General features: G+C 45.1%; 3 protein-coding genes across 4 annotated transcripts; all 3 read left to right on the top strand.

Annotated features, from left to right (window-relative positions):
- The first annotated feature begins 833 nt into the window (after positions 1 to 833).
- On the top strand, positions 834 to 21,643 carry LOC122725743 (arginyl aminopeptidase). Of its 2 annotated transcripts, XM_043963007.1 has the most exons (11): positions 1,837 to 1,911; positions 5,419 to 5,559; positions 5,905 to 6,053; positions 10,402 to 10,518; positions 11,093 to 11,328; positions 13,988 to 14,101; positions 15,808 to 15,920; positions 16,093 to 16,201; positions 17,130 to 17,354; positions 20,035 to 20,177; positions 21,145 to 21,643. In XM_043963007.1, exons 3-11 carry the CDS (start codon positions 5,929 to 5,931, stop codon positions 21,301 to 21,303), a joined length of 1,341 nt encoding a protein of 446 aa, XP_043818942.1. In that variant the 5' UTR covers positions 1,837 to 1,911; positions 5,419 to 5,559; positions 5,905 to 5,928; the 3' UTR covers positions 21,304 to 21,643. The 2 variants fall into 2 exon arrangements, with proteins under 2 accessions (XP_043818941.1, XP_043818942.1); XM_043963006.1 differs by lacking the exons at positions 1,837 to 1,911; positions 20,035 to 20,177; positions 21,145 to 21,643 and adding an exon at positions 834 to 1,341 and having other exon boundaries at positions 16,450 to 17,269.
- Positions 21,644 to 44,401: 22,758 nt separating this feature from the next.
- On the top strand, positions 44,402 to 52,869 carry ELF3 (E74 like ETS transcription factor 3). The gene is made up of 9 exons (XM_043962419.1): positions 44,402 to 44,524; positions 45,365 to 45,530; positions 45,878 to 46,099; positions 46,533 to 46,625; positions 47,180 to 47,299; positions 47,536 to 47,628; positions 48,209 to 48,325; positions 50,356 to 50,551; positions 52,005 to 52,869. The coding sequence occupies exons 2-9, from the start codon at positions 45,377 to 45,379 to the stop codon at positions 52,117 to 52,119; spliced, it is 1,110 nt and encodes a 369-aa protein (XP_043818354.1). The 5' UTR covers positions 44,402 to 44,524; positions 45,365 to 45,376; the 3' UTR covers positions 52,120 to 52,869.
- An 11,327-nt stretch (positions 52,870 to 64,196) lies between these two features.
- LOC122755471 (translationally-controlled tumor protein-like) lies at positions 64,197 to 64,830 on the top strand. Its single transcript, XM_044003959.1, has one exon. It carries the CDS (start codon positions 64,297 to 64,299, stop codon positions 64,813 to 64,815), a length of 519 nt encoding a protein of 172 aa, XP_043859894.1. The 5' UTR covers positions 64,197 to 64,296; the 3' UTR covers positions 64,816 to 64,830.
- The last annotated feature ends 5,641 nt before the right edge of the window (positions 64,831 to 70,471 follow it).

The following is a 70,471-nucleotide window of genomic DNA, read 5'->3' on the forward strand; positions in this document are numbered from 1 at the left end:
GGGAGGTGAGAAAGTCAAGGCAATGATTGTAGACAAGTTTTTCTAGGACTTTTGGCTGTAAGAGGGGAGAAAAGTAGTAATGATAGCAAGGGAAGGCATTGAAATGCTAGTTGATTGGTGTAGGATGCCCAGGTAGGTATGTTTATAAGCTGAAAGGAGCCAGTGGATAAGGAGTGTTATGATGACTATATCAATCACCTGAATTTGATGGAACTGCCTTTTTATCCAAAAGAATTTTCTGAAACCCTGGATAAATAAGATCAAAATGCCCTTCAACTGGACTCCAAACTGAAGCCAGATAGCATCTACTGACTTCTTTCCCCAGGATAATAAGTCCCTATCTTGTAAAGATCTGGGCATCCTTGTTCTTGACAAACTCCTTTTGAATCATATAATTTTATCACAGTGTTTGCCGTTAAACCGAATTATCAAACTGATTGACATTTCATTCATTCTTGTTTTATAGTTGAAATTATTTGTAGTTCATCTTGTTTTATAGTGTTTGCTTTTAAGTCGAATTGTGTCATGCTGATGAAACTGATAACACCCAGTTTATGTACCTTCACAAAGTGAGATAGGGAAGTAGCCTCAACTATGGAAAAGATTCTTGGGCGCGGAAAAGACTAGGAGTCCAGGAGGGGAAGGGGCATGGCCTGACAACGGAACGAGAGAAGGCGTGGCCTCAGAACTGTAGTCACGCCTGTGGAGGCGTGGCCTCCGCCCCTCTCGGGCCGTGGCTGTGGCTGCTCCCGCGGGGGGCGTGGTCCGGCAACCGGCGAGCCACTCTGGGGGCGTGGCCCGGAAGGCGACCCAGCCCCCGGCGTCCTCGCGGTTGGGGAGGCGGAGGCTGCTGAGGTGGGCAGTCGGTTGGAGACAGCCGGTGGGTCGGTTGGGACGATGGCGTGTAGCGGATCTGCGACGGGCAGCGCGGCGCGGCGGCCGCTGCACTCGGCCCGGGCCCCGGACGTGGCCTCGGCCTCCAACTTCCGCGCCTTCGAACTGCTGCACCTGCACCTGACGCTGCGGGTGGAGTTCGGGCCGCCGGGCCCGGGCCCCGGCAGCCGCGGCCTCAGCGGTACGGCGGCGCTGGAGCTGCGCTGCCTGGGGCCCGAGGGCGCCTCCGAGGTGCGCCTAGACTCGCACCCGTGCCTCGAGGTGACGGCGGCGGCGCTGCGGCGGGAGCGTCCCGGCTCCGGGGAGCCGCCCGAGGAGCCCGTGCCCTTCCAGACGCACCCCTTTGCCCACTACGGGCAGGCGCTGAGCGTGGCCTTCCCGCAGCCCTGCCGCCCCGGGGAGCGCTTCCAGCTGCTGCTCACCTACCGCGTCGGCGAGGGCCCTGGGGTGAGTGCGGCCGCCCGGGCGGTGGCGGCGGTGGCGGCGGCTTCTCTCCCTTCCCCTTCCTCCGGGGCCGCCTTCCCCTCCCTTCCCCTGCCTTGGCCGGCCGGCTAAATTCGGCTCGGCGTTTCCTGTCGCCGGTCGCCACACCCTCCCGCTCCTCGTGACTGCCCGCCCCGGGCCCCCACCGACCCCCGAGCTCCCGCCACCCCCACCACCCCCAGCTTGCCTTCCTTTACTTAACTGTTTATCCTGCACGCAGTTTGCCCCACATAGATGCGTTTGCATGTTGTCTCCCCCGTTAGATGGGAGGCTCTCCTTGAGGGCAGGGGCTGGCTAGGCGCCTAATCAATGCTTATTGGTGGCCGCACTGGCCTTTTAACTTAGGCTTTTTGACCTGGCCAGCACCTACCGAGGAGCAAGCTGTCATTTGGCCTGTGCGACCAAGCAAACCCAGGAGCCCAGCGTGGGCTGATGGCGGCCCGCCTTGTTGGGGAGGGAGTTTGGAAGAGATCGAAGCCTTGGGAGAGGGCGCGCCTGCCTTTAGGGTAACGGTCCAACCGCTCCCCACCCCAGGTAGCCTTCCCTGCTTGTGGAATATCTGCTCATTTTGCTGTTAGATAACCCTTGAGACGGGCCAAAGGCTGGCTGTTAACATTCTTTTCTTCCCAGCTCGACTGTAATTAAGCTACTTTTATCTGGCTTTGGTTCCTTCCAAACTTTATAATTGATCAAAGGGCAGATGCCACACCCAACAGTGAGATTGAGCTTTGTTCAAGTCCTTAAGAAAAACTACTAGCACATATCCAAAATATGACTTACTACAAAACAAGGGACACTGGTAACACTAGGACAATCAGATTGAGGTAAAGTGGTGAAATATAGATGCTGTACATTCAGTAATGTTCTTGAACTTCCTAACTGTAAGTGGCCTCCAAAATAAAAGTCATTGTTATGGAATAACTATTATAAGTTTAATTGCAAAGAGCTCTGCTGTATACTTTGCAGAGAGAATTAAACAGGCCTCAGATGGCCTCCCCAGATCAATTTTCCAACCCCTCCCACTGCCATCACCCTCAACCTGTCAGAAATGAGGGAAGTGTTAGTCTAATTCTACTCTTCCCTGGTCCAACCACATCTGGAATATTATGGTCCATTTTTGGCCATACAGTTTAAAAATGATAGAGAGGAGGCAGCTAGGTGGCCCAGTGGATAGAGCACCGGCTCTGGAGTCAGGAGTACCTGAGTTCAAATCCGGCCTCAGACACTTGACACACTTACTAGCTGTGTGACCCTGGGCAAGTCACTTAACCCCAATTGCCTCACTAAAAAAAAATAAAAATGATAGAGAAATTCTGAGCATAGATTGTTTTATTCCATGTACTGTGCTGTCCAACCACAGCTACTGCTCTTGTGAACCCACTTTTCTACTCAAGCTTGCCTTCTTTTTGTTTCCCCTTGTTTGAACCCCTTATGCCTGATGGTTTCCCTATTTGGCTTTACCTTTTTGCCAATCCTTATGTTTCTCTTTTTAAAGGTTTTTCCCACTGTTCACTACTTCCATAAAGCCTTCTAACTCCTCCAATCCACCTCTGTTTTATCTCTACTCCACTGTTCTCGGTGTTGAGCTACTTCCCTCACAATTTCGAGATTTGTTTTAATCCATCCTGTTTTTGCTATAGATAAAGGTAGAGTATGTATTAGGCAGTTGATTTTTTTTTTTGGTTGGTGTACATGTGAAGGACACTGAGAATGGAATAAGAAACATTTAACCAATGACTCTTACAAAAAATAATTACTTAAAAAGAGGGCAAATGAATTTTAGGGATGGTAAGTACATGCTAATTACTAGATCACAATTGAATCAGAATCCAAAAACATCTCAAGTAGAAGAGTGGGATGAAAGAATAAGAGCAAATCTCATGTGAAAAAGATCAGTATAAATTAGCAGAGTGATAAGGCAACCAAAAAAGCCATTTAAATCAGACCAGACTAAGAAGGGAGTAGTGTCTAGAAAAGGGGAAGTGTTAGTTCTGCTGGAACAGATGTAAGCCCTGTTTGACCCTCTGGTTAAACCAAGCCTTTAGAACATTGTTCAGTTCCGGGTGCCACCTTTTAGGGAAGACATAGAGGAAGGATAACTAGGATAAGATGGGACTAGGGACCAGTTGCACCCTACTAGGATTAGTGGAAGGACTAGAGGTAATAGGCCTGGAGAACAGAAGACTTAGTGGAGATCGTGATAGTTTTCTTCAAGTATTTGAAGGTCTGTTTTGGGGAAAAGAGATTTATTTGTCCTGCTTAACTCCAGAAGGCAGATTTCAGCTAAATGAAAAGGAAAACTTCATAATAGAACTGTCCAAAAGTGAAGTTAGTGGACATATAGTGAGTTCTTCCTCACTAGAGGTCTTTGAAGTTTCTATGACCATTTAGGGATGGAATAAGTTCAGATATGGATAGGGGTCCTCTAAGATGCTTCTTGAATATCAGATGCTGTAAGTCTGTAGCCTATACTTCCAAATATTTTGACACCAGGCCAAATTCCAGGGCTTCTGGAAACTATAGGTTTTTTTTGTTGTAGTTTGGTTTTGGTAATAAGAAAATCTCAACATTTATAGGTTTTTGGAAACTTTCATTGTGGGAAAGGTAAGATTACAAACCAGTGGGTAAGGTAAGAAACTAGCATGGAGATTTCCTGAAACACCCTATAGGGATAAGAAGAGAAATACATTCCTGAAAGTGAAACACCCTGCAAAATGGAGGTAATATCTTAATAGATTCCAAAGCAAATTAAGAGTATGAGAGGGAAATGCATCCTCTAACACTCTCTCTCTCTCTCTCTCTCACTCTCTCTTGCTCTCTCTCATTAATGTCTTTTTTTATGCAACCATAGTTTGCCCACTATCCCTCCCCATGCCATTCCCCGAGAGCCATCCCATATAGTATTTTTTTTAGAAGATATAATTGATCAGTGCATCAAAGGAATCCAAAAACATGTGCAATATGCAACATTTGTGGACCTCCCACCCCAAAGCAGTGGATTGGGAATCTTCTTTTTTGTTTTGTTTTGTTTTGGTTTTGGTGATGCAGTTGGGGTTAAGTGACTTGCCCAGGGTCACACAGTTAGTAAGTGTTAAGCCACCTAGCTGCCCCTGATACCTCTTTTTAAATTCTATGCTTGGTCTTTATAATATTATAACACTCACTTTTTAATTTTTTAATGTGTACATGTGCCTGGCTCTGTTTACTTCATGCTGTTATTAGTTCATATAGATCTTTCCATGCTTCTCTGTACTCATTACATTCCATAAATGCCTCCTTTTGGTATAAGCCTATGGTATAATGCCCCCTCTTCTTATTTTTTATAGCATTATCTTTAGTTTTAATACCATGTGGCCGTTTAAAATGTATATGAAGGGGGGCAGCTAGGTGGCACAGTGGATAGAGCACCGGCCCTGGAGTCAGGAGTACCTGAGTTCAGATCCGGCCTCAGACACTTAACACTTACTAGCTGTGTAACCCTGGGCAAGTTACTTAACCCCAATTGCCTCAATTAAAAAAAAAAAAATGTATGTGAAGGGGGCAGCTAGGTAGCTCAGTGGATAAAGCCCGGCCCTGGATTCGGGAGGACCTGAGTTCAAATCCAGCCTCAGACACTTGAAACTTACTAGCTGTGTGACCCTGGGCAAGTCACTTATCTCTCATTGCCTGGCCAAAAAACAAACAAACAAAAAATAAAATATACATGAAATATGAGACAAGGTGGTAGTATAAACCTATTTTTCCAGTTTTCCCAGCAGTTTTAGTCAAATAAGAAGTTACTTTCCTATGTTGCTTACATTTTTTGGTTTATTGAATCCCATTGTTTCTGATTCTCTTTTTCTAGTTTTTTTCCATTGATCTACTTGGGAGGAATGTTCTTAATGTGATCAGACTGATTGCATTGAGGTCTTGACAATTATCTGAGACTCCCAATGCCAACTAATTCCTTTTCTCTATCATTCTTCCTACTTAGCCTTCTGGCTGCAAAGTGCCCCAGTAGAGCCCAGTAGGGGCTCTCCTAAAATATGTTTATTCTCTCAGGTTTGCTGGCTAACTCCAGAGCAGACAGCAGGGAAGAAGAAACCCTTCGTCTATACCCAGGGTCAGGCTGTCCTCAACCGTGCCTTCTTTCCCTGCTTCGACACTCCTGCAGTGAAAAGCAAATACTCTGCCCTCGTTGAGGTAAGAAACATCTACTCTTGAGATTAGAATAACTTCATTTCAGAGCAATGTGATCATATTTAAACTGATAAGCTCTAATATTAAATGCTTAATGTAATTTCTCTCCAATAGGAGTTCTTATTAAAATATTCATTTCTGTTCCCAAGTCGCATGCATGCACGCGAGCGTGTCTGTGTGTGTGTGTGTGTGTGTGAGTGAGTGAGAGAGAAGTATCTTTCTAACAGAAATGCATGTAAACCTCACTCCAAATCTCAGAAATTTAGCCCCAAATCTCACTTTGTTCTGGGTTAATTTCCAAACTCTGGCCTCTCTGCAGCCACAACCCAACTTCTATTCTCTTGCCAGGTGCCAGATGGCTTCACAGCAGTGATGAGTGCCACCACATGGGAAAAACAAGGCCCGAATCAGTTCTTCTTCCGAATGAGTCATCCCATCCCTTCCTACCTGGTAGCTCTGGCTGTTGGAGATCTGGTTTCTGCTGAAGTTGGACCCAGGTAGGTGACTGAGACCGTGGAGGCAGGGTTGAACTGACACAGAGAGGCAAATAAGTGAATATTTGACATTCACTGAATTTCATGGAGATAGCTCTTGGGACAATCTGGGGTCTTCCTTTCTCTAGCAGGAAAGTCACAGGAACTGTGTTCCTTCTAGTTCCATTAATATTTGGATTTGAAAATATGTTGCCTATGCCAGAAAGTGGGCAAGTAGGTGTCATGCCTCAGAAGTTTGGGGTAACAATTTGGCCCATTAAATAAACCCATTGCCCTCTGAATCCCCCCTCCCTCCCAATATAGCCAAATTTATCTCAAAGTTTTCATAATCCTATCCTATTTTCAGTTGTTCTTTAACTGTCTTCTTGCTTGTTGCTTCCAATGGGTGAGGCAGACATCTTTCAAGATTGAGCCACTTTGATTCTGAGTAGTTTATTTGGAGATGACTACAATAGTGTTCCCCACAGTCCCTTGGATTAGTATCCAAGTCCATTTGGGTTTCATTTTGCTATTTGGAGAAAAGTAAGAGAGAGTAAGGCCTTCTTTCAACTTCCTGCCAAGAAAAAATGTCATACATGGACACAAACCCTCAATACCAAAGGTTTCTCTACATTGTTGGTTAGATTTAGTGGAATCTATAAAGTTTCTGTGAGAATAACTAAAGCCAAGAGTCCAGATTTTACTGGTAACATTTTTTTCAAATCTCCCCTCTGACTGGAAAGGAGCAAAAGTTGGGTGATTGAATGGTTATAGTCTTCTTAGCTGTAATTCTTTCCTTTATCTCTGGCCTTAGCTTTTAGCTCCTGGGAGGATTTTCTTGGGTAGATTTGGCATTATTAAGCTCAAACCTCAATCTGATAAGATGTTGCATAGATCTCAGTTGCTAGGCTGTAATATGGAATGATTAATAGGGATTCCATTATAGTTAGCTCCTAATAAATCAACTCAGAATCAGAGTAGCTCAGTCTAGAAAAATAGTCCACCCCACTCATTGTAAGGTTCATCTTTGTAATAGGAAATCAGGTAATCAAAGAATGAGGAGCTGTGTGTCATTTTAGAGAATTTACACTTGGGTTATTTGGAAGGAGCTCTTTTTTGTTGTTGTGGTTTTTTGGGGTTTTTTTTGGTGGGGCAGTGGGGGTTAAGTGACTTGCCCAGGGTCACATAGCTAGTAAGCATCAAGTGTCTGAGGCCGGATTTGAACTCAGGTCTTCCTGAATTCAGGGCTGGTGCTTTATCCACTCTGCCACCTAGCTGCCCCGCTGGAAGGAGCTCCTAATGGGGAATCAGTCCCCTTTCTCTCTCCCCCACCTACCATCAGAACAACCTCTGATTCATTATTTACTTCCTTATGGCAATTTTCATATGTGTAATAAATGACAACACTAATCAACCCATATGGAATCCAGGTTAACATAGCCCAACCTTTACTACATGGGTATGGAGAATTTCTTAGTGGGCTAGATAATTTGGTTTCATGGCCACAGATATCTCCTAAGGATAATTCAAATGGTACTGTAAGGGGCTAAAATTCTAGCTATACTGTCTAAAATATCTAATGAGTGGTCGCCAATAAATTATAAGCTTTAGCAAGAGTTAGACTTTTTGTTTGTTTGTTTTTTGTGGGGCAATGGGGGTTAAGTGACTTGCCCAGGGTCACACAGCTAGTAAGTGTCAAGTGTCTGAGGCCGGATTTGAACTCAGGTACTCCTGAATCCAGGGCCGGTGCTTTATCCACTGCGCCACCTACCCACCCCCCAAGAGTTAGACTTTTAAGCATTTATTAAGGAGAATAAGAATTTGGTAAAGAGAGAAAGGCTTAGATTCATCTATCTATTAAAGGGAGAGTGCATTTCTAGCTGCCTTCTCCACCAGAGTCCTCAGGAAAGAGAGAGTCAGAGCACCAGCCTCCCCGCTTCTTCCTCCCACAAGGCAATCTCACTTTCTGATGCCCAAGAAAAGCCGCATGGTCCTGCTCCTCATGTTGGAGCTTTCCTACAGTAAGTCTCCAGCAGGTGGCATCATTCTAATCGCTACAGTACGTACTTGTTCTCTTTCTTTCTCTCTCTCTCGTTTTCTCTTTCTCTCTCGCTTTCTCTTTCTCTCTCTTCCCTCCCTCCCTCCCCTCTCCCTTTCTCTCCTTCTTTCCTTCCCTTCCTAAGGGTTAGCCAGGACAAAGGGGAGAGACCAAAAAGAAAGAAAAAAGACGATCATTGAGGCATTTTTTTTTTATGCATAGAAGAGAACAGAAGGCCAGAAAAAATCACAAACAAGATAGCTTTAAAATTTACATGTTGGATTTATTAATATACTTTTGGTTTTTTAAGGGGTTTTTTTGGTGAGGCAATTGGGGTTAAGTGACTTGCCTAGGGTCACACAGCTAGTAAGTGTCAAGTGTCTGAGGCCATATTTGAACTCAGGTCCTCCTGACTCCAGGGCTGGTGCTCTATCCACTGCGCCACCTAGCTGCTCCCTATTAATATACTTTTAAAAAGAAAAGCAAGCTTCATGTAATAGTAATTTTCAGTTTCATTTACAATTCCATTTTTCCATTTATAGAAAGTATACTTGTACAAGTGCTCATCTTAGTTTATGTTAAGACCAGAATTTTTAAAAAAACTAAATGATTTTAAAAATTAGTTCAACAAGCATTTACAAAAGGCATGGAGAAGGCCCGTGGTAGATAAGACTAGGATATGACCTCCTATAACCACTGAGGAATGCCCAAAGAAAAGGAATAAAAGATGTTATTAAGAAATTTTATGATAGGAAGAGAAGGTGGTTTCATCATATGACAAGAAATAAGGCTAATAAGTGGGTAGGGTAGCCAAAGTGCTCCACCATACCTCTGAAATGTTAGGAGAAAGGGAGAAAGGCTCCCAGCATGTTGTGTGGACTCCCTGTGTTGAACTTAATGGCCAGTCATGGATGAAATGATCCATATTGTTAGAAGGGGTTCAGACATTGAAATGCAAGATCCATTTGGGTGTGCTGTCTTTTTGAGAGTATGATCATGGTCAGTGCTAGGAGCTGGGGCCCAACTTAGGACCTGAGAAGCAATGAGGATCACTTTGCAGAGGGGGCAGTAAACTATAAATACCCATAGTTTTTTTGGTTTTGTTTTGTTTTTTGGTGAGGCAATGGGGGTTAAGTGACTTTCCCAGGGTCACACAGCTAGTAAGTGTGTAAAGTGTCTGAGGCCGGATTTGAACTCAGGTCCTCCTGAATCCAGGGCCAGTTATCCACTGCGCCACCTAGCTGCCCCAGTACCCATAGTTTTAATGTTAGAAAATGCCACTCTTTTTAAAAAGAGGTACTTATTTTGTATTTCGTTGAAGACTCAAAGCCCTTGGGGCAGGAACCTATGGCTGGCAGCATAATTTTAAGCCTTTCCTTTGATACACAAGTGTCTTGTCCTCTGCCTAGGAAATGCCTTGTTCAGTCTCTGCTCCAGATTCTTTCAGACCCTCAAATAGCTGTAAATAAACTGAAGTACCATAGAGTTGCTTTGTGGAATATATGCAAAGGAAGCTGGTAATTTGGTGCTCCACAAAATAATCTCTACTAATTAACCATTGGTCTACAGCATGAAGCCCAGAACTTATTTCCTGAAGCATTGACCTGTCTTGGGGAAAAAGTACCCTGGAGCCCCAGAATTCTGAAGTCAGGAGTTTTCAAGGCAACATTTAAAAATTAGCTGATGGTGGGGGCAGCTAGGTGGCGCAGTGGATAAAGCACTGGCCTTGGATTCAGGAGGACCTGAGTTCAAATCCAGCTTCAGACACTTAACTAGCTGTGTGACCCTGGGCAAGTCACTTAACCCTCATTGCCCTGCAAAAACAAAAAAAAAACAAAAATTAGCTGATGGTGCTGCCACCATAGGGTTTGGAGAGGAATAAATGAAGTGATCATGACCCTTCTGCCCTCATCCTGTCTTCTCCCCAGTTTTTCTTCTGTCATTTCTCCTCCCTGTCTTCCACCCTTCCTCAATCTAGAATTACCACATTAGTGGGTGGCCACTATATGCAGTAAACACCTTTCCTAGCCCCATGAGAAAGTCTTGCAAGGCTCTTCTAAATTCAGCCCTGTGGGTTCAGGACCTTGATGCAGCTCTGCGGTTGTTTTGTGCCTTGGTGTGGCACTCTTGGGTGCCTACATTGTGCTCTGTTGGCCTGCCACTCAACTACCGGTAATGTGTCTGGCCCATGCTGGAAGCCCCTGTCCCCTCTTGCTGTCACTAATAAGGCCTTCTAGCACATTTGTCCCTACCTCTATTATAGCCTTGAGTCTCTGCAGGGGCCTTAAAATGAGGCTGCCTTGACAACTGGCTTGTCTGCTCTTCTTTCATTAGGAGTCGTGTGTGGTCTGAGCCCTGCTTGATCGAAGCTGCCAAGGAAGAGTACAATGGTGTGATAGAAGAATTTCTGGCAACAGGAGAAAAACTTTTTGGACCCTATGTTTGGGGAAGGTGCAGTGTCACATTGGCTCTAACATCTTTGTTTCAAGCTGAGTGTCTCCAGTTACCCTCTTTACCCATACTCTTGAGAAACATTTTGTTGCTTCTCTTCATTCTCTCTTCCTTCCTGCTCTAAGCCCAGGTCTTGGCTAGTCATCCCTCCCTATCTGGAGGAAATGCCCGAGTCAATCCAAACTCCATTTTTACACTCTGGTATCTTCAGAATTCAGCAGCCCCTGTTAATTAGAGGGTTCATTGATTTGACCTTAAAAACCCCAAGTCTGCCTGAAAGAGAAGTGTTATTTTTCCCCAATACATCCACATCCTGCCTTTGGTTGGAAGGAAGCTGAAGGGCTAGTCTCCCCCTCTGAGATGAATGCAAGGTCAGCACAGGAAAAGTTCAAGGACTTCACATCCAGGAGAAGGACCCAACCTTTCTAACCTCACTTCTAGTCCTGTGTTCATTTGATCACACTAGCTCTTCGAGGGTGAGCTCATGTAGTATTTTGAAGCATTCAGCAAAATGAAACCCAGCTTGGCCTTGGGGAGCCAAGACCTCTCAGTAACCTCTTTTTTCTTTTTACAGATATGACTTGCTCTTCATGCCACCATCTTTTCCCTTTGGGGGCATGGAGAACCCCTGCCTGACTTTTGTTACTCCATGTCTGTTGGCTGGGGACCGTTCCTTGGCAGATGTTATCATCCATGAGATCTCTCACAGCTGGTTTGGAAATCTGGTCACCAATGCCAACTGGGGCGAGTTCTGGCTGAATGAGGGTTTCACTATGTATGCTCAAAGGAGAATCTCCACTATCCTTTTTGGTGAGCCAACCTCCAAATGCCCTGTTCCTTCAGCTTTTGCGGCCAACAAAAGGGTGGTTTTTACAAGATTACGTTCACAGATGCTTACTGAATGCCTGCAATGTACAAGACATTGTGCTAGGGAAGTACAAAGAAGAAATAAGGCAGTCCTTCCCTTTAGAAGTTTATAATCTCTTTGGGGACAAGGGATACCACATAGACACAACTAGAGAGTACAATATAAGGGAGAAAGTTATAGGGAGAAGATGAGGGAGTTCAAGACAAATTGCTTCAAGAAAATTTGAGGGAGAAATCTCTTTAAACCTGGGGGAATCAAGGAAGGCTTCTTGAAAAAGAAGGCATCAGACCTGGGCCAGTGAAGAATTTTCCCTGTTCAGTAACAGTCTCCTCCCTGGGACCTCAGAGCAATTCATTGTGTACATTTCTAACCCCAAATCATCTATTATTGTGTATTAGGATCATTCTCCTCCCAGGCTATAAGGTCTATGAGAGTGAGGGGCTATGTCTTAGCTAAGCCTGTGGCTATCAGCATTTATTAAGTGCCTAATGTATGCCAGGCACTGTACTAGGCACTAGGGATATAAAATGAGCAGAGCCAGGACCAAGGGTTGCTATGGTAGACAGCTGCCTAAGACATTATAAAGGATGCTTTTTTTAGCCATAAGAGTATTTTCTTTATTTTCCAGTTACATGTAAAGCTAGTTTTCGACAACTGTTTTTATAAGATTTCTGGTTCCAAATTTTTCTCCCTTCCTCTTTGCCCTTCCCCCCTCCCCAAGACAGAAAGCAATCCCCTGTAGTTTATATATGTGCAATCTCATTAAACATGTTTCTGCATTAGTCATGTTGTGAGAGAAAAGTTACAGCACAAGGGAAAAACTTCAAAAAAGAAAAAAAAAGTAGATACAGTATAATTCAATCTGCATCCACATTCCACAGTTCTTTTTTCTGGATGTGAAAAGCATTTTCCATCATGAGTTCTTTGGAATTACCTTGGATCATTGTATTGCTGAGAAGAGTTAAGTCTATCACAGTTGATCATCACAGTTGATCATCACACAGTGTTGTTGACACTGTGTGCAATGTTCTCTTGGGTCTGCTCATTTCACTCAGCATCAATTCGTGTAAGTCCTTCCAGGTTTCTCTGAAACCTGCTTGTTCAGCCATTCCCTAATTGATGGGCATCCCCTTAATTTCCAATTCTTTGCCACCACAAAGAGAGCAGCTATAAATATTTTTGTGTATGTGGGTCCTTTTCCTTTTTTTATGATCTCTTTTGGATGTAGACCCAGTAGTGGAATTGATGAATCAAAGGGTATGCACAATTTTATGGTCCTTTGGGCATAGTTCCAAATTGCTCTACAGAATGGTTGGATCAATTCACAAATCTACCAATAATGCATTAGTGCTCTAATTTTTATGAAGGATGCTTTTTAACGTGACTTTCTATAAATGTGCATCCATCAAGTATACACTAGTACCTTCTGTGTGGCAGACATTGGACTAAAGATACCGCAAATTAAACAACAATCCTCACAAGGAGCATACATTCTTTCTTTTTTCTTTTTCTCTCTCTCTTTTTTTTTTGCGGGCAATGAGGGTTAAGTGACTTGCCCAGAGTCACACAGCTAGTAAGTGTGTCAAGTGTTGGAGGCCAGATTTGAACTCAGGTCTTCCTGAATCCAGGGCTGGTGCTTTACCACTGTGCCATTTAGCTGCCCCCGAGCGTACGTTCTAATAGGGAAGACAACAAGGATGTGTGAAAACATAGCATAATTATAAAGGTCATGGGTGGCTAGGTGGCACAGTGGATAGAGCACTGGTCCTAAAGTCAGGAGGACCTGAGTTCAAATCTGGCTATGTGACCCTGGGCAAGTCACTTAACCCCAATTGCCTCACCAAAATAATAATAATAATTTTAAAGGTCCTCAATACAAACATTTATTCTGTATTTTTAAGTCAGTTCAGTTAGCATTAGGCCAGTGGTATTTTATATGTCTAGTTATGTGTTACAAGTTAACCAAAGACTCAAAGCTGTAAACTGTGTGACACTTCCCCAGCAGTGCTTATCAGTCACCCACTGAGCATTTACTATGTGCCAAGCAGTGTGCAGAATGCTGGGGACACAAAAATCGAGAAACAGTCTTGGTTTTCAAGGAACAGGAGACAGGAGGTATACCTAAAAGGTGGACAGAGTAGGTGGGAGGGAAGGCAACTAGCAGTTTGGGGCACAGGGGTACCAGGAAGGCCTGCAGAAGGTACCTTCTGAGTAGTCTTGAAGTAGTCAAGGATTCTACAAGGCAGAGGGCCTGAAGTGGAACCTTGGGAAGACAGAGGACAGCCAGCGAAAACTTAGGGTGCCCTGGGAGGAATGGCAAATAGGCCAGGTTGGCTACATGATAGAATGACTAGAAGGAAGGAATGGATAAGAAGACCAAGAATACAGGCAGGGCTGGGTTGTGTGGGCCTTCGAATGCCTAACAGAGGAATTTATGTTTGATCCTAAAAGTAGCCTACAGGCCCAAAGAGGTGGCTGGCTGGCTGTCCAGCCACTGCCCTGCTTACAGATGGCCACAAGAGGGCTGCAGAGCCTCCTCCAGTACAGAGAGGTGGCTCCTCTGAGCAGCCCCACTTGTCAGCGATTTTATTTTTTCCCTAGGTGCTGCTTACACCTGCCTAGAAGCTGCCACGGGGAGGGCGCTCCTTCGGCAGCACATGGACATCACTGGAGAGGACCACCCACTGAACAAACTCCGAGTGAAGATTGAGCCAGGTCAGAGAGAAGGCGCCTCTTGGGGGCAGCTGGGTGGTGCAGTAGATAAAGCACCATCCCTGGATTCAGGAGGACCTGAGTTCAAATCTGGCCTCAGACACGGGACACTTACTAGCCGTGTGACCCTGGGCAAGTCACTTAACCCTCACTCCCCCACAAAAGAAAGAGAGAAGGTGCCTCTGTGTGATATCTCATTGTAAGGGGCTTCTTCAGAGGAGGGGGGCCTTCTAAAACTAAGATAGTCCAATGTTACCTGCCTCTACGAATCACTGTGATGAGTGGATGAAAGTTAAAGCATTTATTAAGCACTTGGTATGTGCTCAGCACTCTACCAAGTGCTATGGATATAAAATCGAAAGTAAAGAAAGTGCCATCCTCTAGGACCTTTGGTTAAATAGAGATGTCCCCAAGGGGAGTGGTGGCCCTCGAGGAGCACCCTGTTCTGGGATGGTCCGGCAAGTGCAAGCAGGCCATGGGGGAGTTGATTGTTCGGGGCAAAATGGCAGAGTTGATTTGAACATGGTTCCAGAACTGGAGTGAGGACAAGGCTGTGGAGAAGAGGTCTGGGGAGTCAGAAGTGAAGTGAAACCTTCCTGAAATTCGGTGGGCCCCGGAGAGGAGTCACAGCCAGCATAGATAGGGCTTGGCTCTGACTCACTCTGAAAATTGGTGTAATATTACTTAAAATGAGGGGCTGAGTCCTGTTTCCAATATAAATCCCAAACCTTTTTGCTATAGTTGAAGTCCATCTTTTCTTTGATCTTGTTGACTGTGGAGTTGGATGAAATCTTATCTTAGCCTAGAATAGACTTAAAGATAAGTTGTCTTGAAAATGGTTGTATGGATAGGGGGTTGACCAGAGTCTCAGAGAGGTTATAAGGTATCCTTCCCTTTTCCAAATGTTAAGAAAAGTCTTTTTCTTATCTCTAGCAAATAATTTTATAGTGTAATGAGGAAACCTGCCGGTTTCTGTGGAGGCTTTGTCCTTTGCCTTGTTCATTAGAGTAACCTATGGTTAATGATCCTTTAAAGATTCTTTTGAAACTGGGATCCTGAAACCCTTTTTGTGCCATATCCCCCTTCTCAGAATAATTGTTTAAAGCATAAAATAATATGCATAGGATTCTTAAAAAGTTATCTTGAGGGGCGGCTAGGTGGCACAGTGGATAAAGCACCGGCTTCAAGAGTTCCTGAGTTCAAATCTGGCCTCAGACACTTGACGCTTACTAGCTGTGTGACCTTGGGCAAGTCACTTAACCCCCATTGCCCCACAAAAAACAAAACAAAAAAGGAAACAAACAAACAAAAAGTTATCTTGAAATTGTTAGCAGAATATTTTTTTTAAGTTTGTGGACACCAGGCTAAGAACCCTTCTTTAAATGAATTTGACGGGGCAGCTAGGTGGCGCAGTGGATAGAGCACCAGCCGTGGAGTCAGGAGTACTTGAGTTCAAATTCGGCCTCAGACACTTAACACTTACTAGCTGTGTGACCCTGGGCAAGTCACTTAACCCCAATTGCCTCACTAAAAAAACAAACAAATAAATGAATTTGAGATGGGCTGAAGTAGATCATCTGGGGAAATCTCTTGTTCATTCTTTGTAGGGGAAACTATATTTTAATCTTCCTGGTTCGGAAAATAGAGCACAAGGATGAGGACTTATGATTATGAAAAAGTAAAACCTTGGGTACTTTCTCTTCTGCCAGGTGTTGATCCTGATGATACCTACAATGAAACCCCATATGAGAAAGGGTTCTGCTTTGTCTCTTACCTGGCCCACCTGGTGGGAGACCAGGACAAGTTTGACAACTTCCTCAAGGTATAGTTAACCCCTGGTGGAGAAGAGGAGAAAGAGGAGCATGTAGGTGGGGCAGCTTAAGTAGAGGAGGCATAGAGATGTGAGGAGATGATCAGGGGTGGACACGTATCTGATGACCACTTCCTAGGTTGATCCAGTGATCCTAACTGACCAGACATTTCCCTTATTACAGGCCTTTGTCAATGAATTTAAATTCCAGAGCATCTTGGCTGATGATTTTCTGGAATTCTACTTGGAATATTTCCCTGAACTGAAGAAAAAGAGAGTAGATTCTATACCAGGTAAGGCCCTGGCCCATAGATCACTTGGAGGAACCAGGACAGGGAAAGAGGATTATTGACTGTTTTCATTTGGGAGAACCAGGAAAAAGTAAATGAGTACAAATTACCTAGTAAGTGGCACTTCAGAGAATAAAACCCCAAGGCTTTACTTGGGCCCTAATGGCCTCCCTTGATTCCATTTTGGTCTGTGATCCATGGCTCGTTCACAGTTCTTTTCTCTTGGTCTCTCACTCTCTATTCCTTTCCAGCACCTGGGCACATGACCATCATGCTAAGGCTTAAGTAACTGTGTTGCTGACAGCAGTTCTGACCCTTGAAGTTGAAAGGAAATTAACCCATAAAACAAGCTTCTGAGCAAGAGGACATCCCAGTGCCTACAGTGACTCACCTGGAAATTGTCTCTACCTTAAGAGGAGAGAAAGGAAGCTGTGCCATTATGATTGAGATTTCTGGTCCTTAAAAATGTGTCCCCATCCCTACCAGCCTTGGTGTGGTGGGACTTTAATGAGCCGGAACTGTGCAGTGGGAAAGCGGTCACCATCCCTCCTCCCACCACTTTGCTTAGCTCCTTCAGCTGCTAGTCAGGTGTAAGGCTGCTGCGACTTCAGAGGAGCCAAAGCAGAGGGAAATAAGGGGCCAGGGACACTTAGCTGCTGGGAAGCAGCATCAAATGCTCCTCCAAAGCAAAGTCCTCTGTCCACTGAGGGCTTCTGGTCCAGGACTGCATGAAAGAGTGAGAGAAAAAAAAGAGAGAGCTGGGCAGTTACATGTAGTCTGCTCTCTCTGGTGAGAGTTTGAAATAGACGGAAGCTGGAGGCCAGGCTTGAGGGGATGGCTAGAAGCTTGCTCTAGGCACAACTGGAGGTTAGAGATTTGAAGGGAATGACTGGGTCCCTTGTTAATGCCTCCTCTTACTTCCACCATACAGGCTTTGAATTTGATAGGTGGCTGAACACACCAGGATGGCCCCCCTACCTACCTGACCTTTCTCCTGGTGACTCACTTATGAAACCCGCTGAGGAGCTGGCCCAGCTTTGGGCTGCCGAGAAGCTAGACCTAGATGCTATTGCTGCTGTGGATATCTCTACCTGGAAGACCTACCAACTGGTCTACTTCCTGGATAAAATCCTACAGAAATCCCCTCTACCTCCTGGTAAGGAAAATGGGTGGTTTAATCACCACAGTGATTCCATAGTTCAGAGCTCTGTGTTTGCTAATGCAGGAAGAACCAGAGGAAGGCGATGTGATCAATTAAGTCACACTTGGCAAATAAACACATGTATTTGAAAAAAAACAAACCATAAAACATTAACATTATACAGATATATAGATGCTAAGGTTGAGTGCAAGTATATAAAGCAGGTTGTATAGAAATGGTGGAGTTTTTTGTTTTGTTTTTAGTGATTTTGAAGTAAAGAATGACTATGAGATCACATCAGTAACTTTTGCAAAAACTTTGACATTGACAGTGGAGAGAGTAGCGAGCTGAGTAACAAAGTTATCTTAGTTGTAGCAGAGAACATGATTAACTTGGTTGGAGTTCAGATTTAGAAGAATTTGGTAGAGGGCCCCCTATAGAGATTAGGCTGGAATGTTTGGGTGTGGCCCAGCTTCCAGAGCCCCTAGAAGGTTGTTACTAAAAGGGATCATAGCAATCTTAAATTCTGAATAGATCTGTTAGATCCTGACCTTCAAGGCTTCTGAGGATTCATACAGAGTGCCTCATTCTCTCGCTGTGGAAAGAGGCTACAGCTTGGCTACCAAGTATGAGGCCTCAGTCTGGCCTGGGGACCAGAATACCAGTTATTTACCACCCCAGGTGCTCAAACAGATAGCTCCCTTGTTTCTAGAGTGACCAGCCTTGGAAGCTGATGCTGATGCCCCCATACTGATACCACCCTTAGTTATTAAAGGATTCTAAAGGTTAGGGTTCCCAGTCAACTGGTTCTTTTTCTTCCATCTACAAGTTTTGTATGTCTCAAAGTTGCTGTTCCCTCCCTGTATTTTCTTACCCATATCAACCTCAGCTCTGCCCCTCAATAGTCAACCTCCTTGCCACCATTCTGTTTGATTGTGCCCTGTGGAGTCCCCAAGTGTTAATGAACTCCCTTTCATCCTAGAATTCTTCCCAGTTTCTACATAATCCTTCCTTGTCTGTCTCCTTGGCTGTTCTCAGTACAGCCTTTCTCACAGTCTAGAATTGGTAATAATTCTAAGCTATCCTTTTGCTATTATCACTGAAAAACTCCTTGTTTGAGATTCATTCCATCTATAGCACCTGGTTTAGGTCTGTCTTTGTAGTCTGAGGTCAATTTCCTTTCTTTCTCAGAGTTCAATACCTGACTGCCAGTGTTGTTCTCAACTCCAACCCTTGCCTTCATACTAGAAACTCAGTATAGATGTTAGCATCCCTTTGAATACTCTAATCGCCCAGGATATCAGCTTCTTTAACTCCCATGCCCTGTATTTTCACTTCAATCTACAGAGATGGACACATCTTAACTCTTCCTGTCACTTATCTTATTACCATTACTACTACCTCTATCATCTTGGAATTTGAGATTTCCTTTCTTTTATTTTAATTTCCTATTCTATCTCTTACTCTCTGCCTCATTCTGCTTAAACCTCATCTCTATTCTCACCATGACTTCTATTCCCTGTACATTATACATTCCATTGTATCTTATTCTCCCAATTTATTATCCCTGCTCTAGCCTCACTTTCTTCCCTTCACAATCTTGGGGTTTTTTGTTGTTTTGTTTTGTTTTGGGTTTTTTTTGTTGAGGCAATTGGGGTTAAGTGACTTGCCCAGGGTCACACAGCTAGTAAGTGTCAAATGTCTGAGGCCAGATTTGAACTCAGGTACTCCTGACTCCAGGGCTGATGCTCTATCCACTGTGCCACTTAGCTGCCCCTTCCCTTCACAATCTTAACCATATGGTTACCAGTTGAACTGTCCCTTTTAACCTCTGCTCTTGAATACCACCCCCCATCCTCCTTTTGTCTTGTCACTACTCATACATTAACCAAATATCAGCCCTGAGTTATTTCCCACTATCCAGAGAACAATGCATCTTTTTTAGTATAATTTCTGTTAATGAAATCATATTGGTTTCTAATGGTGAATATTTGACAGTGTCAGGTATTTTGGTGACAAGAACACTTTTCTAGGTCTTTAACAATAGCTGCTGAGGAGATGAAGGGCTCAGTGTCTTCCTCTCCCTCCCGCTTCTCAAAGCCACAAAGGGCCAAGCTGAGGTTGCAAGGTGTCTTGGGCTTAGAACCATGGACTTCCTCTACCAGTAGCTAGGGAAAGGTGGTAGTCAAGGCTGTTAGACCTACCTGGCACATGTCACTTTCTATCCTTTCTCATCTCAGCCTTTTATATTCCATAGCCTTTGAATAACTCAATTTAGTTGTCTACTCAAAGCCTCTTTCAGAACCCAAGTTGTTAGTTTTCTTTGCTTCCTCAAATTTATCTTGTTTTTAATTTGTCTGCAAATACTGTATTCTCCCTACTCCCAATTGAATAGAAGTTAAGCTTATTAAAGGCAGGGTATTTTTCATTTTCACTTTTGTATCTCCACCTAACAGAATACCTTCCAATGAAATTGAATATGAGAGACAAAAAGAAGGTATTGCCTTTGATTAAGAAATATGCATAATCAAGTGGTGGCTGTGTCAGTGACCCACTCAGTCTGCCTCAAGTTACTTTCTTAGAAGGCCTGAGATCAGCTCCAGGATACCTTTGGAGAAATTTCTTTGCAGTTTTGCAGAGCTTATATCTTATGGTTGAGTGACGGACAACTCTCACATCCCCTATCTCTTTCTAGGGAATGTGAAAGAAATGGGAGAGACATACCCCAAGATCTCAAATGCCCAAAATGCCGAGCTGCGCTTGCGCTGGAGTCACATAGTCATCAAAAATGACTACCAGGCCGATTTCAAGAAAGTAAAGGAGTTCCTGCAGAGTCAGGTGAGTGAATTCCCAAGGGCTCCTCCCTTCAATGCCTTCCTCTCTCCTGTTGCTCAGACGCTTGTGGGGCAATCATATAGTTCACCTTAAAGTGTAGAATTAGATCCCTGTTGGTCTGAGTTGAACTAAGTCTATAGTCTTCCTTTAAAAGAAGATGCCCTGGAGGGTACTGCTGATTAACAGACTTTATTGTGAAGTAATAATAGTTATTATGACATAAAACGTGGGAAGTTCCCATTAGGGAAAGAAGGGCATTTATGGACTCCTATAGCTCCTTACAAATCAGTTGTAAAGACTAGGGGGAAATGGGCAGGCCTCACTGACCCCTGGGAAGAACATGGAAGTCTCCAAAGAGAAAAGTGCTAAGGACCGAAGATGGCTTTACACTCCCTAGGGAAGCACTATGGCTAGAGGTTGTCCAAGACTGGGAATAAGATCATCCTATGAGGAAAACCCTTGCAGGGTGGTGGGGAGCCCAGAGACTCCAAGATTAACAGTCTTCAGATTCCTCATTCATCCGAGCCAGGGAGCTGGACAACTGTGCGGACCTAGGGAGATGGACTCATTGACCTTTGAAGGTTTCTTCAAATTTTTAAATTAAATTTTTATTAAATTTATTAAATGTTATTTTAGTTACCCCATAGTTAGGACAAATGAAAGGTATGCTTTTGACTTGTAAATTTTTTCCCACTGTATGTAGAGTTCTGTTGTATCTGGACCCTCCTCCCTACCCCCCATTTGTGTCTTCTTGTTAATGATCTCACTTGGATTGGGCAGAGCCACAGAGAATGCTAGAATTAAAGGACCTGTCAGCCAGCTAGCCAGATGATAGCTCCTCTTCCTGGTACTCTTATTTCCTACATAGTGTACATTTGTCTCTTGGGGCAGGACACAAGTCTACAACGGGAAGGTAGGGTTGGAGGGATGAGTGATATCTGACTGCTTGTCATTTTTTTGCTCACTACAGGGAAAACAGAAGTATACCCTCCCACTCTACCATTCTATGATGAGTGGTAGTGAGGTGGCCCACGCCCTAGCCAAAGAGACATTTTCTGCCACTGTATCCCAGCTCCACAGCAATGTTGTCAATTATATCCGGCAGATCATGGAACCCAAGAAGAGTTAGAGCCCCAAGCTGGGCTCCTTACCTCCTTTAGGGATCATGGACTTTCGGAAGAGCAAACTGTCCCCATCCTTCATTTTCCCCAAGCAGCTGATGTCTCATATTCCAGGACTCTGCTCTGCATGGGCACCTTCCCTAAAAATTGAATCCTGGACCAGGGAGTCTTCCCAGAGTTTTCAGCAGGTCAGTAGACCTTTGGCATTGGCTGGGGGAGACGACCGACATTCCCATTCCACCTTGATTTGGCATGTGAAGTTGCTGACTCTTCAGGTGCTTTGCAAAGGGCTGGCAGTTTGATTATTTTTCAGGTTCAATATTTTAAATAAAGTTTTTAGATGAAAAATAGGGAAGCTGCTGTTTGGCCAAGGGAGACTGTGCGTGTTATCCCAAACTTAGTATTAGAGGGAGACAGATAAGGAAGCCCATATGGAAAAGGATATAGCATGCAGGCGAATGCATGTGAGTACTATTTAGCTGCAGCAAGCACAAGGGCTCAATAAACTATTAAGTTTCTGCTATTCACCAGACACTATGCCAAGCACTTGACAAACTTTTTCTCATTCCATCCTCACAACAACCCTGGAAGGTAGATGCTTGTGAAGTTTAAAATCTAATTACTATGATTAAAATCTAATGAGTGGGGGGCAGCTAGGTGGCACAGTGGATAAAGCACTGGCCTTGGATTCAGGAGGACCTGAGTTCAAATCCAGCCTCAGACACTTGACACTCACTAGCTGTGTGACCCTGGGCAAGTCACTTAACCCCCCATTGCCCTACCAAAAAAAAAAAATCTAACGAGTGGTCGCCTTAAATTAGATAACTCATAGCACCAGTCTTTAGGGCATTAAGCATTTATTCAAGTATAATAGGGGTTAGTAAAGAGAACACGTGGAGTTCAGAAGGAAAGACCCTAGCTCCCTGCACCTGCTACTCCTACCAACACCTCCAACGGAAAGACAGATCTCCCATACTCCCGAGCAGAAGCTCCCTTCGGGCCACCCAGGCGAGATCCCCACATGCAGCTCCAAGCTAATTGGCTGGTAGCATTGACTGACATGACTTTCAGGCAGTTCTATGAATAGATGTAAATTCTGGACGCTAGTCACATGCTTTCTCCTCAGGGTGAAGCTGCCCTGGTTCTCACAATGTCTTTCTCAGCCAGGGGTGGCACTCTAATTCTCACATGCTGTCATAGTAACCCCATTTTCCCCTTGAGGAAACTGAGGCAGACAGGTTACATGACTTTCCCAGGGTCATACAGCATGAAGTGTCTGCAGCTAGATTTTTTTTTCTTTTTTTTAGTGAAGCAATTGGGGTTAAGTGACTTGCCCAGGGTCACACAGCTAGTAAGTGTTATGTGTCTGAGGCCGGATTTGAACTCAGGTACTCCTGACTCCAGAGCCGGTGCTCTATCCACTGTGCCACCTAGCTGCCCCCCTGCAGCTAGATTTGAATTCAGGTCTTCCTGACTAAGGCCAAAGCTCTATCCACTATAGCATCTAGCTGTGGCTTAATGAACTACCAGAATGAAGCATAGTCTCATTCTGTTCACCTTGGTCCAACTGCCCTTTGCAGGGTGGTTAAGTTCCATCAGCACCATGACCACCATGAACTATTGAGGCTTAGGACTTGACTGGAAATCTCCCCTAAGTTCCATGGGGCTTCTACTTTGGTAATAAATGGGGCTCACATAGTAGGATTTGCAATGTTCAGTTAAACATTAAAGGCCTGCTAAGGTACTCTAATAGAACCTGGGGATGCAAAGCCCCCCCCCCCCCAGAGGGCTCACACTTGAAGTAGGGCATTCACCCAGGTCAGCTAGATTGGTGAAATGTGATGCTGGAAAAGGAAGGCTCTAGGCCGGCCAGTGGTTTCACACATTTTTTGTGTGCTGGACCCCTGTGGCAGTCTGGGGAAGCCTGTGGACTTTTTCTTGGAATAAATGTTTTTAAATGCATAAAGTAGGGGTCAGCTAGGTGGCACAGTGGATAGAGCACCGGCCCTAGAGTCAGGAGTACCTGAGTCCAAATCCGGCCTCAGACACTTAACACTTACTAGCTGTGTGACCCTGGGCAAGTCACTTAACCCCCATTGCCTGCAAAAAAACCCCAAAAACAAAAAACAAAAAAAATAAATGCATAAACTACATAGCATTACAAAGGAAACCAATTCTATTGAAGTACAGTTATCAAATATTGAAAGCCAAGTTCAGAGACCCAAGGTTAAGAATTGGAAGACTGCTTGAGCTGTAAGGAAGAGAGAGTTGGAGTAGAGTTGGGAGTATGTTCTAATATATTTTATGCCATTGTAAAGGCCCAGAGAAGGGATAGGGAGTCTATGAGTGAGGAGGCCATTTTGAATAGATCCCAGTGAGAGTGTGGGAAGGAATAATGTGTAATGAGGCTGTGAGAGAGGTTGGGATAAGGTTGAGTTTATATTTGTTCCTCGAGGTAATAGGGAGTCATTGAAGTTTACTGAGTAGAATAGTGATGTGATCAGGTCTGTGATTAAGAAGAACCAATGACAGCAGTGTGAACTGAAGTGGGGAGTACTTGCAATAATCAGGCATGGGGTAGAAACAGATTTTTTTCGACTGATTGGGTGCTATGATAATGCCATGGTTATGGAGTCAAATAACTGAAAAATCAGTGAAGCTCTAGTTTCATTGGAAATGGATTGAACAGAACCCAGCAGTGGAGAGAGCTGACTCCCTGGAGTCACAGGGCCCTTGTCTAAAGAGAGGATCCTTGATGATAGTGTCTCCTAGGTCTGATAGCCCTGAGTTAGCCCACAGTGAAGTGCTACTCTAGGATGAGAGTGAGGACCTGAACCAGCACCCAGCAGAACCAAGTACCCACCCCATCTGAGAACTACCAAAATGGCCAATAGTATCATTGATTTTTTTATTTGGAATTTTATTTTTTCCCCAAGTAAATGTAAAAACAATCTTAACGTTGATTTTAAAACTTTGTCTTCCAAATTCTCTTCCTTCCCATCCCCTCCCCTTAAGAACGCAAGCAATTCGGGACCAGCTAGGTGGTGCAGTGGATAAAGCACTGGCCGTGGATTCAGGAGGACCTGAGTTCAAATCTGGCCTCAGACACCTGACACTTACTAGCTGTGTGACCCTGGGCAAGTCACTTAACCCTCATTGCCCCACCAAAAAAAAAAATGCAAGTAATTCAATATAAGTTATACATGTGTATGGGGGCAGCTAGGTGGCACAGTGGATAGAGCACCAGACCTGGATTCAGAAGGACCTGAGTTCAAATCCAGCCTCAGATACTTGACACCAGCTGTGTGACCCTGGGCAAGTCACTTAACCCTCATTGCCCGCAAAAAAGAAAAAAAAAGTTTTACATGTGTAGTCAGCATGATAGGTTTATCAGCAGATTCCCAAGGTGTATAGTGACAGATATATGTGGCCCTACAAAAAGTCTAGCACCTGCCCACCTGGTTTTGCCAACTGCTAGAAGAAGGGGCAAGCCTGCCATTGCTTACCAATTAGTCTTGCCCTGTCTCTATCCTGACTGTTTATGCCTTTCTCAGATCCTCTCTTGGGTCTGAGGGGATGCAAGAGAGGAGTCAATGAGGCAGTCTGGTGTCCCATGAGGAGAGTTTCTGGAAATGGCCTCTGCCTTGTTTTGACCTCCTCTAGCCTTCTTCCAGCTTATACAGAATATAGGACCACTTAACAATCGTGCTGGTGGAGAATGGACTGAGCTCCCAGGCTCAGCCTCAAAGCCTTTGTACCTTGTGGTCCTAGGGAGAGGGTCTATGATGGACTTGCACTTTGTGTGGGGAGAGGTGCTGTGAGAACCAAGCCCTTAGCTGGGAAAAGCATTGTGATTGAGGTGAGGAGGTACGCCTGGCTTCCAGCATCACCCCTTCCTGCTGGGACTCAAGAATTGACCTTTTTTCTTAAGTCCAATTTTTGACTTGTTTGACCCTTTCATTTGCCAAAATCAATGACCTTCCATCTATGTCATCTCTCCCTCCTGGAAAGAAGAATGAGGGCTCCAGAGAACTGATAATGAAACCTATCTCCCCCTTGTGGCAGAGGCCAGACCACAAAGACCAAATATTGCACTCCCACTGTGAGCTTTGCAGGTTGGGGCCCCACAGCTTTACCATATCTCCGTATCCCTGTAATGCTCCATTTTGGTATATTCACCCCAATAGTGGTTAACCCACTCCTTGAAGTGAATAATTAAATAACGTCAATTAAATTAACCAATGAGGGCAGCAGCTAGGTGGCGCAGTGGATAAAGCACCAGCCCTGGATTCAGGAGGATCTGAGTTCAAATCCAGCCTCAGATGCTTGACACTTACTAGCTGTGTGACCCTGGGCAAGTCACTTAACCCTCATTGCCCTGCAAAAAAAAAAAAAGAAGAAGAAGAAGAAAATTAACCAATGAGATCTTTACTAAAAAAGTATATCAAGAACCACATTACACAAGCATTCCCCGAACCAGGCACATACACTTTTCACCACCTCCGCTCCCAAGAGAGTGTGCTCAAATTTAGAGCAGTGGCTGCCCATCCTTAGCTTCATAGCTTGCTTCCATCATAGCCAGTGTGTAGAATTGCTCCCTTGCTTGTGGGACTTGGCATCTCAGCCCCTGAGTTGATCCGAGACTGGGCTGTGTGCTGCAGGTCACTTCTTGGGGCTGCACTTACCAGCTTGGCTTCTAGCAAACTCTGGCAGGGATTACACTTTGTGGACTTCCTGTGGCTCTTTCTTGATTTTTGGAAGCTCACGTGGTCAGAGTTCCCTCTCCTATGCCCATCTACCTAAGAACTGGAAAGAATAAAACAGTGGGGATAGAAAATTATTGTGCCGTGTATTTGTAGTTTCATCTCCACCCAGATGCCCATGGAGAATAGACTCAGACTTTCTCCCCACCTGGAGACCTCCAGCAGTCCTTTTGTATGCCCTCCTAGTCCTGGCCCAACATCCAGTTAAAAGGCTTTGACATGAAATAGTTCTTTTTTTCATCATAAAAGTATTTTATTATTTTCCAGTTACATGTAAAGATAGTTTTCAACATTTATTTTAATAAGATTTCTACTTTCAAATTTTTCTCCCTCCCTCTCCTCCCTCCCCACTCCCAAGACAGCAAGCAATCTGATATAGGTTATATATGTACAATCACATTAAACATATTTCTGCACTAGTCCTTCTGTGAAAGAAGAATCAGAGCAAAAGGGAAAAACCTCAAAAAACAAAAACAAAAAAAGTAGAAATAACATGGTTCAATCTACATCTAGATTCCACAGTTGTTTTTTTCTGGATTTGGAGAGCATTTTCCATCATGAGTCCTTTGGAACTATCTTGGACCATTGTATTTCTGAGAAAGTCAAGTCTATCACAGTTGATCAACACACAATGTTGTTGATACTGTGTACAGTGTTCTCCTGGTTCTGCTCATCTCGCTCAGCATCAGTTCATGTAAGTCCTTTCAGGTTTCTATGAACTCCTCCTGCTCATCGTTTCTTACAGCACAATAGTATTCCATTATATTCATATGCCACGACTTGTTCAGCCATTTCCCAATTGATGGGCATCCCCTCAATTTCCAATTCCTTGCCGCCACAAAAAGAGCAGTTATAAATATTTTTGTACACTGACATGAAATAGTTCTAAGACACTTGTGCATGCTCTGAATAAGGGAACCCAGAGGACCCCTCATCCTTATGTCCCATTCCATGCATTTCTGGGAGAACCAAATCCTGTCCTCCCTCCTGCCTTTGGCTTTTACACCAAGGTCATTTCCCCTTAAGGCACACACCCAACTTGAACAAACCCTTGTAACAGAAAAACAATGAAGCTAAACCAGTGGACATAGCAACCGTGTTTGTTATTGGATGCATCAATCCGCAGTCCTCACCTCTTAGAGAGGAGAGTGTTTATCAGTTCTTCAGAACAAGATTGCTCATTATAGTTTATTATTTGACTCCTTTTTAGAGATACCATTCACTGTGGACGTGTAGCTTTCCTCCTCATTTTGCTCTTTATCAATCAACCATTACCCAGCCATCTCTTCTTGTCCTTTGCCCAATCCATTATCCTCACAGCCCTCTCAACTGAACTTTGGACTCTGACCCCGGATCCCTGGCTCCGATAGTTGAGCTTGCACCTTAGCTTCATCCCTCCCAGGCCTCATTTACCCACCATCTCTACACCATCTGTCCATAGTTTCACCAGCACCCTTTAGGCATTGTCTTTCTCCATTAGAATGTGAGCTCTGGGGGCAGATAGGTGGCACGGTGGATAGAGTATTGGCCCTGGATTCAGAAGGACCTGAGTTCAAATCCAGCCTCAGGCACCTGACACTTACTAGCTGTGTGACCCTGAGCAAGTCACTTAACCCCCATTGCCTCACCAAAAAAAAAAAAAAGAATGTGAGCTCCTTGAGAGCAGGGAAGGACTCAATTTTATTTGTATCCCCAGAACTTAGCACAGTGCCATATAGTAAGCACTTAATAAATGCTTTACTTACCTACTATGTGCCAGGCACATCAACATCAGCCCTTGTCCTCAAGGAGCTTACATCCTAATGGGGAGAAGCAACATATATATATATATATACACACAAAAGTATTATATAAAGATTTCCTTCCTAAAAATCCTATTTGTCGGGGCAGCTAGGTGGCACAGTGGATAGAGCACTGGCCCTGGAGTCAGGAGGACCTGAGTTCAAATCCGGCCTCAAACACTTAACACTTACTAGCTGTGTGACCCTGGGCAAGTTACTTAACCCCCATTGCCCCACAAAAAAAAAAAAAAACAAAGAAAAAAACCCCCTCCATTTCCTGTCTCCATGCCTTAGTCCTGGTTCTGTGCCATCACCAGATTGCCCTCCCTCTCACCTTTCCCTCTCAGAATCCCTGATTTCCTTCAAGTGGGTGGCTAGGTGGCACAGTGGATCCGGCATAGAGGCCAAATTTGAACTCAGGTTCTCCTGAATCCAGGGCTGGTGCTTTATCCACTGCACTGCCTAGTTGCCCCTTCAATATTGGTTTCAAAATACTCCCCGATGTCCACCTTTTTATTGAAATCCCATAATATTGGGCAGCTAGGTGGCACAGTGGATAAAGCACTGGCCCTGGATTCAGGAGGACCTGAGTTCAAATCCAGCCTCAGACACTTGACACTTACTAGCTGTGTGACCCTGGGCAAGTCACTTTGCCCCCCCCCCAAAAAAAGAAGAAATCCCATAATATCCATGTATAAGTAGACTTAACTTATAGGATCATTTCACATCCTTTGTTGAATGCCTCTACTTCATCCTCCAACCGATTCTGATACATGAGCTGTCATTATTTTTATGCTCTTTTCACTTGTGCCTTTCAAGTCAAGATAACTGAGCATCTCACGAAATGATGTTTCTCATTGTTTGGACAAGCAAACCAATTCCAACAACTCCCTTGTCTCTCCACAGAGAACCAGTGAGTAATCCTGAGTCATTGCAAGGTTTTTATATTACAAGAAAATAAAAATCAAGCCTCCTTGTGGCTTAGTGGATAGGGGATCATCAACTCATAAGCCTCAGTTTCCTCATTTGTAAAACAAAGAACTCTAGCCCAGCTCTAAATCTATGACCCTACGATATGAAATGTAATAAAGACATTCTAGCCTCCTTGTCAGGACTGATATACTGACGTAGTTTTGTCTGCCCTTTGCGTTCATATATTCGGCCTCAGGAGAAGCTCCCGGAACAGTGACAAGCTTTAAAGATGAAAAAAACAGGGAGAGAGAGAACTGCATGATGGACAAGGGTACATTTATTCCTCTGCTTGGGGAGGGGGGGGGTCTGGTTTGGGACAGTCAAATGAAGTTATGCTGAGGTCGGTTTCTGAAGCACTTTATCCATGTATTATGTCACTACTAGGGCTGCATGGTTAAACAGAAAGATTCCAAAACAAAATATCAGGACACCCCAGAAGAGTGGAATAGTTTGGAGGAAAGTTTATCCCCTTTTAATTTAGACTGGATATTGGAATAAAATGAAACACTCATAGAAGAGTGGACATTTAACAAATAAGATTTATTTGGCCATTGCCGGGGAAGGCTATTTGACAATGGTATTCATTGAGGACACTATGTTGATTCAGCTCCGCTATCTTCATGCTGCTCATGGAAGTCAACAGTCAAGCTTCAGGTCTTAGCTCATTATAGCTTTTTGTACTTAAAGGACCAGGAAGTCACACCAACAGCCTTAATTTCAGTCCCTTAAGCCAATATTTTAAGGGAAAGCTACCTTTCATGGAGTGTTAGAATATTGCTTCCACTACAAAGAGGGGTTCTGTTTTCCTATGCAGCTTTGTTCAGAAGCTGCACCATATTTTGTATAGCATTTTCTAATCCAGTTGTCTAGCTTCCCTCTCATGGTAATATAGGTGGTCTAAAAATAAGGCACTGGAATTTCTGGCTAGCTTCCTTCCCCATCCAGTGTTCTGGCTAGAAGAGAAAGATATGGACTGCATTTTATAAGCTTTTAATTTAGGGAGAGGATTATTCTGGAAATCAAATACAATGTACAGTCTGTCACAAGACTACTTTTACTCTGAATTTGCTAATCTAATTAAATTGTCAGTTGTAATCAAGACCTTTGTTGAAGATGATAAATGAAGTAACATCAAGGGAAAGCCAAGGAAAGGGAGTGGCCAAGTAGGTAGGGGCAGGAGACAGAAAAGGACATGTTAATTAAATGAGTCATGTTTCTACTAAGACCTAAAGGGATGATGCGGTAGTGTGGATGGGATGTTAGGTTGATCGACAGCTTCCCCTGTTCTTGGTCCTGATTGTTTTTGGAGGAGCATATGGATATTGTCACATTCTTGTTATATAAATGTTGCACCCAGAACAGCTCTGTGTGGTCCATTTTTCATTCACACCCAGGTCTATGGTACTATTGGGGGCAATTATCCATACAAATCCGTAACTCAAGAGGACATACCAATGCTTCTTTTATCAATCAAACCAGTAATGATACAAAAGAACTAGGTAAAATCAGGAAACTGAATCATGTATTAAGTATCTTTTTTAAGAGTTGCCTTGAACAATGAGAAGTTAAGTGACTTGCCCAGATTACAAAAAGAAAAGAAAAGAAAATAGAGGAAAGGAGAGGAGAGGAGAGGAGAGAAGAGAAGATACTGCTTGAAGAGAAGAGAAAAAGATACTGCCTGCATTGGAAGAATTTTCTCATCTGGAATTTCCTTACAAGTATCATTTCCCCCATTTTACAGATGATGGTGGTTCCATTAAGTGACTTACTTATGATCACACAAATGTTTGAAACAAGTTTTGAACCCAGATCTGACTCCAAGTTCAGCCCTTTTCCTCCTACATTCACTCAGGAGGAAATAAAAGAAGAAAGAACAAAGTTAATGGTAATAATTAAAGTATTAAGTGAAAAAAAAAACCTGAATGAATAAACCAAGGGCTGTTTTTCTTTAAGGAACAGTAAAATTTGCCAACCACTAGGAAACAATTCAAAAGAGGAGAGCAAAAAACCCCAACAATCATCAGGCTTCAAAAGAAGAGATCTTAATAAAATTCAATCTATTCCTTTAAGATTTACTTTTTGAAGGGGCAACTAGATGACACGGTGGATAAAGCACTGGCCCTGGATTCAGGAGGACCTGAGTTCAAATCTGGCCTCAGACACTTGACACTTACTAGCTGTGTGACCCTGGGCAAGTCACTTAACCCTCATTGCCCCACCAAAAAAAAAAATTTACTCTGAAAATATCACATTTTGTTGTCATAACAACCCTGGGAGGTATTAATATCATCAGTAAGGATATTATGCAGACAGCTAGGTGGCTCCATAGTGCATAGAGTTCCCGGGGCCTGGAGTCAGGAAGACATCTTCCTGAATTCAAATTAGACCACAGACACTTACTAGCTATGTGACCTTGGGCAAGTACTTAACCTTGTTTGCCTCAGTTTCCTCATCTGTAAATGAGCTGGAGAAGGAAAGGGCAAACCACTCCAGTATTTTGGCCAAGAAAACCCCAAATGGGGTCACAAAGAGTCAGATATGATTGAAAAATGATTCAACCAACAACAAGGGATATTATACAAAATTATGGGCTAAAAATTTAGAGAACTAAAGTGAAATGGATAATAATTTTCAAAAATACAAATTACCAAAATTAACTTCCTAACAATAATAGTATTTATATAGAATTTTAAGGTTTGCAAAGCACTTTATAAATATTATCTCATTTGAGCTACAACAACCCTGTGAGATAAGTGCTATTATTATCCCCATTTTATAGATGAAAAAACTGAGGCTGAGAGAGGTTAAATGATTTGCCCAGGCTACACAGCTAGAAAGTCTCTGAGGTAGAATTTGAACTCAGGTCTTCCTGATTCAAGGCCCCGGGTTCTATCCACCATACCACTTCATTGTTGTCCTTGTTAGAAAAGGACTGAAATGACATCATGGTGTTGGGGTCAAGGTACAGTGTGTCTAACTGTGGCTGACTAGACAAATGTGAACTTGGGAGGCTCTACCACAGGTTGGGCACAAATAGTCCACACTGACATTTGGAATGGAGATATCGCTAAATTCACCTCATATTTCTTTTGAGCTACTTCAATGTGCTTTGGTCATAGAGCACAGCTCCTTTGATGCAGGCACACCATGCTGGGCAGTCCTGTGCCAGTGTCTCCCATATGAGGCAATCTATTCTAAAATTCTTCAGAGAGACCTTGAGAGTATCCTTGTATCTCTTCTGACCACCATGGAAGCATTCGCCTTGTGTGAGTTCTCTATAAAAATGTCTTTAGGCATTCACACAATGTGGCCAGCCCATCAGAGTTGTGCTCTCTGTAGTAGAGTTGGAATGCTTGGCAGTTCAGCTTGAGAAAGGACCTCAGTGTCTGGTACCTCATCCTGCCAGGTCATTTTCAGAATCTTCCTAAGATAATTCAAATGTTAGTGATTCAGTTTCCTGGAATGATGCTAGTATATTGTCTTGGTTTCATAGGAACACACCAATGAGGTTGGCACAATGGCTCTGTATTCCTTTAGTTGGGTAGGCATTCTAATACCACTTCTTTCCCACACTTTCCTTTGGAGCCTCCCATAAACTGAGCTAGCTCTGGCAATGTGTGTGTCAACCTCATTATTTGTGTATACATCCCTGGAAAGTACACTGCCAAGATAAGTGAACTTATCACCACACCATTGAAAATTTCTCCATCTGCTGTAACTGATGGCTCCACATATGGATGGTGTGGTGCTAGCTGGTAGAGAACCTCTCTTTTCTTAATGTTAATTATCAGACCAAAATTAGCACAAGTTGCAGAGAATCAATCCATCTTTTGTTACATCTCAGCCTCAGAGGCTGCATTGAATGTATAATCATCTGTGAACAAAAAGTTGAGCACCAACTCTCCCTCCACTTTAGCCTTGGCTTGTAGCCTTTTCAAGTTAAATAATTCATTGTCAATGTGGTAGCTGACTTTGATGCTATGTTTGTCCTTGTTGAAGGCATGTAACAACATGGCTGAAAACATCATGCTAAAAAGCATGAGAGGGGCAGTTAGGTGGTGCAGTGGATAGAGTACTGGCCCTGGATTCAGGAGGACCCGAGTTCAAATCCGGCCTCAGACACTTGACACTAATAGCTGTGTGACCCTGGGCAAGTCACTTAACCCTCATTGCCCCACAAAAATAAATAAATAAATAAAATAGAGAACACTTTGGAAGTGTTCACCCATCTCTCTACCATACCACCTACTCACTTACATACAAGAAACTGACAAGTTGATACTCAAATGAATCTGTGATCTCACTGATTTAGGGAATTTCCTCCAATGATGTACATCATACCTCCTCTAAACCTACCTACTTTGGGCTACTCTTGTCCATGCCCTCCCATAAGTCTGCTACATGGGGTACACCCATGATTCTAGAGGCTTTCCTCACTTTCTCTTTTTTTTTTTTTACATATAAGGTATTTTATTTTTTTCCGTTACATGTAAAGATAGTTCTCAACTTTTGTTTATACAAGCTTTACAATTTCAGATTTTTCTCCCTCCCTCCCCCCTTCCCTAGACAGCAGGTAATCTGATATAGGTTATATCTATATATCTCTATACATATACATATAGATATATATATACACATAATAACATTAATCCTATTTCTGCATTAATCCTGTTACAAGAGAAAAAATCAGAGCAGTGATGCAAAACCTCAAGATAGGAAAAAAAAAACAGCAGCACCCAAAACAAAAGAAATAATATGGTTCAATCAGCATCTATAGTCCACAGTTCTTTCTTTCTTTTTTTTTCTTGGATTTGGAGATCCTCTTCTATCATGAGTTCCCTGGAACTCTTCTGTACCATTGCATTGGTGAGAAGAATATAGTCCATCACAGTAGGTCAACACTCAATGTTGATGATACTGTGTACAATGTTCTTCTGGTTCTGCTCATCTCACTCATCATCAGCTCACGCAAGACCCTCCAGGTTTCTCTGAACTCCTCCTGCTCATCATTTCTTACAGCACAATAGTATTCCATTGTATTCATATACCACAACTTGTCCAGCCATTCCCCAATTGATGGGCACCCCCTCAACTTCCAATTCCTTGCCACCACGTAAAGAGCAGCTATAAATATTTTTGTACATGTTTCCTCACTTTCTCTTGACATTGCCAGGGTACCGGGGTGTACTAGCTGCCTACCTCTCATTCCTGATTTTGTCATGTGTCATCTCCCTTTCCTAGTATATAACAATATCTTCTTGGGGGAGGGAGGGTAATGAGGGTTAAGTGACTTGCGCAGGGTCACACAATGTCAAATGTCTGAGGTCAGATTTGAACTCAGGTACTCCTGAATCCAGGGCCTGTGCTTTATCCACTGCGCCACCTAGCTGCCCCTATATAAAGATATCTTTGATATCTTTTCCTCTTCCAGGTTCCTCATGGATTATATGCTGCAACCTATTAATACGCACCATGTGCCTCTCCCCCCTATATATGAAGCTTAAAAAGTAGTTCTTAGAAGGCAGTCGTGTTCCATGTCTCACAACATCTAGCATCGCCAGTAGGTCAGTATTACAAAGAATAACCTTTGCTTTCTTGGGAGGAGCTTTGCAATATCCTGAAGGCAATTCTTCCCACTCTCCTCCTCCTATTCTGATCTGGACTCAGCTCCTTATCTGTTTGTACTCTCTATCCCAGATAAGTGCATAGACTGACTGATGGACAAGCTCTCTCAGTTATCCATCCAAATGAACTTTGAGATCTGGGCAATAAATATCAATGTGGATGGAAAGGCCCGACTCCTCAGAGTTATTACCCATGTCTTCCAGGAGGTTCAGCAGCATAATGTCATCCACAAACAGGAGTGGCAGTCACCCTCCCTGAGGAATCCCTATTGGACTTAGATTCAGAACTGGATCTTCTCTGTCCCAGGAGCAAATACCTTTGGTGAGCTTACCTCACTCTGTCTTAAGCCTGGCTCTCCATTTATTATCAGAGGGTCACATCTTCCTAGGAAACTTGAATGATTTTGAAGTGGGAGTGGGAGGCACAGTGCTGCAAAAACATCTGTAAGGTAGCAAATTGTTTTCCTGGATCGAATGGGTTTTTCCTCCTAATCAACAAACAATAAACACAGTGGGATCTAACAATCCCTAGGCCTTTCAGTTAATTGTAATATGATAAAAAAAAATGGGGCACTTTGTTGAATATTTTGCTTGCAAAAAGCCTTCTTGTTCCTACTAACAACTTCAAGGATTCCCTCAGCTCACGTATAGAGGCCTCTCATAAAGATCTTGAATAGGGGCAGCTAGGTGGCTCAGTGGATAAAGCATTGGCCTTGCATTCAGGAGGACCTGAGTTCAAATCCAACCTCAGATACTTGACACTAGCTGTGTGACCCTGCGCAAGTCACTTAACCCTCATTGCCCCGCAAATAATAAATAGGAGAATAGGGATGTAAATTGAGAATTATTTATTTTCTCTCAATAGAATGCAGCTAAGTAGCTTGAAGGAAGATTCAGTTTTCACATCTATAAAATGGGGATAATAACAGTACCTACATCACAGGGTTGCTATAGGAGCAAGTCAAATAATATATGTAAAGTGCTTTGCAAACCTTAAAGTGCTGCATGGTAGCTATTATTATGATGATCATTCTCTTGGATGCCTCTATGGCTTCTTGCTCTTTCATGAGGTGATACTCTTCATAATTATCCGCTATATTCTTCTGTAAATTTTCAAAAGGGAGTTTATATTCTAAACCAGGGTTGCCTCTGGCTGCTATATTTATCCACCTTTCACAAGAACATAGATTTAAATCTGGAAGGGAGTCTAAAGGCCATCCCACTGCTTTTTGTTTTTGTTTTTTTTTTAGTGAGGCAATTGGGGTTAAGTGACTTGCCCATGGTCACACAGCTAGTAAGTGTTAAGTGTCTGAGACCGGATTTGAACTCAGGTACTCCTAACTCCAGGGCCGGTGCTTTATCCACTGTGCCACCTAGCCGCCCCCATCCCACTGCTTTTACAGGTGAGGCAGAATTTCAACCCGGATCCTCTAATTCCAAATGCAGTGCGTGCTCTTCATCTTGTACCACTCGTCCTGCCCAAAATGAGCATGTTTGATAGATGAGTCAGTTACTGGGCTCTTCTGGTCTCCTTGCTGTGGCAACCGCTTCCCATTTGTTAAACTTCCTCAGAAAAGGGAGATAATTGTTCAATTGTCTAGTCTTTTATACAGAGCTTGTTTAAGTCAGGTTGGAATTGCCTCAGTGTTTTAGTCATGTCTTCTTGTTTTCATTCTTTCCTATCATTTGGTATTGATGTGGATCTAATGATCTGGTTGTCTGACTGTACATCAATAACTGACTTAGGAATTGCTGATGTCGGTGACCAGTTTTTCCCCTGTCTATTAAAAAAATCATCAGTTTTGTTTTGGGGTGATATTTGGTACTTGTCATGTTCAGAGCCTCACAAATCTTTTCTTGAAAAAACCATTCATAGGGGCAGCTAGGTGGCGCAGTGGATAAAGCACTGGCCCTGGATTCAGGAGGACCTGAGTTCAAATCCGACCTCAGACACTTGACACTTAACTAGCTGTGTGACCCTGGGCAAGTCACTTAACCCTCATTGCCCCACAAAAAAAACCCAAAACCCCTCAAAAAAACAAAACAACTCCCCCCACCCAAAAAAAAGAAAGAAAGAAAAAGCATTCATGGTATGTTTGAGACTTCTGTATAGTCTATAAGCCTTTTGGCCTCTCTCATTTCTTACTCATGTAATATAAGATGACCAAGTTTCTTATGAAGTGTTGTTCCTGGTTGTCTTAATATGCATGATAATACAATGGATAAAGCACTGAGCCTGGATTATTCAGGAAGACCTGAGTTCAAATCTGGCCTCAAATACTTGACACTTATAAACTATGTGACCCTGGGCAAGTCACTTAACACTCATTTCCTCACACACACACAAAAAAATGCATGGTAAAGTGGGCCATGACCACTCCTTTAGATGCCTTCCCAAAGGGGAACCTCTGATCCATCCTTCCATTTAGCTTAAACTTCCCTTTGTCTTGAGCTTTCGTTTACAGTGAGAATATCAGGATTGATACTATTCAGTTCCCCCAATAGGAAATCTATTCTATCCCTAACCAAGGAATTCATGCTTAATATGCCAACAAAGTTAATGTTTGGATGTAGCCTAGAAGCTGGATGATTCTTAATGTCTTCTTTCCTTCTGCAACCATCATTGCAGGCCTGGAAGGTGCTGCACAGAATGGAGGTCCATTTTGTATTTTGCTTTGTTTCACAGATTACTGTGCCAAAGAATTCAGCACAAAATGGCGGCCAACTGGTGATGAGCCTCTCTTGAGGTACACCAGTCCTCAGAAGGCAAAAATGAGTTCTTGGGGGCAGCTAGATGGTGCAGTGGATAAAGTACCATCCCTGGATTTAGGAGGACCTGAGTTCAAATTTGGCCTCAGACGCTTGACACTTACTAGCTATGTGACCCTGGGCAAGTCACTTAACCCCAATTGCCTCACCAAAAAAAAAAAGTAATTTCTTAATTTGGATCCCCCAGCCCTACCCTCCACCCGAAAGGCTCCTCAGGGCAACTTTTCTTTAAGGTCAAGTTTGGTCAACAGTCTCTTTGTTTTAATTGCTATCTCCATTGACATTGTTTTAGTCATTGTATATGTTGTTTTCCTGGTTCCACTTACTCCACTTTGTCCCAGTTTCTGTCTTCTGTCTCCATTGTTTCTTACAGAGAAGTAAGTATCCAGTATTACATTCTTATACAGTAGGGGGCAGCTAGATGGCGCAGTGGTAAAGCACCGGCCCTGGATTCAGGAGTATCTGAGTTCAAATCTGGCCTCAGACACTTGACACTTACTAGCTGTGTGACCCTGGGCAAGTCACTTAACCTTCAGTGTCCTGCAAAAAACAAAACATTCTTATACAGTAGTTTATTTGCCCATTCCCCAGCTGATGGCATCTACTCAGTTTCTAGCTCTTTGCTACCATAAAAAGTGCTGTTATGAAAAAAGATCCAAAATTGGGGATTCTAAGAGGAATTGTGAATCTTTTCCCCAAACCTAGCTTGGGGATTTTGTCACCCCCAAAAACCTACAAATGTCAAAAATCAGGACTGGAAATAAGAGGTCTTCAGAGGCTCAGCCCAGTTTGCTTTCTATGACTATAGGGTTTACTCTATAGTCCTTTTGGGCTAGGTGGTACAGGGGGTAGAATGCAGGGCCTGGAGCCAGGAAGACTCATCTTCCTGAGTTTTAATCATGCTTCTGACACTTTCTAGCTCTGTGACCCTGGGCAAGACACTTCACCCTGTTTGCTTCAGTTTTCTCATCTGTAAAATGAGCTGGAGAAGGAAATGGCAAACCACTCCTGAATCTTTGCCAAGAACACCCTAAATGGAGGTCACAAAGAGTGAGTTGACTAAATAACAACAAAATGCAGTCCCTGCTAAAGGAACATTTTACTTAGGGTCGAGGGTGAAAGGTAGAGGGAGAAAGGACAAACATACAGTATAACATAATACAAAGCACAATATGAAAGGGGGCAAAGGAGAGATCAGAATATGCTCTAGGAAAATGAAGGAGGGGGCAGCTAGGTGGCCAGTGGAGAAAGCACCAGCCCTGGATTCAGCAGGACCTGAATTCAAATCCAGCCTTAGACACTTGACACTTACTAGCTGTGTGACCTTGGGAAAGTCACTTAACCCCCATTGCCCCACAAAAAAAAAAAAAGGAGGAAGAAATCTTTTAGCTGGGGAATAGAGACTGTGGGCTTGAACTTTGCTTGGGCCTTGAAAGAAGAGAAGGATTTTAAACAGATGAATATGAGTGCACTCCAGGCAAAGAAGAAAGCAAGGGTGGGGAGGCCTACATGAATTAATGGAGACAAGAAGATCAGAGAAGGGCTAATAGTACAGTTTTGACGAAATGTAGAGTGTGAAGGGGAGACTAATGGTGAAGGAGAGACAGAAGCCAGATTGTGAAGGACTCTAAATGCCAGGCTGAGATGTTTGTATTTTTTCCTCAGGGCAATGGGGAGCCCCTGAAAGTTCTTGAGCAGGCCTCCTGCAGCCAGCACTTCTGCCTCTGAATCTTTGCCCAAGCTACTCCATGGGCCACCTGGCTGCTTTAGACCACCTCCTTCAGGAAGCCTGTCCTGATCAACTCTTTTTTTTTTTTTTGGTGAGGCAATTGGGGTTAAGTGACTTGCCCAGGGTCACACAACTAGTGTCAAGTGTCTGAGGCTGAATTTGAACTCAAGTCCTCCTGACCCCAGGGCCCGTGCTCTATCCACTGCGCCACCTAGCTGCCTCTGATTAACTCTTCTTTTCCCTTCTTCCCACCAACACAATCCTTACCCACCCTTTCTTATCCCCCTACTGTGATTATGGTGCTTCTATTGTTTTTCTGTCTACCTTCACATTTTCCTCATCACTCTTAAAGAGGAGAACAGTTTGAGTCTTGTAGAAATGCTGTTTGATAGGGATTATAGTCCCGTTTTTATAGATGCTCCAAGAAATCACGTGACTTGCTCAGGGTGACATAACTAGAGAGAAGCCAAGGCAGAATTTGAACCCAGGTCTTCCTATCTCCTGCTCCAATACTCTATCTACTACAGTCCACCAGAGAGGAGGATTGTTTGATGACCTCTGCAAAAGAGAGGAAAGTTAGATTTTTGTCAGGTTAAATAAAACCTCTCCTGATTCTAAAGTCTTGTTGGCCTGAACGTTTGAAGAAAAGCTAAAGACCCTTTCGGGGAGATACCTGGGCTGAATTCTTAAATTCTCAGGACAAGCCCTGGGTAGGGTGAAAAGGAGTTCTAGAAATGAGTACTGAGAGACCCTTAAAACGGTGAAATCATTTCAGGAGCCAGGCTCAAATCTCACCTTCTGCAGGGGGGTTTTCCTGCCCTTCTCCCTCCTTTTCCTGCCCACCCCTCTTTTCTTCTGAAATTACTTTCCATTTGTACTATCCGTGCTTTTGCTGCTCATTCATTTCCGTCGTGTCTGACTCTTCATGACCCTGTTTGTGCAAAGATACTGGAGTGGTTTGTCATTTCTTTCTCCAGCTCATTTTACAAGTGAGAAAACAGAGGCAAACAAGGTGAAGTGACTTGCCCTGGGTCACACAGCTACTAAGTATCTGAGCCCAGATGAGTCTTCCTGACTGCAGGCCTGGTGTTCCGTGCACTGTGGCGCCACCTAGTGGCACACTATACATGGTACATGTAGGATTTTGGGGTGTGCTCTCTCACTAGAATGTGGGCAAACACTGTGCTTCCATTTTTTTTTATCTCCAGCCCTTAACACTATGCCATAGCTAACAAATAATAATTAATAAATGATCAATTTAATAAATGCCTATTGACTGAATAACACACTGGTTACCTCTTGTCTTCCACAGCGACTGTACAGAACTTTTCCCTGTCTTAGAATCCTAGCCTTAGAGACAGTCCGAGCTCCCTTATCTCAGACAAGAGCGAACCAGAGAGCCTGCCCCTGGGTAGACCAGTTGTAAGTCTGAGGGGCGGGGCCTGTGGCTGGGGCGCTTACACCATCCTCATCCATCTCCTACACCCCTGGCAGAAGAGTGAGTCTCCTCCTTCACCAAAAGGGCTCAGGCTCTTTCTCTCCCTCTTTCTTCCATCTCTCTTTTCACCCTCCCTCCTTCTCTGTATCTGTCTCTCTGTCTGCCTTTCTTCCTTTCTTTCCCCCTCTCTTTTTTTCTTCTTCTTTTTAAAAAATTACATTAATTTTATTTTTTTTTGTGGGGCAGTGAAAATTAAGTGACTTGCCCAGGGTCACATAGCTAGTAAGTGTCAAGTGTCTGAGGTCAGATTTGAACTCAGGTCCTCCTGAATCCAGGGCTGGTGCTTTATCCATTGTACCACCTAGCTGCCCCCTACCCCCCTTCCCTTTCTTCTCTCTTTCTCTCCCTCAATCTTCCTCTTCTCTCCCTCTCTCTCTTTCTCTCTCCTCCTCCTTCTCTTCTTCTTCTTCTTCTTCTTCTTCTTCTTCTTCTTCTTCTTTCTCTCTCTCTCTCTCTTTCTCTCTCTCTCCCCTTCTCTCTTCCTCCCTCCTTCTCTGTGTCTCTCTGTCTCTGTCTCCTCCTTCCCTCTGGTCATAGAAGAAAATAGTCATGGAGGCTAAGCTTTGTCCTTGATCCTACTTTCTTGTCTTTCTTCCAGGACCTTCCTCTGTTGGCCAATCAATCTCTTCCACACACAATGCACTTCAATTTCTTCCTTTTCTTTGGTACCATGTTTCCTCCTTTCTTGGGGACAGGCTGGACTACTGAAGGAACATAATGAACCGTTCTTTAGATTGGGGGGGGGAAGGAGGGGAGGGCACCACTGTTCCATTCTATCTGCTATACCCCCTGGAGCAGTGAGGTGGTGTGGTGCTACACTTGGATTCATGAAGACCTGAATTTGAATCCTGCCTCAAGATATAGTTGTGTGAGGGGGGCAGCTAGGTGGTGTAGTGGATAAAGCACTGGCCCTGGATTCAGGAGGACCTGAGTTCAAATCCGCCCTCAGACACTTGACATTTACTACCTGTGTGACCCTGGGCAAGTCACTTAACCCCAATTGCCTCACTAAAAAAAAAAAAAAAGATGCAGTTGTGTGAGCCTGGACAAGTCACTTAGCTCCCTTCTCACTTGTCCCCTGGACAAGTCACTTAGTTTCAGTTTTCTCATCTGTAAAATGGAGATCATAATAACGCTTACCCCTCTAGGGTTATTGTGAGGATCAAATGTGGTCAATGTTCATTCTTATCATTATTTCTATTATTCCATAATTCCTCCCTTCCATGAAACTGCCTTTAAATCCAAGCTCTTCTCTTCTCTTCTCTTTCTTCTCACCACCTCCTCACTCCCTCCCTTCCTGTAGGACCTAATAAAATGGAGGTGCCTGATGCTGTGGTCCAAAGCCCCCATCCAGTACCTCAGAAGCAGTGTGGGGCAGAGTGAAAAGAATACTGGGCTTGGGTTTCAGCTGGAGTCAGACAGCCTGGGTTCAAATCACTGCTCTGCTACTTATGACCCATATTACCTTGGGCAGGTCATTTCCCTTCTGGGGGCTTCAGGATCCTCCACTATGTTAAATAAAGGCACCAGACCCAGTTTCTGAGACCTCTTCTAGTTTTGATCATCTGAGTCAGGGACTCTCCCTCTCCTCTTTCTCCCTCCTTAGGAGGCCCATCAAGGTTCTCCTCAGGGCAAAGGACACGTGAGTAAGGCCTTAGGGCCCAGAGCAGGTTCTCCCACATTCCAGGGTGAGTAGCTGGTAGAGGGTGTGCCTGCCTCGGGCTCTGGGGGAGGCCCCCTGAAGGGCTGGGGAAAATCCTGTGACCAGAGCCCTAGGCTGCTCCTGCCACCCCTGGCCCAGTGGAGCTTGGGGCATTAACTCCTTCTCTCCCAGATGTCATCTCCCAGCAGCTTCGGAGAAGAGAGCCCTTGGGCTCATTTCCAACACAAAAGCCTCCCAGTCACAGAACATTTGAATGGGAGCTCATTCTCTATCAGAAGAAATCACCTCAGAGAGGGAAAATGATTTACCCAAAGTCCTACAGCCAGTTTGTGGCAGAGCCTTCACTAACATGTGGCTCACCAGACTTCCACTTCAGAACTCTTTGTTTTTTGTTTTTGTTTTGTGAAGTAATGGGGGTTAAGTGACTTGCCAGGAGTCACACGGCTAGTAAGTGTCAAGGGTCTGAGGTCGGATTTGAACTCGGTACTCCTGCATCCAAGGCCAGTGCTTTATCCACTGCGCCACCTAGTTGCCCTGCATTTTAGAACTCTTGATGCACTATGGGTGCCTCCCTTAAGGTAGGGCACTGTTGGGAAGGAAAACTTGTCTAGGGGCACAGCTGCCTGCGGATCGTGCTCTGCCTGCACACATTCTGGGATACAGCTAGTTTGCTTCGCTTGATATGCATACAGGATTTGTCACAAGGATTGTTTTTCCTTTTTTGTTTAGGGGAGGGAGAGAAAATAAATGCTTGTTAATTTTAAATTTAATTTGACAAAGACTGACTATTGGGAAGGAGTACTAAGAAACCCATTGTGCTCTATATATGGGGAGATCTATATGTGTGTATATGTATATGTGTGCATATACATATAGATATGAAATATGCTTTTTGTATAGATAGTATATGTAGTATGCATATATAGTGTGTATGTGTATATACTTATACACCTAAATAGACATCTATCTATACATATACACACATAATACACCATACATACATGTATGTATGCATGTGTACACGCACACGTATGCTATATGGGGGAGGGAGGGATAGTCCATCTTTAGCCCTCAATGCATCTTGTTTTCCTTTTCCCGAAGTCTCCACCTCCTCTGTGTGGTGTCTCCTCATGGGATCCTGATGAGGAGATAGGATTTGTCCCTGGGCCCACAATAAGAAGAGAGCATTAGCACTCAGACCCCAGGGATTCTCCTGCCTTCTCATTCAGCCCAAGGTACCATTCCCAGGCAGTTAAATCCCCTGAGGGACTCTTGGAAAAGTTTTGACCACCAGAGGGCAGCAGCCAAGCGTCAGCAAATCCTTGAGGCATAGGAGAGAGGTGGAGGGGGGAAGGCAACTGAGTTCTTGGCCACTTCCAGCCCCTCTGGATAGTGGGGCAGGGGCGGGGGAGGGGGGGCGGGGAGAAGGGGGGCAAGGGAGGGGCAGAGTTACTTTGGGTAACGTACCCGATGTTGTGTATTGTTAACAACAAAAAATTCCTTTTAAAAAATTCACTGCCTGATTTGAGCCTCTCTTGCAATCCTGATATACTCATTTTGCAGATGAAAAGGCTGAGGCTCAGAGAGGTTTAAGTGCCCCTTGCATGGCCACACAGTAAGCATAACTAAAGCCTTCTGACCTCCTGGCCATCGCCCAAAGCCCTCCAGGTTTCCTCTGCTCCATTTTTGGCTGAGCAGTCTCCACGATGCTCTGAAGGACTTTCAGAGTCCCTAATCAAGCAAAAGATGGACGTCTGGTCCCTCGACCAACCAGCTTTCTCAGCTTTCTTGTCTCCGTTCCTACGCATTTGGGATCTTCAAGCACTTAAAGGACTCATCTATAATATAAAGGGTAGTGGGGTACATGTCCCCTAAGGTCCCTTTCAGGGCTTAACACAGCACCAGCCCGCACCGGGCTCTGATCCCAAGGCAACAGGGAGCAAGGGTCGCTCCTTTTTGTCCAGGCCCCCTGGGGAATTTCCTGAGTCCAAGGGTGGTACCACCAGGGGTGCCCACCCTCTCTCCTGCCAATTTCCCCCCACCCCAGTGTCCACCTCAGAGGGTGAGGGATGACAGACGCTGACAATCATTAAACCAGCCTAGCCTGATTTCCCAGCACCCGCCCGCCCGCCAGCCTGGGACACAATATGCAAATCACCAAGGGCAGGGGAGCCTGGGTCCTGAGGCCAGGAAATCCCCTTGGTCCAATAAGACTGCCCGCCTCACCCGCTCAGGTTACAGCAGAGACCTGCCTATAAAATGCTTCTGCCCTGGGAGGAGCCCGCCTTAGGCTTTATTTAGGGCGGAGTGAGAAGGGGAGCAAGAGGTAGATAGGTACTGTGTTCACTTACCTGCTGGACTTAATTTGCTACCTGGATTACCCGCTGCGGCTGGCTTCCCTGCGCTCTCCGTGTCCCAGCTTACACTCTGGTAGGTTCCCAACTCACCCCCACAGAAAGCAGCCTAGGCAGCATGGCGCTCCCCCAAAGACTTCTGTAGGACCTGGGGAGGGGAATGTGCCCCCCACCCCCACCCGGTCTTGAGCATGAGGCTCCTAGGGAGGGATTTTCAGGTCTTTCTCTGACTTGTCCCAAACTAAGATCCTAAGACTCTTAATGAGGCTTATGTTGGGGCAGGTCTGATTTGAGGGGTTCTTTGGGAAGATCTCCATGCTAACCTACCCCAGAATATCAGATCCAGAGAAGAAGATCTTGGCGAAGAGAAAGAAGTCGGCATTAGAGAAATCCCTCTTTCTTCCTCAACCTAGAGAGGAATTCTGAGGGAAGGTTAGGTCTACCTGCCTACCCACGCCAATCAGCTATTTCTTTTCGACCTTGAATCTCAGCCCCATTTTCCAGACTGTACTGGGAATTCTTTATCAGTGTCTCAAGGTTTTGGGAGATGTTGGCTCTCCCCCCAACCACCTGAAGTGCGGAGAGAGCAGACCTTGACCCATATCTCTGCTGTTTCTACTAACTAGATGAATGACCTTGACACTTATAGTGGCTTAATTTATCTGCAGACCTTCCTTTGTACAGTTCCAAAGTGAGTGGTTGGGAGAATGGAATTGCTTCCAGCTTGGAAACTCTTTAGCTGCTGTGGGGAGTTCTTAAGGGAAAGATGGAGATGGGCTATTGGGTCTTTTTGTGGTGAAGGTTGCTACCCAAGCCCATGCCTCTGAGCGTTGAGGAAGGATAAAACCCCGACTGGAAGCCTTGGTCTCTGATCCCTGATCCTCAATTTTTCTTCTCTCCTCAACTTTAACCACAGAGAGGGAACCTCATGGCTGCATCCTGTGAGATCAGCAACATTTTCAGCAACTATATCAGTGCCATGTACCAGGCAGAAGACCCAGCCCCGTCTTCATCAGCCACTTTGGGCAGTGATGACCTGGTGCTGACCCTGAGCAATCCTCAGATGCCCCTAGAGGGCACAGGTGGGTCCTGGGAGCATGGGGAACCTGGGGAAGTGGAGTGTAATCATTCAAAGAGCTTGGGAGTCAACAAATCAAAGGAGAGAAGGGAGTCTTAGATGCCTTCCCCACCCCGAAAAAGTAGAAGAAACAGTGAGACTCAGCTGGGACCAGAGAGAATGCAGGGTAAAGGAGTAAGTGAGAAATGATTGGACAGAAAGTGAGCAGGGAGAACACTCATGAACCACTAATACAACAGGGGCAACATCAAAGGTCTATGGGCATAAAAGTGTGAAGGAAGAAGCAGAAGAGAGACCGGGCACCCATCCACTTCCCCGCCCTGTTAACCTAGTGCCCTCTTCCTTTGTTAGACAAAACCAGCTGGTCAGGGATGCTGCCCCAGCTGTGGTCAAAGGCCCAGGTCCTGGACTGGATCAGCTATCAGGTGGAGAAGAATAAATATGACGCTAGCGCCATTGACTTTTCCCGATGCAATATGGACGGTGCCACATTGTGCTGCTGCCCCCGGGAAGAGCTGGGCCTGGTCTTTGGACCCCTGGGGGATGAGCTCTATGCCCAGCTGCAAGACCTCTGTGAGTGCCAGGGAGGGGGCTGCCTCCACATCCCTACCCCTCCACACAGAACAGATCCCTTTACTTTCAAGGGCTCTGATGACCAACCTGGGGGCAGGTTGAGATGCTGTGTTTTGGTTTCACCAAAAGGTGAAAAAAGGAGATTGGGGTGGGGGGTGGCCCGGGTACTGGCAAAGTAGTGTATTTAAGTGGGGCCCATGGTTGGCATTAAATTAAGCCATATCCTAGGGATAAATTTAGGAAAGGTGGACTCTTGGGTGGGAAGGAGCCTGGAGTCCCAGCCACCAATCCTAGATGTATCCTAGAACCCTGGAAAATGGGGAAAGAAGGGGGGTGGCTACCTAATCTGCCCTGCTGGGAACTTGACAGTACCCTCCCCCCCACAGTTGCCCCCCCCCCCCGACTTTGCTCATGCCTTCCTTCTTTTCTCTAGCATCTGGCACGAATGATGAGCTAAGCTGGATCATTGAGCTCCTGGAGAAGGATGGACTCAGCTCTCAAGATATCATGGCAGACTCTACCTTCGGTAAGAGTATGCCTTTCGGGGGGCAGCTGGGTGGCGCAGTGGATAAAGCACTGGCCCTGGATTCAGGAGGACCTGAGTTCAAATCCAGCCTCAGACACTTGACACTTACTAGCTGTGTGACCCTGGACAAGTCACTTAACCCCCCATTGCCCCGCAAAAAAAAAGAGTATGCCTTTCTCCTCCTACCTTCTTGACCTAGCCCCTGGAGCATTTTACCAGAAGACCTCCCGTGGATTGACTTCCAAATCTCTGGGATGTACTCTCTTTGAGCAAACCATTTAACCTTGTAGACCTCAGTTTCCTTTATCTATGGAAATGGTGTGTGTGGGAGAGAGACTGAGGTATTAGACAAGCTGATCTCTAAAGAGCCTTCTGCCTCTAAATCTTGGACCTGCCAAAGTTCTGAAAGACCCTTGCTCCTGGGACCCAGGCTATGATCCTCCTCCTCACCTGGAAAAATCCTGGACCCTGTGGATATGCCTGACTATTGTCTGAGAGAACCCCACCCAGTTCCTGATCTAGCCCAACTGATCCCTGCTATCCTCTCTCCCCAGATCACGGCAGCCCCTTCAGCCAAGATTTGTTGGATGACTCAAGGTTGGCCAGTCCCTATTACCCAGGAAGCTATGGAGCAGGGGCTCCCTCTCCAGGCTCCTCAGATGTGTCCACTTCAGGTAAGAGTCTAAGTTTTGGTGCCCTGAAACTCCCAAGCCCTCAGCCCTTCCCTACCCCAAGTGTCCTTTTAAGGGATAGAAACCAAGGTTAGGCCTCTTAAGGACAGTGTTAGCTAAGGAGAAGCACAGCTCAGCCGGACTTGGGACAAAAGACTCGATAAACACCGCTGAGGGTGGCCAAGAGGTTTTCTGCTAGCTTGAGGAATTCACCTCATTTCCTTCATTCCCTGATCTAGGGACTGGAACCTCTCAAAGTCCCCACTCCGACTCCGGTGCGAGTGACGTGGATTTAGATCCCACAGACAACAAACTCTTCTCTTTTCCCAGTGGTGAGTGAGGGAGAAGGGTATGGAGCTGGCCCTGCCAGGTGTGGGAGGGCAGTCCCTGATCTATTTGAGGGTAGTGGTAGTGGGGCTCCAATAAGCTATCTGGAGAGGAGAGGAAAAGACCCAAAAGCAATCAATGCTATGGTGGACAATACCTGGCTGGGCTAGTGTGGGATAGGGGACTGGTGGAGGGTCAGAAGCTCAGAGATCAGAGAGGGAGGGCGGTGGCAGTGGGTGCTTTGTGCGCCCAAGGAGGCTGTTTGGTTAGATTGGGGGAGGGAGCTAACTTTGGAGAGTGGAAAAAAGTGACTGGACCAAGGGGGGAGCTAGGTGAGTTTCCCCTGAAGCCTTGAGTATGCTAGAAAACAGGTTTTCATATAGATGAAAGGAATGGTAATGGAACCAAGGAGTCAGTCTTGACTTCCAGCCTGAACCTGCTTGAGTTTGGATTCCTAGTTAGGGAAGCTGGGGAGGGAAAGGATGGGGGGGGGGGTGGAGTAGTGACAGATATAACTCTTACACATTCAGCTGGAAAATAGGCTGGACTCCCATCTTACTCCCATTTTCCTCTCTTCCTCCTAAGAGAACTTCTCCAACTATAAAAAAGGAGACCTGAAATATGGGAAGAGGAAACGAGGACGACCCCGAAAGCTGAGCAAGGAGACCCGAGAGTGTCTGGAGGGAAAGAAGAGTAAACATGGTAAGAACCCTTCTTACTATGGCTATTGGGGGCCCCAGGAGCAGGCAGGCTGCTTTTCTGTCTGGGGTGTAGAGAAGAGATAAAGGGTCCCTTGCGCTATATTGTTTCCAAAGACCTTTCTCGGATTGGCTCGATAATCTCACGTGTAGCATAGCTATACATACCCCTGCCTAGGCCTTAGTTCCCTCATCCACAGTTAAGGATACCTACCCTGCATGAAGTAAATTGGTTTTTATATATATAGGTTTCCCCAAAGTCCACAAAGCTATTCGGTGACAGAACTAGGAATCAGAATCATAGATTGTTAGAAAGAATATTAGAGGGGCAGCTAGATGGTGCAGTGGATAGAGTACCGGCTTTGGATTCAGGAGGACCTGAGTTCAAATCCGGCCTCAGACACTTAACACTTACTAGCTGTGTGACCCTGGGCAAGTCACTTAACCCCAATTGCCTCACCAAAAAAAAAAAAGAAAGAAAGAATATTAGAGCATCTCTAGTCCAACCCTTTTAGCATGTACATGTGGAAACTGAGTCACAAAATCATGACTTGCCTCAAGACCCCATAAGTGCTTAGCCAGAGTTAGAGTTAGGACTCCAGTGTTCCTCTATACTAAGCACGGAGCCTGCTCTGCTGGGATGATCATAGTGACAGTCATCCTTGGGACATTGAATTTGGGACCATAGAGCACCCGGGGAGGAAAAAGCAGGGCATATTAGTAAGGAAATCAGATTTGGACTGAGTTCAAATTTCTGCCACCTAGACATATCACCAAGGACAATTTATTTGACTTCAGGGCTTCAGGTTTTTTTCAAGTGTAAAATGGGGAATAATCATATTTGAGGGTCAAATGAGAGTGACTGAACAACTTAATCATTATAACCAGGACCTATCATGGTGAGTTCTCCATTATTTCACTGTGGTCTTCTCTGACCCTTGAGAGAACTGGTGAGAGATCAAGAAAACCCACCGAATTTTCAGTAGGGCTCATTGAAAAGTCCCAGGTTAGGGGCAGCTAGGTGGTGCAGTGGATAAAGCACCGGCCCTGGATTCAGGAGTACTTGAGTTCAAATCCGGCCTCAGACACTTGACACCCTACTAGCTGTGTGACCATGGGCAAGTCACTTAACCCCAATTGCCTAGCAAAAAAAAAAAAAGAAAGAAAGAAAAGTCCCAGGTTAGAGCCCTGGGCTTGCTTTTATCCAACCAACTAATCAATAAGCATTTATTAAGAGCCGTTGCACTGAACATAGATAAGAAATGAAACTGAAATGACCCTTCACCTCAAGGTACTTAGATTCTATTGGGCGAAACAGAATAAATAAACACATACATTTCATATATATATATTATATACATATACACACACATACATATATGTAAAACAAATACAAGACAGAGCTGATGGCTTTGGTGCCAATGCTCAGTGCCAGTGCCTCATTCTTCAAAAAGTCCCTGAAGGCCTTCTGAAAGGCAGAGCCTAGAATGGACACCTAGGACACAAAGTGAAGAAAAATGAGCATGATCCCCTTCTTTAAAAGCAATAAGCCCCGCAAAAAAAAAAAAAAAAAAAGGCCATAAGACAAACATGAATACAGCCAAAATAAAAAACAGAAGCATGACAATGACAAGTGTAGAATGAGAAAAGGGTAGGTGAGGGATGATGTTGCTGGGGAGTAGAATGGGAAGAAGGGTTCATTTGGAAAGGCTTCCTGAAGGAGATAGTCTGAAGCTACCAAGCCAGGTCTAGGAGTTGAGTGCTAGGCACATGGGGTCACTCAGCAAAGACCCAGGGGCAGTGCTGGATCTTAGTGCTAGCTACTGGGGGCTCATTAGAGTCTAGTCGCTGGACTTAGAAGAGAGAGTGATCACCTGTTCCTCCACTGGCCCTTGGGAAAACTGAGGCTCAGTGAAGGGACCTCAAAGGAAGAGAAGCCTAGCGCTTTTCATCCTTCTAATGAGAGTGACAGGCTTGGAGTAGAGAGGTCGTGGTTCTGCTTGGCTCCTTGGCTGACTGGTTCTACCTTCACAGCTCCAAGAGGTACACACCTGTGGGAATTTATCCGGGACATCCTCATCCACCCCGAGCTCAACGAGGGCCTTATGAAGTGGGAGAACCGGCACGAGGGTGTCTTTAAGTTCCTTCGATCTGAGGCTGTGGCCCAGCTGTGGGGTCAGAAGAAGAAAAATAACAGTATGACCTACGAGAAACTCAGCCGTGCCATGAGGTGAGCTGTCGTCTAGAGGGTGACCAAGTTTGGGAGAGGGCCAGGACACTAGCCTGGGGAGGGGGAGGGGGGGACACATTTAGTTGTGGAGCTCTCAGGCTGATAGAGATGACTTGAGACTGTTCCCGGTTCATAAAGGTGTAGAAAATATTGAGGCAGAAGGGATCCTACTGATCATCTGTGCCCAACTTCATGATTTTACAGGTGAGAAAACAGGCTCAGAAAAGTAACCTTCTCAGTGACTTACAAATGACTTGCACAAGGTCACAACTCATAGATATTGGAGCCAAGACTTCAACCTAGAGCTTCTAACTGCCAAGGCCTGTCTTCTTTCCAAGCTGTCAATCCCAGTGTTCAGGTGTCCTTAGATAGGTACATTTTTATATGAGGAGCACTCAGCATTGGACAGAATATCAGAGGGAAGTCAGGAGACCCTGGGTTCTACAGCTGCTTGATACCTTCAGTCATTAAGACCCCTTTTTTGGGGGGAGGGGAGGGTGAGGTCTCTGTCCTGTCTAATAAAAGAGTAGGGGGAGATTGGATTAAGAGCTCTTCTAGGCAGCAGCTAGGTGGTGCAGTGGATAAAGCACCGGCTTGGATTCAGGAGGATCTGAGTTTAAATCTATCTTCAGACACTAGCTGTGTGACCCTGGGCAAGTCACTTAACCCTCATTGCCCTGCAAAAAAAAAAAAAAAAAAAGCTCTTCTAGTTCATTCTGTAATCCAACAACAATACACATGCACACCCTGTCCCCAAACCTTAAGACAAAGAGAACCAAGGACAGAACGGGTCATAAGCAGGAAAAGGGATTGGGTAAAATTGACTAGAGCTTAGGTGAGGTTAGCTCTGGAAGGCTTCTTGAAGCAGGGGAAAGGTTATAGTCAGGGATGAGGAGGATGACACCGGGCAAGAGAGGAGAGGGAGGGAAGGCTGAAGAAGAGGAAAGGACAACTAGAAAAAAGAGGAAGGAGGGAAATACCATGAGAATTGGAGAGAGTACAGGTGTGTGTGTTGAGAACTGGTATAAGGCTTGATGGGCTAAAGTGAATCTCAAGTAGAGAGGAGACAGACTAGTGGGAAAACCACTCCAGCGGTTCTGATCATAAAGCATGGCGACATCGAAAGGGTCCTGGATTTGGAAACAAAGAACCCAGGTTCAAATCTTGGCTGCTGGGTGACCTTAGGCGAATTACTTAACCCTTCTGGGCCATAGTTCCCTTATCTGTCGAATGAAGGGGTTAGATGAGATGACCTTCTAAGAATCTTTCCAGGTTTAATTTATGGTCCTGTGAGCTGGAAGGGATGTTAGCTATCATTTGGTCTAATCCTCTCATTTTATAGAGGAGACAGATGAGGCCTGGGGGCGGGGGGGGTGTTAAAAGGATTTGCCCAAAGTCACCCCCTCCCACAGGAGTGCCTTGCTTTATTTGATGTGATCCTACTCCCCAACAGGTACTACTACAAGCGAGAGATCTTAGAGCGTGTCGATGGCCGAAGACTAGTCTATAAATTTGGCAAGAACTCAAGTGGTTGGAAGGAGGAGGAGGTCGTGTTGAGCCGGAACTGAGCAAGGGATCGATCGAGGGACTTGGGCAAACAATGAGCTTGCCCCCGGACCAGAGACTCGTTCAGACATTCCTGGACCCCAGCCCTCCCAGTCCCTTCAGGGAGGGTGGGTACCCGTGTTGGCGCTGGAAGCCAGTGGGTGCGCCCCAGTGGAGTGAGACTGAACTTTGGCCTGCCATGAGTTTGTTGTCAACAGTTGTCATGGGATTGTGGAGACCTTGGGCCCCTCCCTCCTCTATTTCCTCTTGGAATTACCAGCCCTCTGAATGGATGGCAGCCATTATGCTTCTGACTGAAACCAAGAGGTCTCTGAACTGGGATCCTCTTCTCTAAGAATCCTGGACTGGCACTATGTGGGGGGAAATGGGTAGCCTATTAAGGCCATGGAGAGAAGGCCTGCCAGCACCTTGCCTCGAGGCCTGCCCTTTTCCTATGCTTGGACTCCGCGGGTCGTGGGTCAGAGCTCTCTAATTTATGTGGTATAAATATGTAATATGTACATAGAAATCTATTTTTTCAATGATACCCCTTCCCTCCTACACTCCTTGACCTCTGTCTGTGTGTGAGGATAAAGACCAAAGACAATGGTTCTGGGCCTGACGAGGACTACAGAGACTTGAGCTATTTTATAGCTGTTCACAACCTTCCCCGGTCAGGATGGATTTGCTTCCTCCTTCTGCCATAACTACTGCAGGAGTTGGGGTGGCGAAAATGGTCCCAGGACTCCTGGTCACTCCTCTTATCTCCAGAATGGATCAAAAGGTTGCAATAAAGCACCCTCTGTGGAGGGAGCTGTTTTTTAATCTATGGCCTGCCTGCTTGTCTGTCCACTGAGGGGCTTGAATTTTTGTCATTGCATAGAATCAAGGCGATGGTGACGGGGGTGGCATCTATAGTGATGGTAGTGGGTTGGAAGATATTCTAGGCAAAGATGTTGGGGTTGGAGCAGTTGATAAGGGTACCCAGGGAGGGAGGAAAGATGGTCAAAGAAAAGGTGAGACCTTAAGGGAAATGGGTTGAGCTATGAATTCCTCATAACTTCAAGGGAAGCTTGGTGGGGAAGAAAACAGATCTTATGACACTTAAGACACTTAAGTCTGTTTCCACTCTGAAATGGGGAATAGTCTTTGGGAGAATTCTATTTAACATTTAATACAATTCACTAAACATGAAGTGGCAGCCACTTGGCCACCATGGGGCCCCATTGGATCAAGAGATAATGGATCTAAAAGCTTTCTGGGTCCTATGAAGCACAAGAGCAGCATGATGAGTAACAGAGCAGGAGTTCTGGGTTCAAATTGCACCTTAATACCTGTATCACCTTGGAGCCCCTCACATCCTCATCTGCAATGAGGAGCTTGGCTTTTGGGGACCTGTCCAGCTCTTAAATCTATTCTCCAATCCTCCTGGTAACTGTCACCAGCTCATCCCCCTCCTTGTCCCCTAAGGGTAAGAAAGAATAACACCTGACAATTCATGTGATCCTCACAACAGCCCTATGAGGTAGGTCCTAAGACCTACTAACTCCCATTTTAGTAGGCTGGCCTCCAAGCTGGGAAGGTGGATTCGAGCCCTGCGTGTGACGCCTTTGTGTCACCCCTAGCACTTAGCAGAGGGAGTTTCTTCATGTGGAAATCCCTTCTAGCAGTGAGATCACAAGTGCAGGATTTGAATTCTGGTCTTCCTGACCAAATCAGCCTTCTATCCCCTCCACTGTGCTCAGTAGGTTGGGAAAAGGCAGGAAACAAAATTTCAGTTGGGCCTGTTTGAAAGCAGCCTAATATATCTCTGGTACTATGGGGCTGAGGGAGCTGAGGGAGCTGAGGGTATGCAGCACCCTGGACTAACTTAAGTTTAATTAGAAAACTACCCATGTTCATTGGTTGATGATTTCAAATGACTTGAGAAAATTTGCCCAGGAACCCATGAGACCATTGGATCAGAAGTCAGGAAACTAGTTCTGGTCCCAGCTCTTCATTTGGTTATGTGACAGGCCTCTGTTTCTTCATTCTCCAGATGAGGAAAGTCAAGTCCAGAAAAATTGTGATTTTTTTTTTCTAGAGTAAGGACCCACCATTTGAACTCAAATTCTCTGTCATGATATGAGATGAAACAAGTGAAGGGATGGATAGGATGATCCCTAAGAATGCCAGGATAGGATATGTAAGAAGCAGGAGTTTGCCTCTCCATGGCCCCTGCATTCCTATACCTTGGCAATTGGGGTAACAATTGTAATGTGAATTTATCTTTTCCATGAAACTGTCATTGCATGATCATAGAAATTTTCTCCTGGGGGAAAAAATCCTTAGAGATAAGGGGAGAAACCTTGGAAAATAAGGTAATGAAGTAATTAAGGGAAATTAATATATCACAGCTTCATGATAGCCAGGAATCAGAGCATCTAGCCAATAGTTTATTTTTCCTACTTTTATTAAAGGATTCTTCTGCCAGTGTCCTTTCCGTAGGTTTTAGGAGTTTCTCCCATAGTTAAGGACTTCATAAAATTTAGGGCTATGAAATGATATTGCTCCATTAAATGATATTTAAAAAATAATTATATTTTCTTTTGATTGGTTTCCTTTGTAATCCTATGGCCTTTATTTCATTTATACTTTTTTGGGGGGCAGGGCACTGTGGGTTAAGTGACTTGCCCAGGGTCACACAGCTAGTAAGTGTCAAGTGTCTGAGGTCAGATTTGAACTCAAGTGCTCCTGAATCCAGGGCTCGTGCTTTATCTACTGCGCCACCTAACTACCCTTCACTTATACATTATTGCAAGGAGGGTCCATCAGTTTCACCAGCCTGCCCCAGGGGACCATAACACAAAAAGTCAAGAGCCCCTCTTCTAATCCAACACCTTCATGAAATGATTTATCAAAGACTACCCTGAAGAGCAAGAAGCAAAGTCAAAGACCCCAAATCCTATATTCTTTCCACATTACCTTACAAGGTTGCTTCCTGTCATGGTACTCTCTCTCCCTCTATATCAACCTGCCTAGCCCTCCTGGGTCAGGGAAAGCGTATTGGTTCTACAGTTGAAGGATGTTTGTTCAATCGGGCCTCTGCCCAGCCGGCCTGTCGTCCCATCCAGTAGCCAATTCTATATCACAGGGTGGGGAGAGGCCAGGCAGTGTCCTGAAAAAAGCATTTCTCCATCTTAAGGTGGGATGTGGTCTTCATTTTCCCTGATCTGGGAGTCAAGGGAGGGCAGAGGAGATGGGTGGCCATTGAAGGTCATGCCACCAGCAGGAGAGTAGCAACTTAGTGGGGCAAGAACCCTAGACCGAGAATAACCTAAACTTTCATGGCAAGGTAGAAAAGAGCTCAGGATCTGGGGCAAGAGGACCTGAGTTCAAGTCCTCACTGCCTGGTCCTAATAAAATGTTGGGCAAGTAATCCACCTCCCTGGACCTGTTTTCTCCTTTGTAAAATGAAGGGCCTGGTTTGGATGGCTTCTTAGATCTTAGGGTCACGGATGTAGAGATGGAAGATGCAGCTGTCCTTTGAAAGTTCACCCTTCCTGTCATAGGTGTTATTGGCTCTCTTGGTGTGTTCTTGGTTCTTTTTTTGTTTGTTTGTTTTTTGGTGAGGCAATTGGGGTTAAGTGACTTGCCCAAGGTCACACAGCTGGTAAGTGTTAAGTGTCTGAGGCCAGGTTTGAACTCAGGTACTCCTGAATCCAGGGCTGGTGCTCTATCCACTGCACCACCTAGCTGCCCCTTTGGCGTGTTCTTGTAGAAAGAAACCGAACTTGGGCGGCTAGGTGGTGCAGTGGTAAAGCACTGGCCCTGGATTCAGGAGTACCCTGGGCAAGTCACTTTTGCCCCGCAAAAAAAAAAAAGAAAAAAAGAAAAGAAAAAAAAGAAAGAAACCGAACTTGCCATTCTTTCTATCTGAAGTTCTGTGTATTGATCGTACTGACAAAGAGCGATAACTAGCCTATCGGTATGGAAAGGATATAGAATAAAGAAGGTACAGGGTGAAAGGAAATTTGAAAAGGAGATGGAAACGGGGGTGGGGGGTGAGGGGGATTTTACGGCCAAAGACAGTGAAAAGGAAGGGGTGGTGAAGGCTGCTTCCCAGGGGAATTTCAACACAGAAGACAACAACCCAGCCCCAAAACCATCTGTGTTGGGTGAAAGGTTTGCAGATAAGGGGGGAGTTGTGTGAGGGATGGAGGACCCCAGAAGGTGAGTCTTGGATGCTATAAATGAAATTCCCCAAAGATATAACTGCCTCGCTCCAGATATGCCTTCTCCCCACTGCTGTTTTCACAGGGAGGATTTGAGCCCAGGTCCTTCGACTCAGCATTGCCTCTGAAGAGCTCCTCTGCCCACACACCTTCAGCCACCTCTATTCATCTTTCCCCTCAAACATGCAGTCTATAGTGATCAAAGGGTCCCCGTGAGCTAAGAGGAGGCGTTCCCTCATCACTCTTGACTCCTAGAAGTTCCAGATTGAAACTTTGCCCCAGGAGAGAGAGGGAGGGAGGGAGGGAGGAAGAGACCCCAAAGAGGTGACTGGGAAAAGGAATAAGACTACACCCAACTGGGGAAGTGACCCTTCCACCCTGTACCCTGTTTGGCCAGAAATAGGGTGGGTAACAAGGTAAGAAACTCATAAAGTGCATTTTCTTCCTTTCTTTTGATTGCTATGTGGGTGTGCCCTGGGTGTGGGGTAGCACCATGACTATGCACTGGGGGGGAAGGGGGGTGTTGATCGTGTCAGTGGACTGTTTGAGATGCTGTAGTGAGCTGGCGGTTGCTGGGTGCTATCTGCCCTGTGTCTGTGTGGCATGCTACCTTGCTATATGGGTCAGAGAGCGGTCAAGCAGCTTCTTTGTTTGGGTGTAACCGTAGGCTGGCCTGTTGCTCCCTGTCTCTGCACACATGCCTAAAATGGATTGTCTCTGGCCGGCTGTTCACCGACCTGCTGACCTCTATGCTTTTATTGCTGGGCTGTGAACCATGCAGTAGGGTGGACTCAAGGCCTGGAGTCCTGGGTTCAAATCATAACTTCCATGCCTGTGACCTTGGACCAGTCCTTTAACGTCCATTAGGAAAAACACAAAGGATTTGAAAGATGCTTTAGAGGCAGAAACAATAAGACCTGGGCACTGATTGGATATAGGGACCAGGAATTATAAAGTCAATAACAAAATTCTGCATTTTTATTTTTTTTGTTTGTTTTTTTTTAGTGAGGCAATTGGGGTTAAGTGACTTGCCCAGGGTCACACAGCTAGTAAATGTCTGAGGCTGGATTTGAACTCAGTTCCTTCTGACTCCAGGGCTGGTGCTCTATCTACTTCACCACCTAGCTGCCCCCATTTTATTAAATTTTGATGTTTGTAACCATAAAGTTGGGGTGCACCTCTCTCACAGGGTGGATAGATTTGGAGGGGGTTTCATTCTATAGAGAAGGAATCCGTGCCCCAGAGAAATCATACGGGTAATTAGTAGCAGAGTCAGGATTCAAAACCAGATCCTCTGAAGCTGCTTCCCATGGTTTGTTGTCAGCAAAGTGCTTTGTAAACCCTTAGATCAATAGATTCATTCCAACAAATATTTGTCATCACCTGCTTTGTTCAGGGCACTGTGAGACCCGGGCATAGAAAGACCAGAACGATAGTTTCTACTCTCAAGGAGTTTACTTGGGGTGGGGGGACAAAGGGGTAACGGGAAGAGTTCGTTTCAAGAGGGAGGGGAGACTAACAGGAAAGACCTGATCTGTGCAAGAACCAGCACCTGGATCTGGAAGGGCCTTGGCAGGGAGCTAGGGATTGTCTGAGGCACCAGTGAGCAGGGAGTGCATTGGAGACACGGAAAACCAAGGGGCACATGAATGCTCTGCTGAAGGAACAACCCAGCAGGCCAGTTAGACTAGAAAGGAGAGTGAAGGGACGCAATAACGAATTAGGCGAGATGTAGGTGAGAAAGAGGCTGGAAAGAGGGTGGGAGGTGCTGAAGGCTTTTCATCTTGTCCTTAGGAAGCCAGGATCCATAATGGGGGTCAGGGGTCAGGGGTGGATGTGTGGGGGGGGGCGGGAAGGGTAACATGGCCATATCTGTATTTTAGTAATATGAGTTTGGCAGTAATATGTAGCATTGATTAGAGAGGGAAATCCAATTAGGAAGGAGGCTATCGGCATAGTCCAGGCAAAAAGGAGAGGCTATAGGGGAACTAGAAAGATTTGAAAGATGTTGTGGAGAAAGAATCCACAAGACCTGGAGACTATTTGGATATGGGGACTGGGAATTGTAAAGTCAACAACAATAAAATTCTGCATTTGATTAAAATTGAATTAAAAATAGTATTGAAAACTGCACAGGGAGGACCAGAAGAACACAGTTATCCCAACCGAATTCCGGCATTTCACTCTGCAGCTGTAGCCCCTCCAGGTTTCTGGGCCTGACTTCTCACCATCTTCCCATCTTCCGCTGGCTTAATCTCCATACCTAATCAGTCCCAGAGTACTGGATGACTCTGAGGTTGCAAACCCAGGGGGCTGTAAGGGTGCAGGTACCATCAATATGAAGGGTCCGGGTTCGAAGGAGGGAGGGATGGATGATGAATTCTGTTTTGGACATATTGAGTTTGAGATGCCTGAGGGACAACCATATATCAATGAGGGCTTTCTAATTCCTTTTCCTTTTTAACCCAAGAAGACAAATTTAGGCTATTTACTATTGTCATCTGTGAGTCAACAATTGTTTATCTACTTAGTTGCTGTTGAGTCATTTTCAGTCATGCCAGGCTCTCTGTGACCCCATTTGGAGTTTTCTTGGCAAAGATACTGGAGTGGTTTGCCATTTCTATCTCCAGCTCATTTTACAGATGAGGAAACTAAAGCAAGCAGGGTTAAGTGACTTGCCCAGGGTCACCCAGTTAGTAAGTGTCTGAGGCTGGATTTGAATTCAGGAAGATGAGTCTTCCTGACTCCAGGCTCCAGGCACACTATCCACTGAGATCCCTGGCTGCCCTGGCTGTTTGCTAAGCATCAAATATGTGCCTGGCACAGCGAAGGGCATTGAGAATACAAAGAAGGCAAGACCAGTACCTACCTTGAAAGTGACAATCTAATGGGGGAGACCACTGTTGACCAACCAGACGTGTACAGGTTAAATTGGAGAAAGAAAGAGAGAGAGAAAGGAAGGAAGGAAGGGAGAGAGAGAGAGAGAGAGAGAGAGAGAAAGGAAGGAAGGAAGAGAGAGAGAGAGAGAGAGAGAGAGAGAGAGAGAGAGAGAAAGAGAGAGAGAGAGAAAGAAAGAGAGAGAAAGAAAGAGAGAGAGAAAGAGAGAGAGAGAGAAAGAGAGAGAGAGAGAAAGAGAGAAAGAGAAAGAAAGAGAGAAAGAGAAAGAAAGAGAGAAAGAGAGAAAGAAAGAGAGAAAGAAAGAAAGAGAGAAAGAAAGAAAGAAAGAGAGAGAGAGAGAAAGAAAGAAAGAAAGAAAGAAAGAAAGAAAGAAAGAAAGAAAGAAAGAAAGAAAGAAAGAAAGAAAGAAAGAAAGAAAGAAAGAACTTATTAAGTGCTCACTAGGTGCCCAGCACTCACTACAAAGCAGAAACACAAATACCTACAGAAAAGATAGTCCGTGCCCTGAGGCAGTTTGCATTCCTATAGAGGCAGGGCTATACAGAAGAGGCCGAGAAAAGAGGGAAGGGTATTTTGGTTCAGAGAGTCTCCGGGAGGGAGAGCTGAGGAGTGGACCCCTAGGGAAGTCAGTTGACACACCCTTTCCAGTAGATTTGATTACTATTCCCAGAACAATGGTAGAGGTGGAAAGTGTGGGGGAAGTGGGGAAGTGGTGGTGGTGGGGTCCGACTGGGGTGGAGGAAGTGTAGGTGGGGGAAGGACATGTGCTGAAGCCTGGGCTAATGGTAAGGACCTGGTTGGCAAACATTCAGGGGGGATCTTAGTTAACAGCTAGCTGCAGCCAAGGCTGGAGTGGCTGAAAGATAACTCGATTTGGAGTCAGAGGAATATTGGTTCAAATCCTTCCTCTGTCGCTAGCTGTGTGACCTTCCGCAAGTCACCTAACTTCTGAGTCTTCACAGTTCTCTCAGTTGTAAAATATGGGCTTGGGTCTGTGGATCTTTTAGGTCCAAACCAGCCCCTAAACCAAAGGATGAGGGGATGAATAAGGCCATTGAAAGGATTTGTTTGAATACTCAACTTTGCATTTTAAATTGTCGCCAGGCTAGGGCTGGGGGTTGGGCTGGGGAAGGTGGGTCTGGAGGGGGAAGGGATAATTGTGTGGTTCTGTAGTTATCGTAGGAAAGATTCTGAGTAGTTGTCCCTTCTCTGTCTGTCCTGGTGTCTCCAGAAGTTCATGGTGGGCCTAGTTCCTGCCCTCCCTTTCCTACTGGGCTTCTCCTAGTGAGGATGGGGCAAGGTCAGCCTGGGGTAGCCAGAGCAGCAATTAGCCCAGCTTGGCCGCCCGTTACTGGAACCTTCGTGTCAATTCTGGAACTTGTCCAGTAACCAACACCCAGTACAGCCTGACTCAGCTTGGGTTTGCTCCACCCCTTAACACCTGCTTAACAGAGACTTGAAAACCCCACCCCCACCCCAAGGGCCCAGCACCCAAAGAAAGGGACGGCCCAGGAAAACTACAACTCCCACCATGCACCACTCTCTCCCGACCCTGCACTCCCACTCCTGGGGTACCCCTGAGGTTTACTAAGGTGTCTTTCCTTGCTAGGTGGTCCCGTAGTCCCATTCTGTGGACTACTGGCTTGGATTGAGCAAGGCTAAGTGAGGTTGGGGAGCTCTCTGGAAGTGTTTTCTATGGCAACCAGTTCTTAGAATTCTAGGATTTAGAACTGGTAGGGATTTTAAGGTCAACTAGTCCAACTGGCCAGAGCTGTTGGTTTGCATAATAAAAGTTATAGATAGTACCTTTGTCTAGGACTTTCACATAATAAAGACAGATCACATTTAGATAAGTGCTTTCTTCCCAACCATCCCCTCCTCCGTAGGGCGGGAGTTACCGATTCTTAGTCAGTGGGACTGACTGAAGGTCACATAGCTATTTAGAGTCTGCATTCAAACTCAGGTCCTCAAAATCCTTTGATCCTCACTGTTCGGCCAAGTAGGGAGAGCTAGGGTTATTTCCCCATTTTGCTAGTGAGGAAATTGAGGCTCTGAGCGAGATTTTTGCCCAAGGTTACCTGCGATCAAGTGGAAGGGTGAATATTCGAACCCAGGTCTCTAGACTGTTAGTGCTGAGCTCTTTCTCACATATTTTTTCCCCAGACCTTTTTTCCCCCCCATTTACATGTAAAGACAGTTTTCAACATTCATTTTTGTAAGATTTTGAGTTCCAAATTTTTCTCCCCCCCTCCCCCCAAAGCCAGCAAGCAATCTGATATACTTTATAAATTACAGTCATGTGAAACATATTTCCACGTTAGTCATATTGTGAGAGAAGAATCATAACAAAAGAAAAAAACACACACAAGAAAAAAATAACAACAACCAAAAAAGCATCAACAAAAGTGAAAATAGTCTTTATTCAGACTCCACAATTCTTTTTCTGGATGTGGAGAGCATTTTCCATCTTGAGTCTTTTGGCATTGTCTTGCAATAGAATTTAGTCTATCAGAGATGATCATCACACAATGTTGTTGATACTTAGTCCCACTGACTAACAACTGGACAATAATATGGTAACTCCCTCCCTACAGGAGGAGGGGATGATTGGGAAGAAAGCACTCTTGGTTCTGCTCATTTCACTGAGCATCACTTCATGTAAGTCTTTCCAGGTTTTTCTTTTTCTTTTTTTATAATAAACTTTTTTTTGTTTTGATTTTGTTTTTTTTTTTAAGTGAGGCAATTGGGGTTAAGTGACTTGCCCAGGGTCACATAGCTAGTAAGTATTAAGTGTCGGAAGCCGAATTTGAACTCAGGTACTCCTGACTCCAGGGCCGGTGCTTTATCCACTGCACCACCTAGCTGCCCCGATAATAAACATTTTTAGTTATATTTTTGAATTCCAATTTTTATCCCTCCCCTACCCCCTCCCTGAAGCAGTAAGCAATCAGAAAAGGGTTATACATGTGCTATTATATAAAACATTACCATAATAGTAATTTGGTACAAAAAAACTTGAGTAAAAGAAAAAAATGAAAAAAGTGGAAAATAGCATGTTTCAGTCTGTGTTCAATCAATATCAGTTCTTTGGAGGTGAATTTTAGGTTTCTTCAATAGTCCTTTAGGATTGTCTTTGAATATTGTATTGCTGAGAATAGTTAAGTCAGTCACAGTACTTCATGAAACAATATTGCTGTCTCTGCTCACAATGTTCTCTTGGTTCTGCTTACTTCACTATACATCAGTTCATACAAGTCTTTCCAGGCCTTTCTAAAATCATCTTGCTTGTCATTTCTTCCAGCATAATCATATTCCATCACCATCATATACCACAGCTTGTTTAGCCATTCTCCAATTGATGGACATTCCTTTGATTTCCAATTCTTAGCCACTACAAAGAGAGCGGCTATAAATATTTTTGTACAAATAGGTCTTTTTCTCTTTTGGGGTATGTCTTTGGGATATAAACCTAGCAGTGGTATTGCTGGATCAAAGCATATTTTCCAAGTTTTTCTGAAGTCAGCCTGCTCATCATTTCTTACAGCACAATAGTATTCCATTACATTCATATACCACAACTTGTCCAGCCATTTACCAATTGATGGGCATCCCCTCAATTTCCAATTCTTTGCCACCACAAAAAGAGCACCTATAAATATTTTTGTACATGTGGGTCATTTTCCCTGTTTCATGACCTTTTGGGGATACAGACTTAGTAGTGCTGTTGCTGGGTCAAAAGGTATGAACAATTTTATAGCCTTTTGGGCATGGTTCCAAATTGCTCTCTAGAATGGTTGGATCAGTTCACAATTCCACCAACAGTGGCAGTGTTCCCATTTTCCCACATCTCCAACATTTATCATTTTCCTTTTTTGTCATATTAGTCAATTGGATAGGTGTGAGGTGGTCCTTCAGATCCCACATATTTTGAATGTCTAACATCACAATACAGGGAGAATTCTCTTCCACCTTTTCTACGGTTTTCCACATACTTTCCTTTCCTCCTGGACAAATATTTTACCACCTATTCTTAATTCTATTCAACGAATAGGCAAACACCCATACCTGCAATGTGCAGTGCACAGTACCAGGTGCTAAGGGGTTTACATTAAGGAAGATGGCAATGAAGAGGAAGAGTTTATGGTCTAAGAAGTGAGATAAAACATGCTAATACATAATTATGTTGTAAGACAGTAGCAGTGCAGGGTGATAGAAAGAATGTTGAATTCAGAGTCACAGGGAGCTGGGTTCAAGTCTAGCTTTGCTCTTATAAAGAATTTTTAGACAGTTTGTTTCCTCTTTATGGGCCTCAGTTTTCTCATCTCTATTATGGGAGATTATCTGAGTTACTAAACTATTAGATTACTAAATCTAAGAAGTTCCATAAATAAAGGTATAAAGTATTTTTTTTTGGGGGGGGGGTAAGGCAATTGGGGTCAAGTGACTTGCCCATGTTCACACATCTAATAAGTGTCAAGTGTCTGAGGCCAGACCTCCTGACTTCAGGACCAGTGCTCTATCCACTGAGCTACCTAGTTGCCCCTAAGGTATGAAGTCTTATAGGAGTTCAGAAGAGAGAGAAATTGTTTCTAGTCGGATGTGAGATCCAGAAAGACTTCAAGAGGAAGTGCCACTTGAACTGGACCTTGGGGAATAGGTAGTATTTCAACAGGTAGGGATGGTGACATCCCAGGATAAAGGAATTTCATGAAGCTAAGGTAGGAGTTGAGAAAATTCAAGGCAGATTTCTTTCTGCAAAATAAGGATTTTGAATTACATGATCTCTATGACTCCTGCCCCCTCCCTGCCCATTTAAATTTAATTTATCTCAATGGACAAAAAACTATTTTTCTCCCTCCTACTTTCCTCCATTGGTGAAAAAAAAAAACCCATGCAAAATCCCTGCAACAAATATGGATAGTCAAGCAGAACAAATTCCTACCCTGGCCATGTCTTAAAAAATATGTGGCTTTTTCCGCCCGCTCCCCCCCCCCCCCCAAGCGCCGCTCCGGCTGCATCGCGCTCCTACCGAGCTCCGGGCCCCCGCAGCGCTAGCGCCGCCGCCGCCGCCTCCCTCCTTCCGCCGCCATGATCATCTACCGGGACCTCATCAGCCATGATGAGATGTTCTCCGACATTTACAAGATCCGGGAGATCGCAAACGGGGTGTGCCTGGAAGTGGAGGGGAAGATGGTCAGTAGGACAGAGGGTACCATTGATGATTCACTCATTGGTGGAAATGCCTTTGCCGAAGGTCCTGAGGGTGAAGGAACAGATGCCACTGTAATCACTGGAGCTGACATAGTAATAAACCATCATCTGCAAGAAACTAGTTTCACAAAAGAATCCTACAAAAAGTACATCAAAGACTACATGAAATCAATCAAAGGCAGACTTGAAGAGCACAAGCCAGATAGAGTAAAACCTTTTATGACCGGAGCTGCAGAACAAATCAAACACATCCTTGCCAATTTTAAAAACTATCAGTTCTTCATAGGCGAAAACATGAATCCAAATGGCATGGTGGCTGCCTTGGACTTCCGTGAGGATGGTATGACCCCATATATGATTTTCTTTAAGGATGGTTTAGAGATGGAGAAATGTTAACAAATTCAGCTGATTACTTTGAATCACCTGTCATCATAACTGACTTCTGCTTTTTGTCAAGTACACAACACCAGGACTTGGACAAACTTGGACTGATGTCATCTTGAGCTTTATTCATTTATTTTTGACTTTGATTTATTTGGAGTGGAGGCATTGTTTTTAAAAACATGTCATGTAGGTTGTCTAAAATAAAACGCATTTAACACCCCCCCCAAAAAAAATATATATATATGGCTCCTTCCACAGTCCATTCATTATCTCTGTTGGGAGGTGGGTAGCGTGTCTGTTTCATCATCAGTTCTCTGGAATCATGGGTAGTCATTTCATTAATCAGAGCTCTTAATGATTCCTTTCCATCACTGAAATGATATTCTTTCTCCACTGCTCATCTCCCTCCCTTTACTTGGGCGGTCTCCTGGTGCCTTCCCTCATCCTGGCTAGAATTCTTGGCTTCCTTCAAAGCTTGGTTCAAGGGCCACCTCCTCTAACTGGTTTATCTTTTTTTTTGTTTTTTCTGTAGGGCAATTGGGGTTAAGTGATTTGCAGGGTCACACAGCTAGTAAGTGTCAAGTGTCTGAGGCCGGATTTGAACTCGGGTCCTCCTGACTCCAGGGTCTTTGCTCTATCCACTGTGCCACCTAGCTGCCTCTAACAGGTTTATCTTAATCTCCACAGTTGCTAGCTCCCCCAAATATTTTGTAGTTATAGAACTTTGCATCTATTTAGTTTTCCTCCACATCCCCATTGTTTTTCTTCAGTGGAGTGTGGGGAGCTCATTAAGGGATTATTTTGTTTTTGTATCTCCAGCACCTCGAATATTAGCTCACCTGTAGGTACTTACAGATGCTTGCTGGGTGGACAAATGAATGAATCAAGGAATAGGGAGTAAGCCAGTTTGTCTAGAGCATAGGGGTACCTGTGGGGAAAGTGTGCATTCAGCATCACAGGACCTCATTGAATATCCTAGGCTGGTACTTGCTGACTATGTGACATTGAAGAAATCACTTTACCCTTCTGGCCCTTGGTGTCTTGCTCTCTAAAATGGTCTAGGTCTGGTCTGGAATGAGTTTTAAGTTTCCTTCTTCTTCTTTTCTTTGGGTGGGGAGTGAGGCATTTGGGGTTAGGTGACTTGCCCAAGATCACACAGCTAGTTAAGTGTCAAGTGTCTGAGGCTGGATTTGAACTCAGGTCCTCCTGAATCCAGGGCTGGTGCTTTATCCACTGCACCACCTAGCTGCCCCCTTCCTTCTTCTTCTTTACTCTAAGAGTAGTGATCTGGGTTCAGATCTTGCCTGTTACTACTAGTCGGGTGACAATAAGAAAGTTATGACTTCTCAGTACCTTGGGCAACTCTTTGTGGATAGTAAGTTACCGAGGACTTATATGGAGACATTGATAGAGGAGATAGCTATGCTTTGGTGCTCCCTCACTGATGAAATTGCTGTTTCCGACTCCCCCAAAGTAGAAAATGAGGCTCAGAAACAATGTTTAAGTAAGGTCAGATCCTGGAAAGCTTTGAATACTAGAAGTCATTTTCCCTATTGGTTCCTTTTTCCCATGCTTAGAGGGTCTCTTGGAAAAATGACTCCGGTAGAAGCAATGGACAGCAAGGAGACTTAGCCCACACAAGTGCTGCTCCCCTCCTCTACTCCCCCCCCAGAGGCTGACCAGGCTTGGGGGGGCGTAGCCTGCCCCTGGGGGAGAGAGCCTTGGGGATAGATGATGTCAGCTGTGGTGGCTCAGGCTGGGCTTGTTTACCATCCCGGTTCATCTCTCTCCAGAGGATCTGATTACCTCACTGAGCTGAGCAAATGTTTAACCAGCCGCTGTTCTGGCTGGCAGGCCAGCCAGCCGGCAGCTGGGTGGGGGCTGCTTCAGAGCTCTCACCCCAGGCAGACAGCCACCTCTCTCTTCCCCCTCCCCGCTCTTGAAGGGGCCCTGGCCCCCAGAGGGAAAGCAAGTGTGGACCAAGAGGGCCTACAAGCCCCAGAGGCCCCAGACTAAGTCCTAAACCTTGGTGACTGAGACGTGAAGAGTGGAAAGAGCTCCCAGCTTGGAATCTAGAGATGCAGGTTCAAATCCTTTGACCTACTGGGACCAAGTTTCATAAAATCTCCAAGCTACAAGAGATCGTACTTGGCACATACTGTAGGTGCTTAATAAAATACCTGCTGAAGGCTGGATGAGGGCACTTTTGAAGCCAACCTACTTGAAGTAGCATTCCCAAACCTGCCAGCTCCAGCTCTCACAATATCATAGAGTTTAGGGCTGGGGTGGGGGGTTGGGAGGGCTAGTTTATTTTTTACTAACTCTTACTATTTTATAGATGAGGAAACAAGCCCAAAGGATGCAGGGAGTGACTTACCTAAGGTCATACAGCACTTGAATTCGGGTCCCTGATCTCCAAACCCAGGGATTGTTTCCACTTTGCCATACAAATTCAGCTCTCTTGGTTTCAGGCCAGGGCTCTTGCTACAAGTAGCTTTCACCCAACTACATGTTGCTAAGACCCTCTATGATCACCTGGGTCCCTCCTGCCTTCCCTAGGCTCTCAGGCCAGGGACAATAAAGCCTTGATCTTTGGATCCCAGATTCAGGGCTCTTTCCACCGATGTGGTGCTGAATTTCCCCATCTCACCTTCCACCTTGCCCATGGGGCAGGGACTGGGATGAACACACATCTGAGGTCACGCATGTCCCCCTAAGTCAGAGATTGAAAGATAAAGGGGGTCCAGGAGAAAAGGTTCTAGGTTCCGGGTCAGACTTAGGCTGATTCCCAGCTCTTTCACCTGTATGGCCTTGGGCAAATCACTTCATCTCTCTGGGGCTCAGTTTCCCCATCTGTTAAATAAGGGAGTTGGAGTCAGATGAGCTCTAAGGACCCTCCCCAGTCACTTAATCTCTCTGAGCCTCAGTCTACTCATCTGTAAAAGGAGAATTGATGATCTCTGAGGATCGCCCCATCTCTGAGTCCTGTGAACCTCTGATGTTGGTGGCGACAGCAGCAGCAGCAGCATAATCCCCTTGGACTCTTACCTCTGACCTCTCCCAAACAGAATCAGAGGCCTCCTAGTGGATATCCTCTCAGAATAGAAGGGCCAAGGATGTTGTTCTCTCACTGATGGGAGAACCACCCAGCCCGAGGATACTGCATAGCATAGTGGGTAGAACCTTGAACTCGGAGCCAGGCAGACCTGGTGTTGAGCCTAGCCTCTGGCACCTACTGGGTATGTGCAAATCATTTCATTTCTCTAAAACCTCAGGTTCCTCACCTTTAAAACGAGGAGAATGGATCTGCTTGGTTGGCTCCCCTCTAAAGGGTCCTTCTGGATCTAAGCCTCTGATTCCATGATTCTGTGAATGGACCCAGGGACAGTCGAAGGAGGGGAAGGGGATTGAACAGTTAAAGTGGGTGACCAGGTTACAGTCAGTAGTTTGGGCTTCATGCCCAGGTGCTGAGACTAAGACGGTTAGTAGTTGAGGAGGTATGTTTGATGGGCACCACTGTTAACAGGTGGCAATGTAGGAGGTGTGCCCTGATGGTGACTCCGGCCTGGTTGGAGGTCACGAGGAAGGTTGGGGCACCTGCGCCCAAGAGGTCTGATTATTCCCTTACTTCTGAAATAGGGTAAGGGATTCCTCCCCTAGAGAGCAGAAAACAACACTGAGGATAGAGTCTTGTATCCCAGGCTTTGCAGAATTTGCAAAATTTTTTTTTGCAGAATTGGGGGATGGATGGGGGGATGGTGGGGGGAGGACTGTAGGAAAACTGGACAGGTAGAAAGGGAGCAGTTTATGCAGAGAGGTCCCAAGTGCCCCAAGTCTTTTTTTTTTTTTTTTGGCAGGGCAATGGGTGTTAAGTGACTTGCCCAGGGTCACACAGCTAGTAAGTGTCAAGTGTCTGAGGCCAGATTTGAACTCAGGTCCTCCTGAATCCAGGGCCGGTGCTTCATCCACTGCGCCACCTAGCTGCCCCTAAGTGCCCCAAGTCTTAGAAATCCCCAGGCCTTGCTCCCCTCAATGCCCTCTGCCCTATGGGGCCTGGTTAGATCTGCCTCACCCGGCAAGTTCATCAGTATTGCCTTACTGTTTCCAAGACTCTTTCATATTTTCTAAATCTCTCTCATCTATCTCTTTCTCCTCTGACCTTCCTATCAATGGCCGCAGTTCGCATTTCTACAGGGCTTTGAAAACAACAGCCTGGTGGAAGGAGGCAGGCCAGTTATATTTATATCCATTTTGCAGATAGAAAACCGAGCCCTGCTCTAAGTTACTCATCCCAGGTCATAGGACTGGTAAACGCCAGAGCCCCGAGGCCCTGGATTCCCAGTTTCAGAGATTTCCTAGAAGGGGCCTTAGAGTTCATCTAGTCCCAACATCTCATTTTACATATGAGAAAACTGAGGCCAGAGTATTTAAATGACTGCTAGAGCCAGCACTGGAACCCAGGTCCTCCCGGTGCAGACTAAGCCGTCTTTCCCACAGTGCCCCACACATTCCAGTCTCTTCATTCTCGGCCCAGAGCTCCTTCTGCACGTAGCTGGCACCATGGACCCCACATTGCCTAATTCCTTTATGGCCACCCGGGTCTCCTTAGCTTTCTCTGGACTCCCAGATCAGGAAAATGAAACCTAAAGTCTCCACCCTCCTGCCACAAAGCAGAGCCTGGCCTAGTGACTCAGCCCCTGCTTGCTTTACTCCCTGGCTGCCTGAGAGGGCAGGGACCGGGGAAGCTGGCAGTGGACTTACAGAGAGGCCACCCAGGATGCCCGGTGGGCAGTCTAGCCACCAGCATGGATTTTTTACAGAGGAAACAAAACCATGGAATTTCAGGCTGGAGGGAGCTGTAAGCTCTATGAGAGCAGCAGGAGCTTCATTGTCATGGTTGTGCTTATCCCAACAGCTGGCACAAGTAGGAATCCTTGGATAAACATTTGAGGAACTGAATTAAAATGAATGAAAACCCCCTCCACAACAACCCAGAAAAGGGACCTCCTACTGCTATGGGGACAGCTGATGCCTGCCCTTAGCCCAACAGCCCAGGCAAGGGGCCCTCGCCTCTAGGGGTCCTGGGCCCTTTCGGGGTTATCTTCTCTGCATCGTGGGCTGAGCCAAGGTACAAATAAAACACTGCAATTTGCCCCTTCAGACGTGGTGTTCCTAGTGCCTTTGTCCTTCGACTGGCCCCTTGGCCTCTGTTTACATCCTCCCTTCCCGTAAATGAGTCGGGCACAGGGCCCGTTGGCCTGCAGCCAGGCACACCTGTTGGACAGGTTGGGCAGAGCCTCCAAGAGGGTGGGAGGAGGGGAGTGGGAGGTGCTGGCAGGTGATTCACGTCCCTGAGGACTGAGCTCTGCTGCCAGACATGGAAGAGACTGGTGCTACACTCTCGCTAGCCTTGTACCAGGGATTTCCCAACTGGCCCCAAGTGTGGGAGATGGTGTTGGGGGCGGAGGGCCCCTCTTCTTAAGAATATTAACTAACACTGATATAGCCTTTTAGAGTTTACAAAGTACTGTGCATGCTATTTCACTGGGCCCTTACAGAAACCCAGTGACATAGGTACTAATCACCACCCCCATTCTACAGATAAGGAAAGTTAATTGACTTAGAAAACCACAAATTAACATCATCTGTGTTGTATTATATTTTCTTT

The sequence above is a fragment of the Dromiciops gliroides genome, chromosome 4, assembly GCF_019393635.1.
Source record: "Dromiciops gliroides isolate mDroGli1 chromosome 4, mDroGli1.pri, whole genome shotgun sequence".
Classification (NCBI taxonomy): Eukaryota; Metazoa; Chordata; class Mammalia; order Microbiotheria; family Microbiotheriidae; genus Dromiciops; species Dromiciops gliroides.

Coding starts and splice junctions, on each gene's coding strand:
- LOC122725743 (XM_043963006.1), top strand. CDS start 898: ATGGCGTGTAGCGGATCTGCGACGGGCAGCGCGGCGCGGCGGCCGCTG. Junction 10,519..11,092: donor GGACCCTATGTTTGGGGAAG/GTGCAGTGTCAC, acceptor TTCTTTTTACAG/ATATGACTTGCTCTTCATGC. Junction 11,329..13,987: donor AATCTCCACTATCCTTTTTG/GTGAGCCAACCT, acceptor TTTTTTCCCTAG/GTGCTGCTTACACCTGCCTA.
- LOC122755471 (XM_044003959.1), top strand. CDS start 64,297: ATGATCATCTACCGGGACCTCATCAGCCATGATGAGATGTTCTCCGAC.
- ELF3 (XM_043962419.1), top strand. CDS start 45,377: ATGGCTGCATCCTGTGAGATCAGCAACATTTTCAGCAACTATATCAGT. Junction 45,531..45,877: donor GATGCCCCTAGAGGGCACAG/GTGGGTCCTGGG, acceptor TTCCTTTGTTAG/ACAAAACCAGCTGGTCAGGG. Junction 50,552..52,004: donor AAACTCAGCCGTGCCATGAG/GTGAGCTGTCGT, acceptor ACTCCCCAACAG/GTACTACTACAAGCGAGAGA.